The sequence below is a fragment of the Mytilus californianus genome, unplaced genomic scaffold, assembly GCF_021869535.1.
Source record: "Mytilus californianus isolate M0D057914Y unplaced genomic scaffold, xbMytCali1.0.p SCAF_7, whole genome shotgun sequence".
NCBI classification, from domain to species: Eukaryota; Metazoa; Mollusca; class Bivalvia; order Mytilida; family Mytilidae; genus Mytilus; species Mytilus californianus.
In genome coordinates this window covers 11,180,701-11,252,789 of record NW_026262723.1, presented here as the reverse complement: position 1 = coordinate 11,252,789, position 72,089 = coordinate 11,180,701, and the positions used below count along the sequence as shown (strand labels likewise).

General features: G+C 33.1%; 2 protein-coding genes, 2 long non-coding RNA genes and 1 pseudogene across 5 annotated transcripts; 2 read left to right on the top strand and 3 right to left on the bottom strand.

The window, feature by feature from the left end:
* The first annotated feature begins 14,062 nt into the window (after positions 1-14,062).
* On the top strand, positions 14,063-23,474 carry LOC127708221 (phospholipase A2-like). Its single transcript, XM_052213065.1, has 6 exons — positions 14,063-14,068; positions 15,162-15,195; positions 17,178-17,225; positions 18,734-18,893; positions 20,075-20,224; positions 23,205-23,474. The coding sequence occupies exons 1-6, from the start codon at positions 14,063-14,065 to the stop codon at positions 23,266-23,268; spliced, it is 462 nt and encodes a 153-aa protein (XP_052069025.1). The 3' UTR covers positions 23,269-23,474.
* A 2,480-nt stretch (positions 23,475-25,954) lies between these two features.
* Positions 25,955-37,680, bottom strand: LOC127708340 (uncharacterized). Of its 2 annotated transcripts, XM_052213195.1 has the most exons (9): positions 37,604-37,680; positions 36,533-36,604; positions 34,845-34,963; positions 34,175-34,331; positions 33,124-33,246; positions 32,408-32,566; positions 31,070-31,351; positions 30,515-30,587; positions 25,955-28,748 (listed from the first exon to the last, which is right to left on the bottom strand). In XM_052213195.1, exons 1-9 carry the CDS (start codon positions 37,653-37,655, stop codon positions 27,557-27,559), a joined length of 2,229 nt encoding a protein of 742 aa, XP_052069155.1. In that variant the 5' UTR covers positions 37,656-37,680; the 3' UTR covers positions 25,955-27,556. The 2 variants fall into 2 exon arrangements, 1 of the variants encoding a protein (XP_052069155.1); XR_007985243.1 differs by lacking the exons at positions 25,955-28,748; positions 30,515-30,587 and having other exon boundaries at positions 31,333-31,351; positions 32,408-32,504.
* An 8,574-nt stretch (positions 37,681-46,254) lies between these two features.
* Positions 46,255-47,976, top strand: LOC127708355 (uncharacterized). The gene is made up of 3 exons (XR_007985250.1): positions 46,255-46,488; positions 46,879-47,100; positions 47,853-47,976. It is a non-coding gene; the product is annotated as an uncharacterized LOC127708355 (long non-coding RNA).
* Positions 47,819-52,058, bottom strand: LOC127708347 (uncharacterized; annotated as a pseudogene).
* A 2,239-nt stretch (positions 52,059-54,297) lies between these two features.
* Positions 54,298-58,508, bottom strand: LOC127708349 (uncharacterized). Its single transcript, XR_007985245.1, has 4 exons — positions 58,432-58,508; positions 57,613-57,667; positions 56,299-56,482; positions 54,298-54,439 (listed from the first exon to the last, which is right to left on the bottom strand). It is a non-coding gene; the product is annotated as an uncharacterized LOC127708349 (long non-coding RNA).
* Positions 58,509-72,089: the final 13,581 nt, after the last annotated feature.

Genomic DNA, 72,089 nt, shown 5'->3' with positions numbered 1-72,089 from the left:
AAATACTGTTCTGTTTAAGACATTTAACTTAAGGATTATGTACCCTTGTGTTGATTCAATGCTAAACATAAGGAAATTTTATAGAAAATCCACAGCGTTTCCGCTTGTACTCTCATATTTGACAATTAGATGCTTGCTAGATACAGGATTATTGCATGCAGTGCTAGCAATAATTCCTTTAAGGTTCATGTGGACCCTTCGTCTAAAATGGCTGCATTTTCACCTCAAAATTTACTCTGAGTACAGACAAACCTGTGCATCTGGAAAAGTTTTAAGGCATAGCATGCCCTAGATAAATAAAATTCAAATATATTTTATGTTTTAGAAAATTAAAAACTTAACCGGATTTTGCAGTGCACTTTTTTTCATTCCTCCAGAAGGTGCCAAAATAAACTAAGTTGGGAAAGAGGTTTGAGAACTTCCCCACAGGTAATAATTGAAGTGAACTGTTTTGATTGACATGGACAATAGATGGACAATAGATACCTGACAATAATTGGTGATTTAAACTGTGTACCTGAGTGGACCATATCAAGTGAAACTCAACTGTTTGTTAATTTTATCATCTTCTGCAGGGACGAAAAAAAGTGCACTCCTAAATCCAGTTAAGTTTTAAATTTTCTAAAACATAGAAGTTTATTTATCTAGGGCATGCTATGCCTTAAAACTTTTCCAGATGCGCAGGTTTGTCTGTACTCAGAGTAAATTTTGAGGTGAAAATGCAGTCATTTTAGCCAAAGGGTCCACATGAACCTTAAAACAAGTTTATAAATTCAGATATTGGTTAAAACAAATATAAATATGGACCAATTCAAGTACACCTTTTAATGTGCGCTCGACTTTAGTGACCCAGCACGAGGTTTTTGGAATTTAAAGGTTGTTTAGAACTTTTTGTAAACAATAAACGCTAGCTGATCATAGAAAAACAAGTGAGTAATCTATGTTTAAAATTTTATAATAAAAATCTCTGTATTAAAGCCTGTGAATTTTCTACAAAAACCTTGGTTTTTATTTTCACCAAATTCTCTTTTTCTACTAAATGCAATTAAACTATAAATAATAATGCTTTACACGAAGTTTCCCCTTGATACATGTACAAAATGGTCCACCTCGTTTATTCATTATCTTTGCTGTTTTGATACTATTGCAGTTTGAAAATTTCGTAATTGACAGGCCACAGAAGGGGTCCTAAACATATGGAAGTTTTCATACATTACAATTGTATCAGGACTATATGGTTTGAAATTTGTTTTTGACGGTCTAAGATTGTATGTAGTCTTGTGGTTTACTGCGCCGATTGAACAATTAATTTCATAATTTTGTAACTCATGTATGAAGCTTGTTCCCATGCCATTCTTTTGTTAAAAAAATACGGATGAGCAAAATGGCTTTTATCTGTTGTATGACCAAATTAATGACAGCCATTGAACTTTGACTAGAAAATTTCAGTCATATGATTATTTTTACTAAACATTGTAGAGAGAAAAGAACTCTTTCTTCTGGATCACCACGTGGACCTGGTTTTATTAAACTTTTAAGATGGGGTTTCATTGAAATCTCTGTTGTTGTTCTACCTAATATTAATACTAGTATGTTGTCCATGATAATTTCTTTTTCTAAAGGATTCAAGTTTCTATCAACTTGAACATTGTCTTCTTACTTGCACATAAGCTCAAGAATAGTAATATTAGACGGAGCTGACCCAAGTATATATTGTACGACTTTGCCCCCAGCAGAGCTATAGAAAAACAGTACATTAACGGGTGTTACACGGATACTTTTTAGTTTTTACACGGACACTTTTATGAATACAAAATTTTAATGTAGAATCACTCGTGCATGATCAATGAGTTCATGGGCACTTTAAATTTCAATTAGATTTGAACTTTTTGTTTTACCGACATATTTCCTGTCTTTCTTATTAAAATATTTGCATTAGCATCAATAACTATATATTTTTTTTCAAACCATTCCAGTAAATTACTATTCATATCAGTACGCTAAGGGATTGACCATTTAACTTCAAAAGGGAGGTTATGGTTTTTTCCTAAAAAAATATTTTGATCTCCAATTTTATGAGAAAAGATATATTACGGTCAAGCATATGACAAAATAATGTTCTGATTCCTGATTTTCCGAATACCGTATATACATGTAATAGTGCTAATTTCGAAAAAAAAAATATTTGAGTGATAGCGTTGAAAAACTAAATAATTTTCTTACTCAGAAAAGAACTTGCCACCTTTTGAAGGTAACTGGTCGGTCTGTAACTGTATTTTTTTTTTCAATATATGGACATGAATAGTATTCTGGACAATGCTGAAAGTAAAGAAATGCTGGTACCGACGTTTATATTTCAATAAAAAAGATAGGAAATATATATTATATAAAAAAAAACCTAATCAAAAGATAAAATCCCTATCAACTCACCATTACACGATTGATCCTATAGATAAAAAGTGTCCGTGTAATACATGTTCAAATAGGCAGCAAATCTTGAAGAAAATCATTCAACCTATGTCATCAATTTTGGACGGTGAGCTGCGATTGGATCAAATAGTGCCACGTGTTTAATCCTGATCAACACTATCAGAGACATATAAAAATCTATTAGCATGAAATGTTTTCTAAACCCAAAATATATGCCTATATATATCTAATAGCAAGACAAAATCCATTTTGTCATAATATTTCATTCATGTTTTTGAAGTCATATATTTGGCAGCAAACGTACGATTTTTTTTTTAATTTTTATTAAGTGGGAATGGGGGGTTTGAATGGCACATCCTGCATTTTTCAACAATTCATTTTAACCCCCCCCCCCCCCCCCCCCCCCCTTCACTTTTCCGTTTTTCTTCAATAAAATCAAATGTTAGCTTGCTTACCTCTGAAATCTTTTTCGTAAATTACTTACTTGCGAAGTTGCATTTTAAAAAATCTCAAATGTGTTCAACATTCATCTTTTACATGTACTTGAAATGGTTCTTTTTTTAAAAAATTATTAGATTCTTGAAATTTTGGAAAAAAAAACTCGGCTGAAGGGAAGTGAACAAAAAATTGTGTTTGAACTGTAACTTACATCATAAATATAATAGCCACATTGACTGCATGGTATATGGACATTTAAGTTTCTTATATGTTTAGTTTTGCTACCTCTTCTAAATGCAAAATGTCTTACTTCTTTTTTGAAACGTCGTACAAGTCAGATACAAAACAAAGGTAACAAAAAACAGGCCGGAAACAACCTGCCGTATAGTTTTTCTGGTACCGACGCTATCGCCTCGGACCTTGACCTGACTACTCGTGCAGAAAAACTATCCGGCTACGGTTACCGGCCTGTTTCTTTGTTACCTTTGTATTGTATCGAATACATATACGGATAACTATATTTATACATACGCTATAAAAATGATTGTTATTCAAATGATATTTAGAAATTATTATATCCGGCGATTTGGTCGAGGCAACACAAATAGCTGTGTCTTTTCGGCAAACTTCTCGTACTTTCATCGCTTAACAATTTACTATTGAGAACATGTTAAACAGGTTATCGGATCAACACTAAATAAATTAAAATATATTTTGTTCAGTAAGTCAACATGTCAAATGCTGGTAAAACATACAAATTAAATTGGCTACATTTTGACTAGATTTAAGTTCAGCGATTATTTTAGTCAACAAGTTAAGTCTATACAAGTTGACATTCGTCTGGTAATCATGTTTATCAGTAAGTCGAAAAGTCGTCAGGTCGGTAGGCCATACCATTGTCATGATAAGCGTTGTAAACAGTTCAATATGAAACCAAGACGAAAGCAACTGTCAATACGTTAACTATAGACGACAGCCAGCTAAGCAGTTTAAGTTTATTTTAATTTATTTAGTTTACGTCAAAACGCCCGGGCGTGCACATTAGTTTTGGAGGCAAAAATATTTTGATATAAATACATTAAAGTACTGTTTAAATCACACGAGCAAAATTGAATTGTAATGCCTTCTTCGATGACTCGTGATTGAAGCTATAAGGATATGGCCATTTAACTTCCAGGGAGGAGGGTTATGGTTTTTGTCGAGCCTGAGACATTTGTCGCAGAAAGCTCGACATAGGGATAGTGATCCGGCAGCGACGGCGGCGTTAGCTTACTTCTTTTAAAAAAGCTTTATATTTTAGACGGTGGAAGACATGGATGCTTCATACTTTGTATATAGATGCCTTATGTTACGAAGTTTCCGTCCGTCACATGTCCATTGTCCTTGACCTAATTTTCATGGTTCAGTCACTACTAAAAAAATAATATTTTTATAACGTAATTTCTCTCTTATTATGAGTAATAGGATAACTATATTTAGCATTTTGTACCTCGCAAGGTCCTCATACCCGTCAGACAGTTTTCACTTGACCTCGACCTCATTTCATGTATCAGTGACCCAGTTTATGTTTTGGTGGTCAAGTCCATATCTCAGATACTATAAGCAATAGGTCTAGTATATTTGGTGTATGGAATGATTGTAAGGTGTACATGTCAAACTGGCAGGTGTCATCTAACCATGACCCCATTTTCATGGTTCATTAGTCAAAGGTAAGTTTTTGAGTTTTGGTTCTTTTTTTCTAATACTTAATACAATAGGTCAACTATATTTGGTGTATAGAAATATCTTATGATGTATATGTCAGTCTCACAGGTTTTATTTGACCTTGACCTCATTTTCTCGGTTCATTGCTCAGTGTTAAGTTTTTGTGTATCAGTCTGTTTTTCTTAAACTTTAAGCAATAGGTGTTGTATGGAAGGATTGTAAGCTGTACATGTCTGCCTGGTATGGTTCAACTGACCTTGACCTCATTTTCATGGTTCATTGGTCAATGTTTAGTTTTTTTAGTTAAATCTTTCTTAAGAAATATAAATAATAGGTCAACTATATTTAGTGTATTAAATGATTGTAAGGTAACAAGACTAGGCAATATGAACCCCATCTAAAAACCGGGGCAAACTCCGGTGCCCCAGAATAATAAGCATTTCCTATTCCACATGTGGCATCCGTCGTGTTGCACGTGTATGAGTAAAAAGATGGTAATAAGTCTAATTCGGTAGATCAAATTCGAGGAAAAGAGGACGCAATTGTGGTTACAACAATGGAACATGTCTGTCGTCATCTGTGAAACAGTCAACCAACTCGTGATGACGATCTGAAATTTTCGAAGGGATGATTTCAATTTCACCACTTGGAACTCTTGGTTTAATAGCTTCCTTGCAAGTAGCAACATCATTCAAGGAAATCATGATGGGAAAAGTTCTGTAATATCGTATCAACTGGGAGATATATACTCATGCAGGTTTTACTGGAATGTTGCTACATACATGTAGAAATGGGAAGTTCACAACTGGGAAGCTGAAATCATCGCGTGAGCTTTCGGGGATTTCGCCCTTACCTAGAGGTCCTCTGCCCTGGGGCGGCTGGGGTTGGGGGCCTTCAGACCCCTCGCCGAAGTTGGGGCGTACACTTGAAAATGGCCTTGCTACGCCACTACCTTGCCGTAAACTAAATCCGTATCCTAACCTTATCCCTAACCTTATCCTATGGCAAGCCGTTCTCGTCAAAACTATGTCTAAACTATTTTATCGAAAAATTTACACATTGAGATTTAAATAACTAAAAACATACACTGAGAGTTAAAAATTGCACACACTCTGAGATTTCATAAAGACACTCTGAGATAAAAAAAAGATTACACACTGAGAATTGAAAATTACACACTGAGAACTGAAAATTACACACTGAAATTTCAAAAAGACACACCTAGATGAAATAACTGAAAAATTCGCACTGAAATTACACACTGAGATTTGTGTGCACTTTTTATGCGCACATATCGAATTAGCATACTTAATCTGAATCTGTTACCTCGGGGACAGAACTCGTTAGTCCTTCAATGTGGCGTTAAATGTTTAATAAAAAAAAATATAATATATTCAACGTATAGAAAAACCTGCGTTAGTAAAGACTAAAAGAACAAGAAAAATACCCTTTTATTCTCACAAATTATAACCAAATAGTGAAAATCTTTATTAAAATTATAAGAAAACATTTGAACAATCTGCAAAAAGAAAAACAATGCAGTGAAATTTAATGCCTATTATCTCTACTACTAAAGGAAGAGACGGATTTCATTGAGCTGCAAAAATCCTCTGCATGCGGAAACCCAGTTGAAATTAAACAAAAGAAATGAAAAAAAAAAATAGAACGTCTAAAAGAAAGTGTACATTTTATCGTCATGCAACAAAAATTACCATTAACGTTATTTGGCAAGAATTTTTATCATTATTCGTCATGAAGGTACCCCCATTACGACCCTCAGATATACATGTAGCAGCACGTGATTATTTGTTTTCAAACACACCTTCTCTGTTTTGAAACTTATAAATGTATGGATCTCGGCCTATCTGTTTGGTTGAATATAAATGTGAATTCATAGTGTTTCAAAATCAACAGTTAGCCTTATTTGTGTGTGTGTGTGTAAATAATCTAATCTTTAGATAGATGCTAAGATTAAAATCATTTTTCTTAATAAGAAGAAAAAAGTGCAACTAAAGCACGCCTGAATGTAAATAGGTGTACCCGACTTATTATTTCACGATAAGAATTTACCGATTTCGGTATTTTAACAAAACTGTTTACGAGGGCAAATAAATAAAAGAACGCTATCAAATCAAAATTTAAATTTTCGTGGATTTTTCCAAAAGAATTCATGAGTATGCATCATCAGGAATTAAAAAATATTTCAACCTGTCCTTATTAGTGTTATTTGATTATATTTCTTTAACTTACAAGTCAATTTGAAAGATGCTAGATTTTGTGTTTTGTATTAATAAGTATATAGCATTAAAATTACAACCAAAACAAAACTTCATACAAGGTCATCTTTATTCTCAAGTAGAAAGTTTATATAAATAGTTTATGCCGTAGCCATAGTAAGATTTGTATCCCTTGTATCGGATTCTTCTTTCATTCTTCCCCCCAAGGGTGACTGGGGAATAGAAATATGGTTACCATTGGTCTTCCTCCGACCGGCGGTAAAACCCTCGCTAAAGTGGGGCGTCCGTTTGGCTGTGCGGGATGTACAAATTCGCAGCCACGTCCGGTCAGATTGGGGACGTTAAATCCGATGCCTCGTGTGAAAAGAGTGCCACGCTCTTTGCACGTTAAGAACCCTTGCAACAACTCTTTGAGGGGTCCGTAGGTGACCTATTGCAAGGCTAAATTTCTGTCCCTATCCAATATATCCTCATTTCCTGTGGCAGTCTAAATTTCTCCGACCTTAATCCCGGAAGCCCCTATTACAGAACCTACCTATTGTATTTATTGTTAATTTGTTCTCGTCCTGAATATGCATGAAATATTTGCCACTGGACGTTAAGCAACCAACAATCAATCAATCAATCAATCTTTCATTCTTTCCAAAAATGATTAATTTAAGGTTAATATTTTTAAAAAAATCAACCAGTGTTAGCCGCCGAGCTTGTTCATTTCTAGAACATTAATGTTCTTTATTCTAATATATTGGCTGTATCTGCCTTTTACAAATAAGACAATAACATAAATTGAATAAGGAGATGTGGCATGATTTTCAATGAGAGGACTATCCAACAAAGTCCAAATGAAATGGATTTTACCAACTATTGGTCATTATACACTTCACAATGAACAAAACCCATATACCTTATCAAAATTGCCTGATTTATGATAAAATCATGAACTAATGTCAGACAGCAACCTACGACAGCCGCTATATTACATGTTCCTGACCAGTGACAGACACATATAACGTCAGGGGCATAAAAACAGGTCAGTGAAACAGTGACACGCCTTTCCGAAAGTTGAAACATTTGCCAGCTTTTGTATATGCCGTATTCATATTGTATTTATCGGGTATGTAAAAGATGTAATAGGACTGTGTTCAAGCCTTATATTGTGTATACATCTTAAATGCTGTCAAGCGAATTGTATTTTTATCAAATGCATAATTAGATAATTGAACTTAATACTTTATTTTCTTTAAAAGAACGGCAAATAAATATTTTAAAATTAGCAAGTTGCCATACAGTTGAAAACAAGTTGCCATACAGTAAATTTGTCAATACGAGCAAGTTGCCGTACCCTAGACTTCATTTTTTATGGTCTATATTCTTTAAAAAACATCTTTTTGACAACAAATTTCAGTAAATATGATGCCACACTATAAAAATCTAAAAGTGTGTCTGGAAAAATAATAAAAAAAGGTTGAATATCTTGCCAATGGGGCGACAAAGGACGATCGACCTCGAAATGTTCGGGTACTAAGTGGCAAGTTTTGGAGTATAACACAAAATCTTGTCTTAATTTTGTACTTATCGGCCTAATAATTTAAAGAATAATATATCAGAAAATCATTTCTTAAGCGGTACCGTCGTCAAATCAGTAGAAATGCTTTAAATTGAATGAATTCTTACCTTGTTTACTTTTTTGTCCATTTCTCTCCGCTTCGTTAGTACCCAATTTCCGGTGGCGATGATACACAGTGGTAATAGGAGCGGTAAGTATTAGATATAATACAAAGGTAACAAAGAAACAGGCCGGTAACAACCGTTGCCGAATAGTTTTTCTGCACGAGTAGTCAGGTCAAGGTCCGAGGCGATAGCAGAGGACCTTCAGTTGCCTTGACTACAAGTGCAGAAAAACTATACGGCAGGTTGTTTCCGGCCTGTTTTTTGATACCTTTGTTTTGTATCTGACTTGTACGACGTTTCAAGAAAGAAGTAGTACATTTTGCATTTAGAAGAGGTAGCAAAACTAAACATACTAGAAACTCAAATGGCCATATACCATGCACTTAATGTGGCTATTATATCTATGATGTAAGTTACAGTTCAAACACAATTTTTTTTTTCACTTCCCTTCAGCCGAGAGTTTTTTTCTCAAAAAATTCAAGAATCTAATAATTTTATAAAAAATAACCATTTCAAGTAAAAGATGAATGTTGTACACATTTGAGACTTTTTAAAATGTAACTTCGCAAGTAAGTAATTTACGAAAAAGATTTCAGAGGTAAGCAAACTAGCATTTGATTTTATTGGAGATAAACGGAAAAGGGAAGGGGGTGTAAAATGAATTGTTGATAAATGCAGGATGTGCCATTCCATCCCCCATTCCCCCTTAATAAAAATCAAAAAAAATCGTACGTTTGCTGCCAAATATATGACTTCAAAAACATTAGTGAATGAAATATTATGAAAAAATGGATTTTGTCTTGCTATTAGATATATATAGGCATATATTTTGGGTTTAGAAAACATTCCATGCTTAAAGGTTTTTAGATGTCTCTGATAGTGTTGATCAGGATTAAACACGTGTCACTATTTGATCCAAATGCAGCTCACCGTCCAAAATTGATGACATAGGTTGAATGATTTTCTTCAAGATTTGCTGCCTATTTGAACATGTATTACACGGACACTTTTTATTTATAGGATCAATCGTGCAATGGTACGGAAGCCGATAAGGGCCATTAAAAAAAAAACAATTATGTCGTAATTACGACATAGCAAGTCGTAATTTCGACATAACATGTCGTTATAACGACATCGCTATATCGTAATTTCGACATAACATGTCGTTATAACGACATCGCTATGTCGTAATTTCGACATAACATGTCGTTATTACGACATCACTATGTCGTAATAACGACATCGCTATATATATATAAGAATATGTATTATGATTGCCAAGAGACTTAATGACACAGAAATTAACAACTATAGGTCATCATAATGCCCTCAATAATGAGAAAAGCCCCGCATAGTCAGCTATAAAAGAGGGACGAAAGATACCAGAGGGAGAGTCCCCGACATGACAGCTGTTTAATATTTTAATTCAAACGAGTGAAAATAACGGTTTTAATAATGTACAAACAAAGACCGAAAAACGAATATGTAACACAGCAACAAATGACAACCACTGAATTACAGACTCCTGACCGCTATGTGATAATAACGGCAACCTTATAGTTTAACTTTTCACTTTTTGATGCGATAGGCATTTCAAAATGGTTGTCAGTAAAGGCAAAGTTTGTAGCGGAAACAAATTCTTCTTTTTTTTTTAGAATAATGAACACTATATGCAATCAAGTTAATTAAAGTTATTCACTAGCACCTCAGACTTGCACATACTAGAACTTTATTTATAATCAAGTCAAATGAGACTCAGTTGAATAGGGGAGCAATTCAAGCTCCTTGGAGCATCTAATTATGTTTGGCATGTACAGATTTGTGTAAATTATGAAGTCCTGCATTTCCATTGCAGGTTCTGAATAAGATGAATTTTAAGCTTTTCCCAATAAAGACTATGTTAAACTTTGGACTCATAGTGCTCAGACCCACGGATCTCTGTACCTTCACTTGTACACACTTGAATCTTAATGTACAGTAACTACTGAGGCTTGATGCAAATTATTACTGCATTGCTATTGTTGGTTCTTAATGAGATTCTTCAAGCGTCCTCCCCATTGAAGCCCTATTAAAACTTTGTACCCCAAGTTCTTTTAACCACTGTTCCCCAGGGCAACTATTCCTACAAACTTAAGGGGAGGGTTAGGATCCCGCTAACATGTTTAACCCCGCCACATTCTTTATGTATGTGTATGTCCCAAGTCTTTAATCTACATATTTGTTTTTCGTTTATTTTTGTACATAAAATAGGCCGCTAGTTTTTCTCATTTGAATTGTATTACATTTGTCATTTCGGTGCCTTTTATAGCTGTCTATGCGGTATGGGCTGTGATCATTGTTGAAGGCCGTACGGCGACTTTAATTGTAAATTTCTGTGTCATTTGGTTTCTTGTTGAGAGTTGCGTTTTTGAACAAACCAGCGTATCCCAAGGCCTTGATAACCTCTGTAGGCCCCAAATAAGACGAAAAAAACATCAAAATTGGAGAGAAAACTGAAAAAAATGGTTTCTAACCTCAGGGATATGAATTCAAACGAGAAAAACTAGCGGCCTATTTTATGTACAAAAATAAACGAAAAACAAATATGTAAATTAAAGACTTGGGACAGACACATACATTAAGAATGTGGCGGGGTTAAACATGTTAGCGGGATCCCAACCCTCCCTCTAAGTTTGTAGGAATAGTTGTCCTGGGGAACAGTGGTTAAAAGAACTTGGGGTACAAAGTTTTAATAGGGCTTCAATGGGGAGGACGCTTGAAGAATCTCATTAAGAACCAACAATAGCAATGCAGTTATAATTTGCATCAAGCCTCAGTAGTACATTAAGATTCAAGTGTGTACAAATGAAGGTACAGAGATCGGTGGGTCTGAGCACTATGAGTCCAAAGTTTAACATAGTCTTTATTGGGAAAAGCTTAAAATTCATCTTATTCAGAACCTGCAATGCCAAACATAATTAGAGGATGCAGGGAGCTTGAATTGCTCCCCTATTCAACTGGGTCTCATTTGACTTGATTATAAATAAAGTTCTAGTATGTTCAAGTCTGAGGTGCTAGTGAATAACTTTAATTAAGCTTGATTGCATATAGTGTTCATTATTCTAAAAAAAAAAAAGATGAATTTGTTTACGATACAAACTTTGCCTTTACTGGCGACCATTTTGAAATTCCTATCGCTTCAAAAAGTGAAAAGTTAAACTATAAGGTTGACGTTATTATCAGATAGCGGTCAGGAGTCTGTAATTCAGTGGTTGTCATTTGTTGCTGTGTTACATATTCGTGTTTCGGTCTTTGTTTGTACATTATAAAAACCGTTATTTTCACTCGTTTGAATTAAATTGTTAAACAGCTGTCATTTCGGGGACTCTCCCTCTGGTATCTTTCGTCCCTCTTTTATAGCTGACTATGCGGGGGCTTTTCTCATTATTGAGGGCATTATGATGACCTATAGTTGCTTATTTCTGTGTCATTTAGTCTCTTGGCAATCATAATACATATTCTTTTATATATATAGCGATGTCGTTATTACGACATAGCTATGTCGTAATTACGACATAGCTATAGTGATGTCGTAATTACGACTTGTTATGTCGAAATTACGACATAGCGATGTCGTTATAACGACATGTTATGTCGAAATTACGACATAGCGATGTCGTTATAACGACATGTTATGTCGAAATTACGACATAGCGATGTCGTTTTAACGACATGTTATGTCGAAATTACGACATAGTGATGTCGTTATTACGTAATTACGACTTAAAATTTATTTTTTGAATGGCCCTTATCGGCTTCCGTACAATGGTGAGTTGATAGGGATTTGTTTTTTTTTTTATATAATATATATTTCCTATCTTTTTTATTGAAATATAAACTTCGGTACCAGCATTTCTTTACTTTCAGCATTTCAGCAATAGAATACTATTCATGTCCATATATTGAAAAAAAATACAGTTACGGACCGATCATTTACCTTCAAAAGGTGGCAAATTCTTTTCTGAGTAAGAAAATTATTTAGTTTTTCAACGCTATCACTCAAATATTTTTTTTCGAAATTAGCACTATTACATGTATATACGGTATTCGGAAAATCAGGAATCAGAACATTATTTTGTCATATGCTTGACCACAATATATCTTTTCTCATAAAATTGGGGATCAAAATATTTTTTTAGGAAAAAACCATAACCTCCCTTTTGAAGTTAAATGGTCAATCCCTTAGTGTACTGATATGAATAGTAATTTACTGGAATGGTTTGAAAAAAAAATATATAGTTATTGATGCTAACGTAAATATTTTAATAAAAAAGACAGGAAATATGTCGGTGAAACAAAAAGTTCAAATCTAATTGAAATTTAAAGTGCCCATGCATGAACTCACTGATCATGCACGAGTGATTCTATTCATAAAAGTGTCCGTGTAACAACTAAAAAGTATCCGTGTAACACCCGTTAATGTACTTTTTTTCTATAGCTCTGCTGGGGGGCAAAGTCGTACAATTGTATGTTTACAAACGTACTTAAAACTTTAAAGATGTTATCATGTTTAACGTGTGTTTGGATCCAATCACGTTAATAGATAGAAACGCATAAAATATACCGATTTTAAAAACGTTTTCATAATAAAAATGAAAGACGTTAAAAATTTTATGAAAGTGTCACATATATTACGATACAATGTGGTTGTTTGTTATTGTTGAAAGCATGATGAAATGTACATCACACATAGGATTATTCGAGTGCACCGACGACTTTTGCGATGCTCAAACAAATATGAATGCAGAACATTGATGATTTGAAATGATTTATAAAATTATTGTTGTCGGATCGTATATTTGCTCTGTGTTTTAATTGGGTTTTCAAGTTTCAGACAAACAAATCTATCAGTTTACTATAAAAAAAAAAAGAAAACCTATAGTTTTATGGTACCAATTAAAAAATCATTTCTGTTGCGAAATTTTTTTAATCATACCTGTCAACCTCTAACGATGGCAAAACTATTTTAGTATAAAAAAAAAAAACTGGTCATAAGTGTAATGGAGTGTACTAGACAAAAGGCTTACGTGGTCCAGTAATAACCCATACGAAGACATTAAGATAACTTTAAAGCCTTACAACTACATTTGTATTTAGAAAAAAGAAAAAAAATGTCAAAATGACCACAGGCGCTTGTGGGGTAGTCCACCCTTTTTTTTTTTTTTTTTTTTTTTTTTTTTTTTTTTTTTGTTCAATTATTACTTATTATTATTTATTAAAATAATGAATTTTCTATTTTTATATCACTAAGTCTTATCTATCACTACTGCGTATGTCTCACCTAGTTTCGAGTGGATTTGCCAGCTCTGTTACAACCCCTTATTTAATATCCATACTTAAAACACCATTTTAGTATGGATATCAAACCATGTCAGAGAATGTAATGATTAAGTGCATACAGAATAGAATTAAAATTTATAAAGTCCAAAGACCCGTTATTTTGGGGAAAATTTATGAATCGCAAGATACTTTGTCTGACACGCATGCAATTGCGTAAATTGTTGAAGTACGTTTCACCGATGATTGATAAGAATATTATTTAGATGATGGTACGTCAACCTTTGTTTATTTCGAATACTGGTGCATTGTTTTAATTGAATAATGAAAGAAAATGACCAGTCCCCAATAACATATCTTAGATTATTTTTTACTTTTGAAATGTGCAAACGATAGCGTTTAGTTATATACGTATTGATTATCAATCATATCAATATAGTTAACTTCAATATCTATGCTTTCACACTTTTCTTACCCTTAAAACTCATTTAAATCCCTTTTGGAACCTTTGTTTTCAAAGCAAAGTCTTGGATATCGACTGCACCATATGTGAGTAGTTATATACAGATACAGGTAATATATTCTTTAAACTACATGCAGACGATGCGAATTACTATACCTCAACCAGCGTTTTTACGTTTACAATTACTATGTATAAAACAGCAGCTCCCGTTTCGTACGATTCGTCAAGTTACGCTTTCGTAAGTTCGTTCGTCAATATCCTGGTCACCTCTACTACACTGTAATTGGACACGTTAATGTACGTATGTGTTTCTTTTGTCTAAAATTTGAATTTCATTTTGGTGAATTTCTACTCTAAGGGCCATTAGAATATCGGACCTGTCATTACCACGGTTGTGACACGAGATAATGCGTAGAGACTCTGATCAATATAACCACTAGCTTGACAACTTTAATATATAAGATAATAGTACATTTGTAGCTAGCATTAGATATTACATATAGTTGGTACTTGCATGCATTTGCCTAACGTCCAGTCGCAAATATTTCATACAGCCTGTATATATACTTTTCTAAAACCTAAATATGTATATATACTAATTTTTCGCCTATAAATTACTATAATGAGAAAAAAAAAAAAGAAAAACAGTCCTGAATTATTTCGTATTCTCGATCTTGTCTCGTTTCGTTTCTTAAAAGTGTTTTACTATAATTATAAATGTTAAACATACTTTATCTTTTAATCAATTTCAGTAATAAATACATTATCACGTTTTAGTTAAATCATGCATATCTTGAATTCATGACAGAAGGTTTAAGAAAGTATTTTTATACGAATCACGGACCAATAGTTTATTATATATTATTATATGTAACTAAGATACTTGAACATACAAGTAGTAGATTTCAATATACCTGCAGGAGATTGGTTTAACAGGTAGGTTTTTTATTTTGTTTTCTTTCAGACGCCATACCCGAGTTCTTTAAACCTATTACAAAACAATCCATTTCAAAGTCTATCAAAATTACTTGCGCAAAGAATTCCTCTCAAGCCGTTGCTAGGGGCCGTCTTAAACTAAGTCTTGCAGTGAGTTGAGGGTTTTTTTTTCTGCGTTGAAGGCCTCATTGTGACTTTGAGATGAAGAACAGCAATACAAGCGCTGCCCCTTTGCTTTTTGTGTGTTTTTTGCTGTGTATGCAATCAATTTGTGTCAATATTCAAAATCATCAGTCAAAAAAAAAAAAAAAAAGACTGACAATGCCATGGCAAAATAAAAACGTAAAGGACCAAAAGACGAACAACAGTTTACAAAACACAACGTAGAAAACTAAAGACTTAGAAATACGAACCCCGCCAAAAACTGGGGTTGATCTCCTGTGCTGCAGAAGAGTAAGCATATTCTGTTCCTCAAGTGGCAACTGTCGTGTTCATGTGATTACAAACCCGGTGATATGTCTAATTAGGTAGGTCAAATTCGATGAAAAGAAGACGGGATTGTTGTTACGACAATTGAAACATATCCGTCGTCATGTGTAAAACTATTATTATCGTGTTATGTTTGTACTGATGATGATAATAGTCAGACGACGATGATGATAGTATTGACGATGATGGTGATCAATTCACATACACACAAGAATTCAGACAATTTGCACCCATGAATATTTTGAAAATATGCATAATCTTCTTATATCTATATATCTCACCATTTTCTACACAAGGGAATGACTGTACCAAGTCGGGAACATAACAGATGTTTTTAATTCGTATGATGTATTTGAGCTTTTGATTTTGCCATTTGTTAAAGGACTTTCCATTTTGAATTTTATTTGGAGTTCGATATATTTGTTATTTTACTTTTTTAACAATTTCTGTAGATAAGAAAATTTTGTAAACAAATATGAACTAGAGAGATCATAACTCAAGCATATTGAATTATAGTTTTTGTATTTGCTATACGAAAGGATTGGAACTATTTGGATAACTCAGTGTCTTGCTCATGCGCAGTCTTAGAAACAAATAATCATGCGTAATATAATTTTGTGTTAAGGTGTCTAGAGAGACTGACCATATACCATAATATAAAGGTCACATACATGTATTTCATGGCCAGGCCGGTGCATAGGTAAAAGATAATCAAATTCCCTAAAGCTTTACTTTAGAGGTTAGATCGCAGATAATAAGTAGTTTAAATTTATAAAGCTTGATGAGATGATTTTTAAGATGGAACATCAATGTGTTTATTTATGGTAGAATCAGATTGGCCTACATTTTACTTTTCATTTACATGTTAAGTGACGTTACATACACAAATTAAGATATATAATAACAACTGAATTACAGGTTCCTGACTGTTTATAAAGTAAGAGATTAATAAGTTTAAACTAAAGTATATATGAAATATAATTATGGCATATCAATTAAAACATATAAATTTCTGAACTACGAATGAAAAGTGGCCTGCTGGGCTATTAAATTGATCTACTGCGCAAAACGTATTAAGATATTGATTTGATATCAAGCAGCAATCTATCTTTTAACAAAAATATCTTTTAACAAAAAAAGATTAATACATAGAAGTTGTATCTGTAGCATAATTCTGTTATTCTTTTTAATAATAAAAACTTGAACATCTATGCAAAGGGAGTTAACTGTTCTTGTTATTAACTGACTATCATGTATTTCTTTTGTGTAAGCTCATTCAATCATCTCCATAAAAAGCTTGATTTATGAGTTGCAGCACATATTTAAAACCGCATTCTAATATATTTTTCCTACTCTTAATGTCCCGCCTGAGCAATGGAAAATCGACGTAATAGTAACAATTCTAAAATTGTGATTGCCTGAATCAAACTCGGTCGTCAGCGAAAGTGTTATAGTACAAACGTAGGAATACATTTTTGTATTTTTTCCCACAGATATACAGAGCAAATTTACATTTGGTAAAAGAATTTTGACAGAAAATGGTAAACGTTTTTCCAACTCTTCTAATAGTGTGCCTCTTCACTGGTACCAAGGCATCATGGGACGTAATTTATCCAAGTATGTTATAAATGGAAATGTTCTGAAACAACGATCAGTGTTACATGTATAATAATGTATAACAAAAACAAAATATTGTTAATGACGTAAAGTACAGATACATCCGTGTCATATTTTAAAGATACAAGCATATAAAAAATAAACTGTGTGATGAAAAATAAATGATAACTGTATAAAACATCTATAAAAAAAACCCTCACAATACTTCACCAGACATTTTTTTAGATGCAAGTCGTTTAAACTAACTGACAATGTAATAGCATAATAACGAAAAACTGTCAAAAGACAAATAACAGTTTACAATACAAATGACTGGGCACACAAACCCCAATAAAACCGTGGTGATCTTTGGTGATCCTGATGGATGAGAATATCCTGCTCCACATGTTGCACCCGTCGTTTTAATCATGTAAGTACACAACTGGGTATAGCATACTTGATGGTATGGGTTTTGCTCATTGTTGAAGGTCGTAATGCGTCTTATAATTTATATCCATGTCATTTGGTCTCTGTTGGAAGGTTGTCTCATACCACATCTCCTTATTTTCATAACGTCCAAAAACAAAAGCCAAGAGGCACAAAGATGAACGGACAAACTAAGAAGGCAAAAAAGACTGACACGCCTAAAAGTTGTAATACCACCATTGATTTTCCCCTATTTGTCTTTGTTAAATTTGCACTTTTCAAAAAATTGTGCAGAATTTATCTTGGTTCCAAATAAAGAAATTCTTGGCATGAGTAAAGTTTTATCCTGTCCAGTACTATCAATAGACAAAATTTCACATAACATTTCATTGCATATAAGAAAATAACCATCACTGGAAGTTAAGCAATCAAATTTGCACACCTTTTTTTCCTGTGTACAAGCTTTAGTAACCATGTAACCTCAAGTTCCCAAAATATTCTACAGAAACACCAATTAAAAAAATAATGGTGCTTTGAAACACCCAATATATATGTTTATGACTCAGAAATATTTTACTGCAATGAAGTGTAGGATTAGTTTCCTACAACTGTCAAATTCAAGGGAATATTTTTTTTCGCCCCTTTTTCGTATGCAACATGCAACCGGATGTGACGTACTATGATTTGGTAGTATTACACCTAAAAGATAGTTGTTAATAATTTTGGAGGAAATTACAAACATTTATCAAATCGAAGAAGGGAAAATTAAGGCATGAGAGTTTATTTTCATCTACAATTTTTAAAATACTTATTTCAGGATTTTTTATATACGACAAAACCAATTAACATTTAATTCTTCCTAAAGGCTATTCTTTTAAATTTCAATTTAAATTTAGAAATACAAATACAATTAAATGTTTCCGTTTCAACGCTTAAGTCTCGAGAGTTATGTCGCGTTATATTTTTTTTTAGTTGCTGTGTTTATGTACTGCATGTATTTAAAAAAATACAATTGATGTTGTTTCAGACACTAAATGGTGTGGCAAAGGAGACAGGGCCAATAACTATGATGATCTTGGAAAGTTGGACCAGTTAGACAGCTGCTGCAGAACTCATGACTATTGTCCTATATCTATTAAATCGTTTGACACGAAATATGGAATATTGAATATAGGAATTTCTACAGTGTGAGTGTAAAATCAAGTATTAACTTGTATAAGAATCAACCGATTAATTTCACGACCGATTAATTTTAGCAACTTTTTGCGAGTACAAAAATAACGTGGGAAATATAAACTATCGTGAAAATGTTAAACTTTGATATTCTCTGCTTACCTTAATTTTTTTTAGCAAAACCTAATGGACATTGTGGGTCCTTTTATGTTATTTTATTCGAGGCGTCATTGGTGTGTTTGTAGAACACGAAATGCGCGTTAGGCGTAAACAATTATAGGCCTGATATCTTTGAAGAGTTTTTGTATTCTAAATATAAATACACAGTGACAACTTCCGAAATTAGCGAAAATAAAAATTGTATTCACAGTTTTGATTACCACCTTTGCAATAGAAAACAAGAACAGATTTTAAGGCATTTGTCAAAATGTCAGATGCAAAATTTTGAAGTTATTGAAAATAACACTTTTCAAAGTTGGTGCGTCCGAGCGCTTACCGTGTTAACCTTCATCAGGTATACTTAAAGTTATAACCCCTCCAAAAAACATTTACAGCTAAGGATGTATAAATACATCTATTCCCGAATACTTTTGGAGCTATATGGCCGATAGGTATTAACCAAACCAGAGTCCAACCACAGTCAAATTTAGTTTGATATGCGAAACCTAAAAAAAAAAAAATATTTGCGAACATTGGCGCAATCATAATAAGTCATTTTTCTCTAGGTTACATTTAAACTGTGAGTTGGTAGACATTTTTCGTTAAAATATGTTGAAAATACTAGTCCGCTATTTATATGGCAAATCCTTTCATAACCTTGGGTCCTCAATGCTTTTCAACTTCGTACTTTATTTGGCATTTTTAACTTTTTTGATTTGAGCCTCACCGATGACTGTTTTGTAGACGAAGCGGGCATCTGGCGTACAAAGTTTTAATCCTGTTATCTATGATGAGTTTAATCATTTATTAAGAAAAAGACGTCTTGCGAAAAACTACAGCAACAACTACAGAAAACTAAGCACATCTTTAAAACATTTAAACAGATGCAACTGAAGCAAAATTAAACACAACCAGAAACAATCGAAACAGCAACAACTACAAAATATTAAACACATCTTAAAGACAATAAACAGCAACAAGTACACATTCATTGATATTCACAAATGTAAGCTTTTAAATCATTTAATTTCCACAGGAGCTCTTGTGATTGTGACGATGTCTTTTTTAAATGTCTTAAATCAGTAGATGGAAGTCAAAAGAATGATGCAATCGCCGTGGGCATTTCGTACTTCAATGTGCTGCACCCAAAATGCATAAAAAAGGAAACGAAATGTGTACTTAAAATGTAAGTAACAATGTGACATCATTACTTCTTATGTTATAATTAATTTAAGAATTTTAGTGATTTTGGAATGTTAATGCATGTATAAATAAGGAGATGTAGTGATTCCTGACAATTTCCTTTTTTAATGGAGGGTCGAAAGGCTGGTTCGTCATATTCAAAACCGGTTACCGAGCTGAAATAACATGGTTTATTGTTCCATTATTGGTAATTTAAATCTCCTTCGAATTTTAAAAATGTAGGAAAGTAATTATTATATATGACACAATTTAGAAGTTCACGTCATGAAGATTATGACAATACATGCGTCGTGAGCAATGTAATTGTTATTATATGTTTAAAGATAATATACACACATTTTAATGGAAAGCACACCACCATTTTCGTGTCGCTTTTGTAGTAAGAAATGAGGAATTTATTATAAAGGGTTCGAATGAAGTCTATTCTCGTTTTGTATATCTCAAGTGCACAAATTTACGTCAGCCGTTCAAAAGTTTTATACATGCACCACCCACAATGTTCCTCACAATTTCATTATCATTTTTAATACCTTATTTTCTATCAACCTATATTCTTTACCCGTTTAAATTAACGCTCGCTCTGTCTAGAAAGCGGTGTAATATATATATAGTTTTTATGGTAAACTAACTGTTTAGTCAATTTTAGGTATTATTCTTTTGGCGTGGCTCGGTACTTAAACATCCCGCCATTGTGTCATTGTGCTATGGTCATTTTTTGTTATTTTGTCTTTCATTTTTGTTTATGTGCTTTGTCTATGTGCCATTTTGTTTTTCTTTGTTTGCTTATATAGTGATTAAGATAACAACACAATGTTGACTGCTGTACCCCTATTTTTGGACATTTTTACCTATTATGTCTGTTTGATTTGTTCACACATTGTTGTCAATATAATGGAATTTTATGCGAATGTCATTCAAGTGAGAGAGGTTTAGCTAGTATATAAACCAGGTTTAATCCAACATTTTCTACATGTATAAGGAAATGCCTGTACCAAGTCAGGAATATGACAGTTGTTTTCCATTAGTTTGATGATTTTGAGCTTTTAATTTTGCCATTTGATAAGGGACTTTCCGTTTTAAATTTTCCTTGTAGTTCGGTATTTTTGTTATTTTTCTTTTTAATAATATATCTAACAAGAGATGGCGGTTGCAAGAATCTTTGCACAACAATGTTGTTATAATTTGATTGCAACATTCACGTATATGTTAAATAATGATGAAGTTGCTGTCACGGTGTTTTTTGAAATGATGGTCTACAAAATGTGTTTGTACGCATTGAACTCAAAGACATTGAAAAAAGATTCCGTATTATTTTCAGTCCTGACAATCTATTTAAGCCAGCCAAATTTGGAATGTTGGTATAAAAAAGCGTTTGAAGTTCAATAACTTTTTTGTCGCTCTGAATACATTAGGAATTAAAATCTACGATAATTTTAGATTTTTAAAAGCCAAACGGTTGACGAAAACAGTTGCATGTTTTTAACGAAAGACGTTTCATATTAAAATAAGGAGATGAGGAAGATTGCCAATGAGACAACTATCCACCAAAGTTCAATAAAGTGGATGTAAGCAATTATAGGCAACCGTACGACCTTCAACAATGAGAAAAATCTATACCATATAGTCAGCTATAAAGGGCCCCTACATGAAAAATATGAAAGAATTCAATTGAGAAAACTAACGGCATAATTTATAACAAAACAATTAACGAAAAACAAATATGACAGACATGAACCAACGACAACCAATTAACTACAGTTTCCTGACTTGGGACAGGCACATAAAGAAAGTAGCGGGGTTAAACATGTTTGTGAGCGCTCAACCCTCCCCTAACCTCGGACAGTGGTGTAACATTACAACATAAGAACAAACTATAATCAAAGTACTGAAGTACTGAACATCGGATGACCACAAGTTCTTTAGGATGGTCAAAAGCACTTGTCTCAGAAAAAAAACAACATATCTCTTTACCTGAAACTGAGGTTAATGTACAGAGATATATTTTTTTTTTCTAGACAAGTTCGTGCGAGGATGATGAATAAATGACAGGAAATTCAACTTCACCGTAATAACTATTATATTGTAGTGATACAAATCAGTATACACTGATTTGTTGTTATATATTATATTAAAATAACAGTTACATATATATATGATTTGCATCCGTTTGTATATCATTCTATTCTACTATTCTAACAATAGTGCAATGCAAGTGCATGGTGGACACTTTTCTGTAAAAATTCGATTTTTCTAAGATTGGATACGAGTAGGCATTCATATTTTCCCGCAAAAACAATTACAGAGCTACCGGTCCTGTCGCAAAACGTTCTTTGAGATATTCTTCCGCATGCTTTAACACAATTTTTCGGTACGTGTGCATTGATATTATCAATGATTTTTTACTTATATATATATATCTAACTACAAAACATTTTCACATTATTATTTTATGTTGTAAACAAAAATATTTTTATCAGTATTCATTGAAGAGATGTATTGATATCATTTGACAAGGAATGTTATTTTGCACTCGTTTATGTGCGCATATTTATCATGTTTATAGATCGGTTACAAACCCAAAACTAATTTACATAATGGAAATCTAGGCGATAGCAATACATCGGAATGACCTCAAGGTCATCGCGATGTAAAAATCAGTTGAAAATGGCATAACTCATCAGATCGATACAAAGCACTGAGAGTATCGCAGTTACTGACAGCTAGTTCAAAGCCAATGAAAAACTATATATATAGATGCATATATATATACATTTGGAACAGACTTTTCACTTTGCAATTCAAATTCAGTGAATTCATGCGGAAAACGTATCCTTCGGAAGTCTAATTAAGTCGTAACAAGTGATAACTGTTACAGTATTTTAAAACTAAGTGTTGTATTAACAATTGCTTTTGTTGAAAATGGGGACTTTAAATTCATGATACATGTATCTCTTTTGTTTTAGATGGGGCCGCTGTGTTCATAAGTCGTCAGGCTATAACCTTTTCTCTGGAAGATGGTGGACATAGTTTGGACGATTACATCGACAATAGATATTTTTCCCTCTGTAAATGAATCATGAACTGAGCTTCATTGAAAGACTATAATTTATTCTAAATTGATAAAAAAAAATCATTTTTTTAAATATCACAATCTTTATTGAATTCTTCTTTTTAAGATCTTTAAATTTTTACTATTAAATGTCTCTTTTTTCAATAAAAGCCTTCTTTTGAAATGTACTGTTCAATTAAAATCAAAATAAAACAAGAATTTCCTATAAATGTCAAATGAAAATAAACCTTCACTTCCAGTTTATCACTTCTTACTTTGAAGAAAGGAATATGTGGGATAGATACGTCAATAAGACAGCTACCCAACGTTACAAATACAAATGACATTTTCAACGATAAACAGAGGTTCTGCGCATTATGTCAAGCTCTACTATGAATCACCTCAAGTTAAAAGGTTGGTAATAAATTTGAAAAAGCGCATGTACTATGCTGTATTAAATGATACAAAACTCCGCCTACATGATAAAAGGAAATGACATTTACTGATCATTTGTGTTTACTAAACATTCAGACTTTATGTCAGGATTTCTTGTTTTGTCCTTAACTATGGTTTCAAGAGTTTCAAAAAAGTTAATGAAAGAAACAAAGGTATTGATAAGTGGACACAGCGAATAAAAGAAAAAAAAATACCACAAAAAAAGGTAAATTAACTCGGTTGCTCCGGAAGGGTAAACATTTAATTTTCTACTAGTGGCATACGTTGTGTTGTAAAACACAGGCACTTGTCTCAGCATCCCCCACCTATATACCTTATAATATAACACACTTATGTTATATTAAGGTATAAAGGAATTTTTTTTCTGAGACAAGTGCCTGTGTTGTAAAACCCGAGAATAAGTCCCACCAGGTGTGTAACAATAGAAGAAAAAGAGGACATGACGTTTGTGTAGATCTAAACTAAAAAAATGAATTTAGCCCTTGTCCTTAAACTGCTAGCAACACCACCCTAAATCAGAGTAATGACGTGCACAATTGTTGCTTCAAAGAAATGTATACTTCACAATAGACCACTTTCGAGTTATGTCCTTCACTGGGAAAAATCGTCAGTTATGTTCGCCTTTGTGACGTCATTTACCAGATAGAAGGGATCGCCTGTATCCCTGCACTATTAAAGTTCATCAAGCGTCTTTGTGATCGTCATTATGCAGGATAAACTAAAAAATAATGTTTGTTCCGTAGGTACTTAATCACAATTCCCTAATGACAGCAGTGCTGATTATCAATTATGAGAATTTAATTTGCCGAATAATTCGTACAATAAAGCATCATATTTTTTCAACCGCTCAATCAACTTGGGAAAAAAGTGACGATGCCCCTAAACGCACGAATGATTTTCACTAAAACCAAAGTTTTTGACGGAAAAGCAGCGAACTTGAAAGTGGTCTAATAGGTTGAAATCTGAAGTATATTACATGCTAATATAGGTCTTTTTATATCACAATAAATTGCCAATTATATCCCTTAGAGCGAACAAAATATTATGTCGTAGATATTTTGATAGTCATTCATTAAAACAATGCGACTTGTACCAATTGGGGTGAACAATTTATAGTTATAAACGAGACTAAGCTGTTTCTATATATTATATACACATTTTTTACAATGCAGTTCTGTAAGTTCTAGTTATAATGGTGCCGTCAATCCATTTTTTTCTTTGAAGTGGCTGAATAAAATCATCTATGAATACCAGCCACCGAATTGAGTACAAAAAGAGTGATTTCATTTAGCAGGTTAAGTACTATGAAACTGCCACCATTCTTTGATACGGTGTTTTATTGTTGACAATTATTGTCCAACTCCAACACATTTGTGACTGAAATTAACAGAAATTATCAAAGATCAGCAATAAACACAAAATTCTTGCAATAACCAAAATAAAACAAACAACAATAAAAAAAATTGTCGTATAGAAATATATAAAATAAGGAGATTTGGTATGATTGCCAAACGACAAATATCCAACAGAGAGAAAAAAAAAACTTTGTAAACAAATAAAGATCACAGTATGGCGTTCAACAATGACACCCATACCGTTATATAGTAATCTATGAAAGACATTGGCTTGACGAAATATGAAACAAATCAAATGAGAAAATTAATGGCCTGATTTATATTAAAAAAAAAAACAACACACAAATGGTAGTCACCTTCGAATTACAGGTTCTTGACTTTGGTAAGGGACATAACAAACTGTGCGGGGTTAAAATGTTTGTGATCGCTCAACCTCCTTCTGACCAGGCACCATGGCGTTACAGAACAACATAACAACGCACTAACAATCCTTTGTGAAGGGATTGACTCATCAAATCGGCACAAAAATCAGGCCGTTAGTTTTCTCGTTTGAATAGTTTTACATTTGTCATTTCGGGGCATTTTATAGCTAACTATGCGTAATGGGCTTTGCTCATTGTTGAAGGCCGTACTGTGACCTATAGTTGTTAATCTCTGTGTCATTTGGTCTCTTGTGGAGAGTTGTCTCATTGGCAATCATACCACATCTTTCTAATTTTTTTATTATAAAAAGCACACAAAATTCACAAAAGTAGTAAAAACACAAAGTACCGATCAAAGAGTTCTCGTATTTTAACCCCACCACCACCACAAAAAAAAAAAAATAAAAAAAAAAATAAAATACAATAAAACATTTCGTACAGTATATTATAATCACTAAAATATGACAGCAGATATATACAGCGTAGTTGTCTTAAGATCTTAAATACACTCAGTCTAAGAGAATTTATCAAACTTCCAAGACTTTATTGATAAGATTATGTAAATTCATTAAAATTATATACTGAATGTAAACTCAACAGTGCTCCGGTCCTTGCAATAGTTCAATCTATTTTGCAAGTTGCTGCATTTGAAATTTGCAATGGAAACCAAAGGACCATATGTTCATTCTTGACGCTTCCAGCATTCCCACACGCCATGGTTTAACAATCATTCGATGTACTGTACTGATCAGATTAATTGTGGGTGGCCTTGGTTCATCTTCTGTTTTCATTAATTTGTAGTTTACATTTGCTTTGAAATTCAATTTAACTGTATTGTGAATCTTTATTATAATTTACACTGCACACGACACGCAAGTAGAAAAACAATATTTTTAGCAGAAATTTGAAATAACTATATTATAATTAAAGAAACGAAATCTATCGACAAAAGTTTACACACCACTCTTAGACAGATATTCTGTCAGGAAACTGTCAAATAGTTTGCAGAAATAATTAAATGTTTCCAATGCTCATAAAAAAACATGCGAGGATAACAAAATAGTCAAAACAAGAATGGGTCCATAGTACACGGATGCCCCACTCGCACTATCATTTTCTGTGTTCAGTGGACCGTGAAATTGAGGTCAAAACTCTAATTTAGCATTACGATTAGAAAGATCATATATCATAGGAAACATGTGTACTAAGTTTCAAGTTGATTGGACTTCAACTTCATCAAAAACTACCTTGACCAAAAACTTTAACCCGAAGCGGGACAGACGGACGAACGGACTGACGGACGGACAGACGGACAAACGAACGGACGCACAGACCGAAAAACATAATGCCCCTCTACTATCGTAGGTGGGGCATAAAAATATAACTGAATAGAAAAATTAATGAAAAAAAAATCCTGTACACATTATATATAAATATGTGACCTACAACTGGTCAACACAAATTCTTTGATAGTATTAAAAATTAAATTGTATTTCAATTCGTCTTGATAAAAATGCATATCCTCATTAAGTACTGTCATGCATTGCACACAATTTATTTAACACATAAATGAGGGTCTGGATGGGGTACTTTATTTCTTTATTCTTTAATCTTTTAATCAATTTTTTTCTATTCTTTATGTATTTTGCCTATTATTCTCTATTCGGTATATTTTATCACACTATTATTCTCTATTCTTTTTTTTGGGTCTATGTTTTGTCTATTTTCTAATTTTTAGCCCTTTATTCTGTTCTTTTTGTCCAGTATTCTCTATTCTTTAAACCCCATCCGGATCCTTGTGAATAGGAGCAACTTGGCATATTTCGTTTACTCGTCGACGTAAAAATTAAAATTATTGAAAATCTCCAGTTTTCTTTTTTTTTTTATATTCTGTATTTGCGACAGTAAAATCAACGATTAAAATTTGTACCTTATGATATATAAAAATAAAATAAAGTCATACTTCAACTGTAGGACGAGTTGTTTTTAGATGTGCATAAAAAAAAAGCAGCCAAATTTAACAATTGCATTTATCAGGCTACAGGTTCAAAGTAGACGATTTCCTTTTCTTCTGGAGGTTCTCTTGGATTCGGCAATGGTTTGGCTAATTGGTATGGAGATATTAGTGACGATTTTGTATTCGATCTGTATGTTTTCTTAAGTCCTTTGCTTTCTATGAAATGTTCAGATGCCAAGTTGCTGCACCTGTTTGTATTAACAAGAGGAGATGCAAACTCATAATGAACTGGAAGACCATGACGCTCATTGGATTCAATAAGTAATGACTGAGTATTAGCTGCTGGCCTTCCGACAGGATTTGGTACGTCATATTCGTCTTCAGTGGTAGCTACTGTCTGTCGTCGAATCTTTTTGATAGATTTTGGAATTTTTAGTAATTTTGACTTAATACCCTTTCTTGTAATTTTTCTTAGGAAATGACTTCCTCTTCTTTTTGCCTTTTCATTTTCTGACATTGGTAGTTGAGGTGTAGCATAAATATTGTTGTCCGTATCTTCGCCTGTAACACTGTTGTGCAGAATAATGTCGGGAGGATTTTCAGTCTTCCGTAAAGATGTTTCTATCTCACGTGAACGGATTGTATCTGCAATACTCAACCCCCTGCCGCCTGTCATTATAAACCCCCCTATTCCAACTGGCAAACTTGGACGATATTTATAGTTAACCCATGGTTCAGTTTTTCGTTGTTCTTTCTCTTGTGTTGGTTGATCATATACATACTGTTTATGATTGATCATAGTCTCTTCGTATGCCTCGGTTTGTGATTTTTCTTTACGACGGAAAATTGACGAACGAAATCCTAATGAAAACCTCTTCTTCGGACTGGGTTTCAGTTTAGAGTTTTCTTTTCTGTTATCAGACGATTTACCCCAAGGGTCTTCATATTTTACAGTTTTGTCGTCGTCGCTTTCTTGCACGTTCTGTTCCTTTGTTTTGTCAATACAAAAGTTCAGTTCTTGATAACCTGACACACAAGCTTGCCTAGCTGTAGGAAGGTTAGTCTTTGAATATATTCCTGCTTCATCATAAATGTGTTGATTTATATGTAACGTCGACAGATTTTGTTTGTGGAATACGGCTTTTTGATTTGATGGATCTAGATATACAGGTCGATTTTCTTTGAACGCATCTGTATCATCGCTTGAGTGTTCTGCCTTTACATTTTGTCTATTTGATAACTGTTCATTCCTGTTTAGAGAACCATTCCTATTAAACATAGAATATAAAACATAAGAAGATATGGTATGATTGCCAATGAGACAACTCTCCACCAGAGACCAAATGACGTATAATTAAGCAACTTTAGGTCAACGTTCGATCTTCAACTATGAGCAAAAACCCATACGACACAGCAAGCTATAAACGGCCTATTTTAACTTATTTAATATGAAATCGAAGAACATTTAGAAGTAAGGTTTGATAGAAGGGGCCAAGTTTGTGATCAAAAGTAAGCCCAGAAGAGCATAGTATCCATGTATGTTACTCGGTGATACATGTAAATTTGTACAGAAGATAGAAAAGGGAATACTTTTGTGTTTTAACCTCCTTGATTTCATGGCAAATTTGTGTTTAAGTAGTTTACATGGACTGTTTTAGTTTCAATTCAACACTGTGTCTTGCATTTTCGTGAATATGATTTCTAACAATTTATGCAAATGTATATGTTTTACGTGTCAAATGGCATGTTATTCTTATTATGAGCTCCACTGATACATGTGTACATGTAGTGATGTAAGTTGCCTTAAGAATGTGTCAATCGTTTTATTTTGTGTCCTCTGACTCCAAGAAAGAACTTTTAATGACTCTACCATATACAAAATCTTTTCGGATGCAAATACTACAGACATGAAAGTAATTTTATCTAATTTTGCAATTGCTTGATATGATGTTCACTATTGGTCCGGGGACACAGTTATCGTCCGTTGATTTTTGTTAACTAGAGTCCCTAGTGTGGACAGTGTCTAACTTGCATTTTTTTTTTTTCATACACCTTCCAAATTTATTTATTCATATTATTGTATAAACTAGCAAGTAGAGGGATAAATTACATGTAAAAAAAAATGGGCATGATTTTTTTTAGATACAGTGGTGATTTGGTAAAGTTTGAAAAGGTCAAACATTAGAAGGTCTGAAGCTGTCAAACTGAATTATAGACCCCAGTAACATAAAATTTACCCTATTTTGAGTTAAGGCGATTAACTTTTTTATTGTTTTGGTAGAATTTGTTCCAAAAGTAGTACAATACACTGTAAAAATCTGTTTTAGATAGAGCAGGTACGATTTTTTTTCAATTTACGTTTCGTTGTCTAAAAGAAATGCACTTCGAAAAAACTTTGTTCTTTGGCCTATTAATGTAAATCTTTGCAAACGTGGAATAAACCTTTTTTTTATTGACATGTAAACAGTAATGGTTTTTTTGCGACATAAATCCATTTAACAATAAATTGGTAATCAGTTTTAAATTGTATAAGAAAAAATGGGATATCAGTTTCACGTACAAAAATGATAATCTTATGCTAACACCAAGAACAATCGGATTTTAGATTGCAATTAAATTTTTTCTTAAACTTATGACGTGTTCATAAAAAAATATATATTCATATATAGATATAATAAGATGTGGTATGAGTGCCAATGAGACAACTCTCCATCCAAGTCACAATGTGTAAAAGTAAACCATTATAGGTCAATGTACGGCCTTCAACACGGAGCCTTGGCTCACACCGAACAGCAAGCTATAACGGGCTCCAAAAATGACTAGTGTAAAACAATTCAAACAGGAAAACCAACGGTCTAATCTATATAAAAAAACGAGAAACGAGAAACACTTATGAACCACATCAACAAACGACAACCACTGAACATTTATAAGCAAAATGAAAAAGACCGGAGGTTGTGTTTGAAAGAAAATGGTTTGGAAAATATAACTAAACTGAACAGGATACTAATCAGTTAAAAAAATGATTACTTGCCATTTTTCTCTGATCTTGAACAAACACACCAATAATACCAAAATGGAAACGCAGGAAGAAAAAATACCTAGTACTGTAAAAAAATAATAAACAATGCTGTTTAGGTATATTTTTAAATGTTAAAGCCATTTGTGAAACAGTATCTTCTTACCCGTCCGAATAACCCAAGAAAAACCCCGGTTTTTGGTTGGGTCTTTAGTTTTCTATGTAATGGTTTGTGGACATGCCTTTTCGTCATTTGTTGCGTTTTCTTTCCGATGTCAGTTTCTCTTCGACTTAAGAGTTTTAAATTTCCCCATCTGCGGCCTTTTTATTTTTTATCATCCCCAAGATTATCGCGGTATTTTTATATATTTTTTTGTTTTATTAATGTATGGGTTTTTTGTTGATGTCCTTTTTTTGCAATTGTTAGACTTTTCAGTCCTTTTGTTGTTTTTTTTAATTCATTCGTTTCGTCTTGTTTTTTTTTCCATAGATACTTTTGAAGAATACATGTCTATTTGTTTGTTTAGTTATTTTATTTGTTGTGTGTTTATGTTAAAAAAATATACTGACCCACACAAAATATACCACATTTTATGTCATCAGGGTGATCTTCACTTTTCATTGATTTCGATATAGTACCAGATTGTGTGACTCCTTCTTCCTTTGCAAAGAACGTTGATATTTTTGTGGGAAGATTTGCAGATGTTCCTACAGATGTAGTTCTCTCTGTTGTCATAGTGTCCTGTTCAAAAGTTCTTGCAGGTGTGATTGTAGTCTCTTGTTTGGAAATATCTTGTGTTGATTTAACCGGATATGATCTTGTAGCAGTCGACGTGTAAATAATCGTCTCCTCTAAAAAAATGTGCACAATATAAAATCATATTAATATTATTCATTACTAATATTTACAACTATTATAACATCTTACAATATCCATCTATGTTTGGAATAGTTATCAAAGGTACCAGGATTATAATTTAATACGCCAGACGCGCGTTTCGTCTACATAAGACTCATCAGTGACGCTCAGATCAAAATAGTTATAAAGCCAAACAAGTACAAAGTTGAAGATCATAGAGGACCCAAAAAGTTGTGTCAAATACGGCTAAGGTAATCTATTCCTGGGATAAAAAAATCCTTAGTTTTCAAAAAATTAAAAGTTTTGTAACAGGAAATTCATAAAAATGACCATATAATTGATATTCATGTCAACACCGAAGTGCTGACTACTGGGCTGGTGATACCCTCGGGGACGAAACGTCCACCAGCAGTGTCATCGACCCAGTGGTGTAAATAGTTATCAAAGGTACCAGGATTATAATCTAATACGCCAGACGCGCGTTTCGTCTACATAAGACATGGAACCTTCTTCCACAAATTCGTTTAAGGTAAGTTGTAGTTTTCCTAGTCTAGATCAGTTTACGCACAATCCTAGTGGTATTAAACAAAAGATATTTGAGATCATATTTGAGTTATTTGATATGTATATGTTCTTACGATGACTTTTCGTTTTATTAAATTTGTTTCATATGGTAACTCTGTAAATTTGGGAAGACCAGACGACCTTGGTGTAAATGGTCTAGGCGCACGCCCGATATTTCACAAGAGCAACACTGAAATGTCATCCCGAATAATTACTTTTGTAATACTACAATTTACTTTTTGAATGATACGAATAAAAGAAATGATGGTCAAACACCAATAACCCTCTTCATACAATTCTACCAATCTCTGAAATAAACAGTCTTTATTAAATGTCAAACATTTAAAGGACTGAAACATATTTTTTTGTTTTATCAAATTATCCTATCAACTATAACAGAGAATGGCAAACAACAACAACAACAACAACAATGGTTTCTGGTGTCATTTTTAAAAGATAAAAAGATGGTAAATAGATGTACCTACCATGACGGTCAATAAGTTGCCTAAATGTTCCAACCCAATAATATATGTTGTCTTCTGTCTTCTGAGGTAGATTTTCGCTAAAGTTCATCATTTTTTTCTGTAAGTTTTCACAATAGAGTTTTGCTTGTTTGAATGTCAATTTCTGTTCAACAGGTTTATCTTAAATAACATACAGTATAATATGTTATTTTGATGACTATAGTATGTTTTGGATGTTTTTTTTAAATCATTTTCAAACAAAGAGAGGACTTTTTTGACTTTGCGGAATACATTTCCAGTGTAAAGAGATTGATCGCCTCGATATAGCTTTTCTGTGCTAAGGTGGTGGTAAGCAAACAACAATAAATCAATCAACGACAAAATTTGATTGACTGATACTTAAATAATGAGCGATTTGATTAAAACGATATGGAAGGAAATTGTAAAAATTGTGATCTTTAGAAGCAAACTATTATAATTTTGAATGTTGATTGATATGATGTTCACAGTATACTCATGTAAATTAAGGCTATGATATTTGGTTTTTTCTTGTAAATGGAACTTATTCCAAATGTTCAATTATAATAATTTTCACTATTGCAAAAAAAAATATTTTTAAAGGCGATTTTTGCAACAGTACATGTTTTCAATAAAAAAATTAAAAAAAAATAAAAGATGAAACCACAATTGCAAATTATTACATCCATGCATTGGGAATTCTATCAATTAATACTAACGATGTCCACTGCATATAAACGGAACAGCCTGGTCACATGACATTTGTTTTATTTCCTTATGCGTTTTGTTTTTACTGACAGTTAGACAGTCGAAGTCCTTATCGATGACATCGAGAGGTAAATCTGCAAAATACAATATCATGATCATATAATAATTTCCTGTAGTACATACATTGCACGTTTTATATATAATATATCATTTATTTACAGTACTTAAGAACATCAGACAGACTGGGACAGCGGGATTATTCTTATATAATATTTATATTTTATGAAGCACCTTTTATTGACACAGATCGTTCCGGAATAAAAGTATGGTAAAATCATTAAAAATGTGAGAGGTGACAGAAATGTAGAAAAAGTATTCGACTGAATCCTCATATTCTTTATATAACTCAATTGTACAGTCATGCAAAACTGTTTTGAGATGTTTCTGTGACTGAAACATATACACATGAACCGGAGAATACAATTGTTATTCAAGCTAAGTAAAATTAAACTTTGCTGTGTTTAACCTTGTTTTTAACGTTTTATAAACAGACATGTATGATTTAATAATTAGTGTATATTACTTCCGGACAAATAGCAATTAATTTCGGTTTGTGGGAGATGACCGCCATAAACTTAAAAAAAAACATATACAACACAGTTGATTTCCTAGTGCAAATTATCTATTTCAAAAGGACCTTTTCGCCAAAAGCTTGGAAAGCCGAAATAAGCAAGAAGGATCTATGTGGAAAAAGCATAAACGTTAAAATGGACTTTATCTGAGGAATTTCAACCTTATTTTAAGACCAATTGTTTTTTTTCAAAAGCCAATACATAAGAACTTAAAATTTTAAAGTAGTTTTCAATAAAACTCAAGACCATGAGTATAGTAAAGTTTCACGATCATGGTTTTTTTTTCCAAATGATAAAAAAGTTTGCTATTACTGCCATCTATAATGTTCACCGTGCAATATGATTGACGCCATATTTGATGTAGCAATATCAGAAGAAAATAAGGACGTATAAATATGTACTTGAGGCATGATAATTCTTCTTTATTTACCTTCATCATGCCTATATAGATTGGCATACTTCATATCTATGGAACCACAGTACATTTTGTCTGAATAGTTGGGACACTTTCTGTAACATCTGTTCGACACACCACCTTTCGTGAATTTCTTAAATGTTGCTTCTTTGAAACAGAAACAATTGAAATCCTAAAAACGGATAGACACTGTATATTATTATCATGTAAAATAGTGAAGTTTGGTTTTCAATCTAAAGGAGGGAAGAGTGTACCTATATATGTTTTTGAAATGCCTTATGTACAATGCATTTATACAAAGGATGACGTTGTTATCGTAAGAGCAAATATCAACAGTTTTATAGTTCGCAAAAAACACAATTTGTCTCGATGGCAATCGTATCACATATTTCTACTATTTTCATATTTATTATGATATAATGATTTGTACACCATAATTGATACAATTAATAAGCACGCTTTTGTAGACGAAACGCGCGTCTGGCGCAAATATATAAAATTTCAATTCTGGTATCTATGATGAGTTTATTTGCAAACCTTAAACTTTGTAAAAGCTAGTCTAGAGCTCTTCTTTACAGAAAGTGAATATTGAGTATACAATCCATATAACTAAAAACTTGAAAATCAATGTTCCAGCAATTTTGTTTGATGATAATCAGAACAAAATTAAAAATGGAATACTTGCAAGTAGAGCGAAGAAATTCCAGTTTTCACACTGTCTAGAACATGTTTTAGGTTGGTTGTTGGTTATGTTTGTCAATTTGACACTTGTCGAATCTCCCAATCCAGTAACACTGAAACAACCTAAGATGATAATTTGAAAATAAAAGTATGTATTAGATGTAAGCTTCTCGTATCTGAGGGCATTAGAAAAATCTGAAACGTATCGCCCAAACAACAGATGAAGAAATTGAAGATAAACGATTGACAATAAATGCAAAAAACCACATTAAAGGCTAAAATTAATTTTAATGTTGGTACTTCCTTTTGTACAGACCAATGATAATAGGTTTTTAATATTGAAGACTTGATTGCTTTAATAGGCCACTAGTCTAATATCAACATGTTAAGATATAGTCTGTAAAATAAATTCGTTACAGAGTGTGCTAGTGACCCAATACGATATATACGGGGTCAGTAAATTTCATACGGAGTGTTCGCTCTCACCCCATATGAAATTTACTGACACTGTATCTATACTACTAAAATAACGAGGTCCAATCTGTATGCCGACGTAAAAACGACGAATCAAAGAATTCATTATATGGGACAATGGTGTTGATTAAAAATTACACAATTCCAGACCCTTTTGTTTTCCACATAATTAATAATACTGGTCTAATCCGACACCGATACCAAAAGTATATGTCACATGTAGTTTCCGGTTGTAGTAAGAAAACCAGGACGGGTTCAAACAGAAAGATTTTGAAAGCAGAGAAAACTGTGCACCTGATAAACAGTATGACTGTATCAGATAACAATACGAATACTAAAAATCCAGGCTTAAAATAAGGCGTAGATACTTTCCAATTTGTTAGCCAGCATGACGAAAACCCGTCGAATCAAAGAATTCCACTTGATATATAACTAATATAGGACAATGGTGTTGATTAAAAATTATACCATTCCAGGTCCTTTTGTTTTACACATAATTGATATTGCCAATGATTTACAAGTTCCGAGTCGAATCTGATACCGATACCAATAGTATATGTCACATGTAGGTTCCGGTTGTAGTGAGAACACCAGGACGGGTTCAAACAAAAAGATTTTAAAAACAGAGAAAACTGTGCACCTTATAATCAGCATGGCTTTATCCGATGACAATACGAATACTAAAATTCCAGGCTAAAAATAAAGCGTAGGTATTTTAATTCAGTCACAGACCCGCGATGTCGCGGGTGTGTTCTAGTATATCGTATTAGGGCATTAGTGCACTGTGTAACTAATAATTTGTCAGGTTATTTGATACTAATGAAATCATAGTTCTCTTCTACGTGGATCTGTATCATTTGGTGCATTTTGTGCGTTATTATATGATAAAACTTTTTCTTTTGAGGGAGTTGTTGGGTATCTGTCAACATTTATCAGTCAGAAAATCCCAACGACAATATTTTCAAAATACATAAATATGGGACTAAACCACTCAGCAGTTAGCCGACGTTCGAAACTCGTTAGTCCCTTTGGAATATATTTACCTATCACTGAACAAAATAATATAGTGAATGTATTAAATAATAAGGAATTAAAAATAAGATATTCACGTTAAACTATCATGTGTAAAGAAATATAAAAGATATAAATAACTATATTGTATACATGTACATTTTATTTCTCTGGTCTGGTGACAGGAAATATTTTTATCATAATTACCTAAATGAGTCATCCATTTTGTTTTCAAATGTTGCAAATCCTGTGAATTTATTTGTTGAAGTTTTGCTAAAGCTGGAACAAAAAAGAAACATATGAACTCCGTAATCTGAGAGTAATACATTTAAGAAGACTATTGGTGTCAGGACCATGATCGGCTACATTTTTGAAAGTTTGTCAAAAAACTTATTGTTTACGTTCGAAGCACACTGCATGCTAGAATTCACTTTTGAGGAATGCTCTAAACCAAAATATGAGAAGGTACAATGACAATCAATAGATAATAAAATACAAACTCAATAAACAATCATAAACTTCAAATACAAATAAACACCAAATAGATTGTTAAATATTGTATTTAATATAATCTCGAACATCGCTTGTGATGACAAATAACGAACCAGAAAAGATAAAGAAAATATGCGCAAAAGACATTACATCACGAACATACAATTGTTTAAGGTCGTAGCTTAAATTGTGTTGCTAAATTCAAGATGCATTGCATGTTCTTCTAATAGCTTTTATTAATTAGGAACTGCATATATTTGTAAACCCAGCCTACGATAATAGAGGGACTCGATTTCTTCTGATCTGTGTGTCTGTCCCGCCGTCCCGTATCACGTTATAGATTTTAGTCCGGGTTGTTTTTAATGAAGTGTTATGATTACGCTCAGAAGGCACCAAAGAAAAAGCAGGCAATTAACCCTTGTATTGTAATATTTGACCATGAAAACATTGCTTGTTTAAGGCATCATATGTCGGTTATTACTAGCATCGAATAGATGGAAAGAAAGAATATACACCAATAAATAATAACTGTTTTGAATTCGAAAGTATAATAGCTCATCCGCTGCTCGCTGCTCTCGACAGTAATTTGATAAAACAAACTGTAAAATGAAATTGGTACGTGCTTTTCTCTAAAATAACAATTATTATATCAAATGATAATTTATCATTTTCAATCTATCTATTGTTTTTCGCTAGGCTTCAAGTTATTCACACAGCACATTACTTACGAGTAAAAATGAACCTTTGCTTTTGAAAGTGAAATCATTTAAACAATATAATGCTTACCAAACGTGATGTAGAAAATGAACATACATGTTAAAGTTGCTGTTTTAGCCATTGTTTATAAACTAGTACTTAAACGACTTTCCTATCATAATATGTTGAACTTTACAAGGAAATAATTCATTCTCTCATAGACATCAAAAACTTGTATCATACATTTATATCAGTATCACATTATTTCCGTTAATGTTTTCCGAAAATCAACAATATCAAGGAGAAAAATATTATTTTAAAATACTCTCACAAAAGTATTATTTGGCGAACAAATAATTTAATGGAGAAACTATACGTTCAAAATATCGTTGACTGCTATTTGCCATAATCATTTTTGTTATTGTTGTAAGCACAAATCTATTGTTTTTTTTCTTTAAATTGTGTCACTTTTTGTTAAATCGGGGCCTTTGAAGCTTACTTTACGGTATGGAATTTGCTCATTAATGAAGTACTGTGATTAAGACCTAGTAGTCCTTTGTTAATTTATGTATCATTGTCATTTTGCTTAGTTTCTTTTATTACCTATTCTGACATCGGACTCGCGCATCTTTTAAACTGAGTTTTACTGTGCGTATTGCTATGTGTTTTTTTATCATACATTGGCTAGAGGTATAGGGGGAGGGTTGAGATCTCACAAAACATGTTTAACCCCGCCGCATTTTTGCGCCTGTCCCAAGTCAGGAGCCTCTGGCCTTTGTTAGTCTAGTATGTTTTTTAATTTTAGTTCATTATATGTTTTGGAGTTAAGTGTGACGTCCATTTACACTGAACTAGCACTCACTTTTATTTAGGGGTCAGCTGAGGACCACCTCCGGTTGCGGGATTTTCTCGCTGCATTGAAGATCCATTGGTGGCCTTCGGTTGATTTCTGCTCTTTGGTCTAGTTGTTGTCTCTTTGACATATTCCCCATTTCCATTCTCAATTTTATCTGTATTTGTTTACATCTCTTGTAGATATTTGTCTCTTTATCTTATGTTCATATGTACCTATACAGAACCAAAGGAAAAAGAAGAGATATAATAAACTTCTGCCATGAATTCTTGACATTTACAATTAAATCAAATGAGAACAGTATCTTTTCGATAAACATGTAATATGTTTACACAATAAGATCCATATAAATTGTGTGTAATTTTCAATTTTATCTTAAACATGACGTACTTGTATGTACAAAGCTATGGACGTTTGCATTAAGAACCTACTTGATTAATTTGAGTTTTTTTATGGTTTTTATATCATACTTGACACTTTTTTACTTACATTGTAATGACAACTCATAATAAGTTTTCCTCCTATATACCTTAATATAAAATTTTCAGAGACAAGTACCTGTGTAAATTATCTATCATGTATTGCTTTATATAAAATTTCGAAAATTGTAGGAAATGGGAATTTTAAAATGTCCCCAGATGAAGGTTAACTAGGAAAAGTGCTCTTAGTGTATCAATGCACTGAATCTAAAACTTGTTATCTCTTTTATAGTCGAGATTATTATCTGAGGTAGAAACGTATTTAACAAATGGGAATTTTACCGGACTGTCAAAATACCTCGACTAATCAAAGTTTTCGACACAACTGAGTTCGAGGCAACGATATTCGAATGTACTAGCACCGAGTCGATACAATTACTGGTAAGATGTTACATGTCTTCTCCGAGGTTATTATTAGCCACGGCTTTCACATGATTACAAAAGATCGTAAATAAATAAATATTCCGTTGATAAGTTACGAAATTTTTAAAATAGAACTAAGCTTTCAACTCTTCAGGCGCAGATGACCTCAGATGATTTTGGATATTTTTGTATGTCCTTTTTTGTAAATACAGTATTAATATATCCATTACCTTCAAATTTTCGGGTTTGAATGGTCCATATTTAAAACCCGAAGCTTGTAGTTACTGTACATTAGAAGTTCTATATCGATAATGTGCAATAGGAATTTTAGCGGGTTACTGGAAGCAAGACTTTTACTGCATAACATTCAAACTTTTATTATTGTTGTGAAAAAATCAACAGCAGTCACTCATAATAACAAAAACCGAACAGCAAGCTATAAAGGGCCCCTAAATGACTAGTGTAAAACAATTCAAACAGGAAAACCAACGGACTCATCTTATAAAAAAACGAGAAACGAGAAACACTTATGAACCACATCAATAAACGACAACTACTGTTCAACAGGCTCCTGACTTAGGACTGGTGCATAAAAATGCAGCGGGTTTATGACAGAATTTAGTAAAGATTTTTAGTAATCCTGGAAACGAACTCTTTGACTTAATAATTTAACAGTTGAACATAGAGAACGTGTATTGATAGGCATTGATAGCTTAATGCAAACAACGGGAAATATTTAAATTTGAAGTTTCCTATTCTCATTAGTGTGATACTATGTATCAATATAAATAACACTTTATATAGAAATTATATGTTATATGACAAGTTTGATGTAAAATCAAGGGAAAATGTAATTGTTTCATCAATTCGTGTGAAATAATGAAAAGGAAGGCATTACAATTATTTTGTATAGTTACCACAGGCATATGTAAACAAAACTTGTTTTAGTATAAATTAGGCTTCTGGGTTTCATTTTGAAATGTCTCGCAATTTGTTCCCCGGGACCTTCGTAATACAATACGATATGAGTTTTATTAATTTGTTCAATTCAGTTTGTTCAAAATGTCATCCTTGCCCGTTGGTCGTTTGTGGGTAGTTGTCTTATTGACCAAAAATCACTCGGATTCAAACAAAAAAATTTCTGAAACAGACATTATCAAGATACTTAATTTCATAATTGACAACATGTTTGTCACGTTTGGAGGACGTGTTTTTCAACAAACAATCGGCATTCCCATAGGAACCACATGTGCCCTTTTTGCCGACTTGTTCCTTTATTCAAATTAGGCTGACTTCATACAGGAACTTCTTAAGAAGAAAGAAAAGAAGTTAGCAGTATCCTTAAACTTTACTGTCCGCTATATAGATGATGTTCTCTCACTAACATAAATTTGGTGACTATGTTGAACGCATCTATCCCATCGAACTTGAGATTAAGAATACAACATATACAGTTGAGTCTGCCTCATATCTTGGCTTACATCTAGAAATTGACAGTGATCAGGGTCGGTTGAAAACAAAACATTACGACAAAAGAGATGATTTCAGCTTCCTAATAGTGAACTTTCCATTTCAATGTAGCAACATTCCAGCAGCGCCTACATACGGAGTATATATCTCCCAGTTGATACGATATCCAAGGGCTTGTATTTCCTATCATGATTTCCTTGATAGAGGGTTGCTGCTCACAAGAAAGCTATTAAACGAAGAGTTCCAAGTGGTGAAGTTGAAATCATCCCTTCGTAAATTTTACGGACGCCATCATGAGTTGGTTGACCGTTTGGAATTTTCGTTTCACAGCTGATAGAGGATATGTTCCAAATGTCATAACTACTATCCCGTCCCCTTTCCCCCGAATTTGACTTACCGAATAAGACTTATTACCGGGTTTGTACTAACATGAGCATCACAACGGATGGCATATGTGGAGCAGGATCTCTTTACCCTTCCAGAGCACCTGAGATCACTCCAGTTTTTGGTGGGGTTCGTGTTGCTCAGTCTTTAGTTTTTCTTGTTGTGTTTTGTGTACTGTTGTTTGTCTGTTGGTCCATTTCTTTTTTATCCATGGCGTTGTCAGTTTATTTTAAAAATATGAGTTTGAATGTCCCTTTGGTATCTTTCGCCTCTCTTTTTCATATTTTTATAAAACACAACATCATCTTGTTTTATTCCAATAGTAATGACGTAAGTAATGTATGTATTCCATGTATACTTAACCAATGCCTAATTCGTCCTGTCAAGAAAGATGTATAGGGAATAGATAAAGACATCGGAACTATGTGAGAGTCCGGATTAGGTCAACAGTATGCAAAGAGCAAAAAATAAAGTACTGAGAAAAGAAGGGGGAAATAAAGACATGAGAAAAAAAGCCAAACAAATATAGAATAGAGAAAAAAAAAAGCAAAACAGATAGAGAATAAAGAATAATGTGGTTCTCAAAATAATAAATTGATAAAATTGGGTATTAATTAAAAAGATAAAGACTAGAGAATAATGGGCAAAAAAAATGACGGATAGAAAAACGTTGCATAACAAGACAGTTAAAAAGTACAGAAATGAAGACACCATCGTTATCAGCATATAAGTCTACCTCTAAGTTTCATTTATTTATCTATTTCAAAACCCAACAATTAATTTCATCGACCATAATATAAACAAAAGACCATTAACTTCAAATTAAAATTGTTAAGTCGAGATCATGACAAATTCATATATATTTTAAAAGAATATCGCATTCAACCCAATAAGATTGGGTGACGAATAGCAATCTTTTAATAAATAATATGAAAATAAAGAGTTGTGGTATGATTGCAAATGATACAACTATCCACAAGAAACTGAAGAGGAGGAAATAAACAGTTGTAAGTATTATAGGTGATTGTACGGCCTTCTACAATGAGCAACATTCGAACCGTATTGTAAACTAGAAAAGGCTCCAGCATGACAAATTTGTGAAGCAAATCAAGAGAAAACAAAGGGCCTGATTTATGATTTTATTTTAAACAAATTGTATGACTCATCAAATTAATGCTATATAATATAAGTAAGCATATGCAGTATTACGGTTTAAGGACAAATTGAAGAGGAGAAACATGCAGCGGGTTGTATTTGATTCTGGTTTGTTGAGCAACATATTATAAAAAATATAACATATACTAGTATACGAAATATGAATAAAAGTAGATGGAAAGTTAATGTCAATGAGACAACAACCCAACAATACAAAACACCCCAAACTTCTACATGTAGATATTAACATAGGTCTTCAGCAATAATAAGTTGTACGTACCATTATCGAAGCACTAAATTACCATTTGTGTATACATGTACATGTCTTTTAGAGATTATAACTCTTACCAAATGGATAAAAGTAAAGGAAAAAGTACCAACCTTTCCCAGACATCGACAACCTCTTTAATGGACTGTGTTATGCAAAACTCTGAAGGAAAACAAAGCGAGAAGGGCTTTATAGTCTCTCTAACAATTAAGAGAATTGAAGACCCTGTGATCCATATCAGCATCTAAGTCTACCTCTATGTGTTTCATTGATTTATACATTTTAAATCCTAGTAATTCATTTCATCGACCATAATATAAACAAAAGACTATTAATTGTTACATTGGTAAGTCCAAGTCGGGAATATAGCAGATTTTTTCTCACTTGTTCCGTTGATTGGAAGAGTTTGATATTGTCAGTTTTTATGAACTTCCACTTGAATTGCCTAGGAGTTCGGATTGCAAATGAGACAACTATCAACTAGAGACTAAAGGGGTGGATGTAAACAACTATAGATTTCCTTACGGCCTCCAACAGCGAGCAAAACACCTACCCTGTAGTAAGCTATAAATGTCCCCAATATGACAAATTGTGAAACAAATCAAAAGAGAAAACCAACGGCCTGATTAATGATGTAAAAGATTTTAAACAGATGGTATGCCTGATTTATGCTTATAACAATAATAAAAAAAAAAAAAAAAAAATGACAGACACCAACCAACGACAACCCTGTGATTACCAAATTATAATGCAATATTATGAAAGAATGCATATACATACGGCTTAAGGACAGAAATGAACTGGAGAAAATTGCTACTGCATGTATTTTAATCAAGTTTCTTGAGTAACCTGTAATACAAAATGTATCAAATAAGAGAGAGAGAGAGAGAGAGAGAGAGAGAGAGAGAGAGAGAGAGAGAGAGAGAGAGAGGAGGAAGATTGCAAAAGGATATTCAATCCCATAAATCAAAAGCGGACTGACAGCACCATGTCAAAAAATGAAAAACTGCATAAGACAAACAACAGTCCACAAAACAAAAACGTAGAAAACTAAATACTGAACAAAAATCAAAACTAATCCCACCAAAAACAGTAAATGAACTCAAATGCTCCGGAGCGGTAAGCAGTTCATGCTCAACATGTGGCACCCGTTATGTTTCTCATGCAAGTACATACTTGGTTATCGCTTTCAAGGAAAAGAGGACGGAGTTCAGATCATGACAATTGGTACATAGCCGTCGTCATATAGGTGTTCGATAAAATATCAAATCTAGACCAAAATAATTCTTTAAATAAACAGACGAATCAAGTTGCTACCTGAAATTTACATTTCGTTTTATGTAATGACTTTTTATGTGTCCTTTTTGAATGAGTTTAAAAGAGAGGCGACAGATACCAAACGAATATTCAAACTAATATATCAAAAACAAACTGACAATGCATGGCAAAAAAACAAACAACGATCAAAAGACAAATAACAGTATACACAATTCAACAAAAAAACATAAAGTCTGATCAAAACAAACCCCACCAAAAAGCAGGAGGGATCTCCAGTGCTCCGGAAGGGCAAACAGATTATGTTCAACATGTGTCACCCGTCGTGTTGCCCCTGTTGAGTACAAACTCGGTGATAAGCCTAATTCGATAGGTCATATTCGAGGAGAAGGTACGGGTGTGTGGTTACGACAAGCGGAACATGTTCGTCGTCATATATGCGTTTATAATAGATTATGAAATATGAATAAAAGCATATGCTGAGTTAATATCATTGCGACAGCAACTCAACAAACCAAAACAGATCCAAAACTTCTACATTAAGATATTAACATAGGTCTTCAGCAGAAAATTGTCAGTACTAATAACCAAGCATTAATCAATACATTCCAATAGACGAAGAGTGCCTTGAAAAGCTTTAAAACACACACACAACCCTCAAAATAGGGTAAAAACACAAAGTTCACTATCTACAACATGACCTTGACATTGATTTATGACCATTGTCAAGGCCATTGGTTTTCGATGTCATTGCAAAGACCACAAGGGTCTAGGACCTTTGGTTTCATAGTTATAGCTAATAATGTCTTTTCGCACACCATGAAAGGGAGTTATGCCGCTAAAGGAAAGCTAAGGTCTCTTCGGTCAAACATAATACAGGTGTCCTATCTATGAGTTTTACTGTCCATATCCAACTATCGCGGTCATCACGTGACTTTTACAATTCAGTTGTATATCATTAATGGCCGATTGATTATCAATGAAAATGAACGGGCTACATAGATTAAACGATCATAACTTTTTTGTTACATTGTGTATTTTACCTTCCAACCCCGCGTTTTATAGTATTTTCATTTTTACAGTTAAAAATGTTTTAAGTTTCAGTTCAGAAATATGATTTCTTGCTTCAAATTAAGTTTGAAAATGGAGGTGACATAACCACACAGCCTCCGTTGACTTCTTCGTTAAAACTCAATAAAATTGCAATGGGACCTTCTTATATGATCAGTTTTCTCAACTTATTATTTGTTAATAATATCCTTCCAACCTCTAAAAAGATCGACAACACATTCATTTAAATGAAATCGAAACCCAAATCAGTTCAGGTAACAAACTTTTTGCTTCAAAATTTGATTGAAAAGTTTACATTTTGGCATTCGTTAACAATATTTTGAAAATGGCGGCCGATGTCGGTAGTAAACAAAGACACGACATGTATTCATTTAGCAATTAATTAAAACGTAATTTGTGAAATATTTATTAAAGTGTGTCTTATTGTTTTTAGAAATTTCTTATTTCACCTTTAATTTAACATATTTATTAGAAACTGTCTCTCGCACTCAAAACAAAGATTTATATATGCATCAACCATGCATTGTTTACATTGACCATGTTGACAGCGTAGGTCGACTTGTGAAAATATATATTGTAATATTTTACGATGAAAATCAAAAAACTGTTGGATGCATGCGTTTTCAGTTTTTGTCTTACCTTAAAGCAGCATAGAATCAAATATTTTGTCTTTTTGATAAAGTGGATACATGCTTTTTGTTTTGATAAAATTTCGAAGTTACGTAAAAAAATGGCGACCAAACAATTTTCAAACGTAGACGATGTTCGACACTAATTTTGCCCATGTAAATAACACAATTTAATTTCACTGTTTATATTGCAATTAAATATGACACGTTATTGTCACTCTAATAATACCCAAGGACATAGCCTGATTAAGGAGATATTAAGTCATCAACGTGATCAAAGAAAACAAACACGGCACCTAATCACGATGTAAGATCATGTAAGTTTTGACAAGACTTATGTAGATTAGTATGGTCCGATTCTTATAGAAATTATTTTATATTAATAAAAAAAACCTCGAAACCCCGAGGTGAAATATCTATATTTTTCAATTTTCTAAATCATTCATCACACGGGTTACCAGTAAATTTTTCATAATCCTAATTGAACCAGTAACATGCAGAGTTATCGAACGTAATTATGACTGGTATAGTTGCATATGCCTCTGGTATCTTTCGTCCCTCTTTTAATGACACAAGCATTTCCCACTATTTAAAGGAGACCTGACACGATTTTTAAAATAAACAAAAATCAATTAATTTTAACTCAATTATACTATATAAACACATTTCAAACAAAATAATTGTAGAAAAACCCCAAATTAAACTAATTAAATGTTTTGTAATCACCGCGTCCCCTGACCTATAAATTTTAATTAGATAGACGATCACGTGACCCGATGACGTCACAGGCACTTTCTGGGTCAGACAGTGGTCAGCGGTTGAAGAGTTGTAAGACATTAAATGATAGGAAGTATGGACAGCTGTGACAGTGATATTCCCGATGTTTCTAGATTAGTAGATATACGTCCGTACCAATTCGAACCACTAGGCAACGAAATTAATTCCGGAGAAGACAGTATTTCCTCGTCAGAGACCTCGGACATCGCCGACTTGTCTCAGGCCGAAAACCGCCTGATGAACACCGACTGGTTCGTATTTACTTATTATTGTTCCTTTTTATATTATTTTTGTTTCAAACCAAAGTTGAAATTAAGTTATCTCTTTTTGTAAACAATTTGAAAGTGGCCCGAACCCATGTTTTATTGAACCGAAAGTCGTATACTTGTACGTGCGCCTCCCATCCGAAATCGTACATTTTTATGTTTAAAAAATCACACAGATTGCTTTTATTAGGTCAACTATTAATATAATGTAGATTGTAGAAATATACATGTAAAAGGGGAAATTCTAAATGCATCTGGTCATTATCTTTTTAACTTGTCCATTTGTTTCGTATACACGGCATCTAGTATCCTATCAATATTGAAGTAGTTTGGTAATACATGTACAGGCCTATATTTTGTTTTCGGCTGTTATAGGTGTGACTGTGGGAATTGTGAACCCATGACAACATCTGAAGAATGTACATGTTGTTCGAATGTATCAGCTGTAAGTTTCCACATGCAACCAGAAGACCTGCAGTGCATCACAGAACACGATGTGTGTGTTGCCATCTGCCTCAACAGACACGTTTTACAGGTTAGCATGTATGCTTACCTGGAAAATGTAGGACCTTTTGATGACAACGAGCCAATAAATGAGTAAATATTTTTTTCTTTGTTACTACATTTATGTTGAACTTGCATATTCATTTTCAGCCTTTGTGATAACTTGCATATTCAATAAAAACCTTCGTGATAACTTGCATATTGCACGTGTTGGTAGGCTGTTGTCTCATTTTAACTTTTCATTACGAGCTCCCATAACTTAAAATCGAACGATCTGTCATGATGTAGAAAAATGGAACCCCATGCATTGACTGAATCAACTCAAATCTCTTACATTGTTTTGAGATCACTTAGCCTCACGAACAGGACCTGGTAAATGTACTAAAAGTGACCATATGAATCTGATGAATGCCTTATGACATCAAAGTCCTTATGAACTCTGGTAGATGTTTGTCTCATTGGCAGTCATACCACATCTCTTTTTTATTTAGATGTCATTATGCATGAAAATCTGTAAATTATTCATTCACCCGACAGAAGCAAAGAACACAAATTCCATCAGAATATAGAAGTACAACTTTAACAGTCAATTAGAATACAGTATTAGTTTTGACAAATTTATTAACATGCATCATAATAACGGTTATATACAATTGATACAGTAATATTCTTATTTATGCAACAATTTTATATTTACAATGACAATAATATTCTTATTAATGCAACATTCATATATACAAATACAATAATATGTTTATTTATGAACAATTTCATATTTACAATTATCATGCTTGAAATAAAGTATACTACAATCGTAAGTTTTAACATGAAACTTTTATCTACAGGCGGTACTGCTTCATGGCATACAGACGTTTTGTTCAATGGATTTGGCATAGACTAGGACGACACAACAGAAAGATATTACCAGCATGTGTGGTGAAAAAAATAAGAGAAACTTTTTCATCGGAGACATATTGTGGTTTTAAGTATGCAGTTGTATCACAAATTCATTTATTTAACTATTGAAATTTTAAAATTTGAATAAGAATTGTTTTTTTCTTTCTTTTTTGTGGTTGAAAAGAGATGGGTCATTATTTAATGTCTTTGAAATCGTGATTTGTGTCTCTGAATAAGGTCGATCTTCCTGAACGGGGTGAATGTTGATGTCATGCGATCTGGATGGTGATTGTTGTAAACACGCACATCACCAGTAGCAGATGTATAAGATGTGTACTCTTCTCTTCGTCTCCCTACCACAGCCTGTTTGATAAGTGTCACGTAAACTGAAAAAAAATAGATAATGCTATGAATAAACAAATAAAAAAGAAGCCACAACTTATTTTTTTAATTGTCAAAGAAGTATTTATGATATACATGTATATCCAAATGATTGAATTCAATATCAAACTTAGTTACTTCCCTTATCCATTGCTTGGATTCATTGTCCTGGTTTAAATTTACATTTTAAATTTTCACATAGTGTATCACTGAAGATACTTTAAATGTACAAATAGACATCTGGTGCAGTAAAATTACCATTAATGTTATTTAAATACTTACCAAATGTAGTTGCAGTCTTCTTTGGCTTGACCACTGCCTCAGTACCCTTTTTGGCCTTTGGGTAACACATACTGAAACGCTGTTCCCCAGTCTTGGTTTTTGCTTGCTGTCGCCCACTGTTCTCGTTATAATGAAGAGCGGCAATACTCAATCTGTAAATATGAATATATAAATTAGTCAGACAATATTTCTGACATTTGCATAACTAGTGTATTGTTTGTATAATATTTTAATAATGAAATGCAACATTTGTTTAAACAGTTTCTCTTATAAATCACACAGTTGGTTTTATCCAATTCTAGTCCAGTAACGGCTCATTGTATGAAATACAGTATTGCATGCATTGGTAATACAAAATACAAACTTTATAGCTTACTATACAGTGCAGGTTTTGCTAATTGGTGAAGGCTGCACAGTGACCTATATATAGAAATCATAGTTACTAGTACTTCTATGTTATTTGTCTCCAGTGGATAGTTGATTTATTGGCAATCATACCACATCTTCTAATTTTTATAAAATTAACTTTATCAGTTATTACCTTGCAAGCATTGTTGGGTAAAAGAAGTGGGTGCTCTTTGGGCAGAAGTGGTTCACCAAAGAATGGAACACCTCCAAGGAATATGTCTGGTAAACAGGTGATAACTTGGGTACATCTACCAATAGGTACCTGCTTTCCACAATGTCCTTTAGTCTCTTGTATGGAACTGAGCCTGAAACATGAATTACCAATAAACATTACATTTTTTTTTTCTAATCATTTAACTTTATTCATTATTCAATGTTCTTTTTTATCATATTGAAATATGTCATTTCATGTTTTATGTACACCCGCCTTGTTTTAATATATGTGTATCATATTAAATTACTTCGATGAAAAAACAAGGTTAAGATATTTCTATATTGATTTTCTTTCTTCTTGATTTTTTTTTATGAGAATAAAGAGAACAGATTTTACCTTCACTTAACCACTGTCGGTCTACTGTGATAGGCTGGTGCTCACATCTCGGATAAAGTATGGAGTGGTTCTCATGTTTGTTGCTGATGTGGTTTACAATCGATCTCCATTTTGCCAACTTCAGGTCTCCGTTAGTACCACAGGAAGACGATATCCAATAGATGTGGTTGACTATGGACTTGATCCATGGACGAATGTCCTTACTGCCCGACTTCTTTGCAGCAGCTTCCAGCTTCTTATATATTCCTGCAAAATAAAAGAGATAATGTAAAAACAGATTTTGCAAAATTATTGATATGAGTTGTAGCTTAGTACATTGATTGATTGTTGGTTGCTCAACGTCCAGTGGCAAATATTTCATGCATGTTCAGGACGAGGTAGCTTAGTACATGTACTGCACAAATTTTCAAATTTAATAAATAAAATAATATAATAATTTTTCTTGCATTAAAAGTATTTAAATCTTATCATATATGTTGTTGGCTTAAATGACAAATTTAAAGTTACCTTTAGCTACATGCCATACATCAAACAGGTGGTTTGTTGTGTCTTGCTCTGTACGCATGAACTTCTTGATTGAAGAATGCCTGTCAGTGACTAGATCTTTAATTTTGATGTGCATCATGTCCTCTAGATATCTGATGGACCTCTTTAAACCTTCAAACTCCATATGTGCAGAGCCTTTCACTTCGTTACACTGTAAAAAAATAAGGACGTTTTAAAAACATGAACTGCTTTGGTTTAAATATATGTATACAAAAATATATTTATTGGCCACAATGTTAATACAACAACCGTAAACACGATTAAAGAACTTTTTTTTTCAACGTTTTTTTTTTTGTACTGAAAAAAGTTGTAAATTTCTGAGTAACTTCATATAAAAACAAATACAATATTTGTTTGCATGCTCTCTTTAGTTGGTGTTTACCCAGAATATCCTTTTCTCAGATACTTGGAGTTATCGTCTTTTCCAAATTAAAATATTCAGAAAAAGCTTTCTTTTTTATTCGAACTGATGATTTTCATCTTATTTCAACATACCTGTACTAATTGGAAGTCTAAAATCTTGCTGGTCTCCAAATCCATGATGGTGTATGACCCGTACTTTGCCGAATAACCAGGAGAGTCACATCTTGCATCCCCACCAACAATTACTTCTTTGTCATACAGGTCTGTGAGAAGTGCTGTCTGTTCTGCATCCCAGGCCATAGAAGCAGATGGAGAAAAAATACAAAGTCTGCAGTCTGTTGTAAGTTCTTGAAGATATCGTCTGCAGGTTGAGGTGTTGAAACATCTGAAGAACTTTACTTGAGTTGGAACCGCTACACAGGATGGCAGTTGCTGTCATCAGATTACCCCATGGTAAGGTATTGTGGCAAGATACATGCCCATTCAAACAGACTGTGTTGGTGACAACCATGGAACCTCTGGTATTCTTTATAAGGGCAACAGCTTCCCCAGAGCAGTAACGGCAAACAGATAAGAGCTCGGCTAGTGCTGACTCACTCACCATGAACTGTTTTTCTTCAGCTGGGGTAGCCTTGGAGTTGAGTTTGTAGTTCATTTCAGACTCAGTATCTGAATCATCATCAGAACTGGAAAATAAAAAAAAATGTTTCTAAATGACTGTTTAGATCATTGGACTTTTGACAAGGTCAAATATGGACTGACTGGTTCTCAAATTATATTGAGAGAGGATGAAGTCTGAGGACACGTTCGATATGATCTACTTATATGGTTCATATATAACCTTTCGACTGAGTGAATATCTTTAATTGGTATATTATATGTAAATCGTTTATTACGGAAATAGACTTATGACTATGTGGTATGGGTTTTTCTTATTGTTGAAGGCTGGACAGTGACATATTGTCCTTAATTTCTATGTCTTTTAGTCTCTTGTAGAAAGTTGTCTCATTGGCAATCATACATGTCATACTTACTAATTATATGTTTCAAGATTTAAAAAAAAAAATTAAAATCTTGTAACTATTTCATTTTCATATTGAAAATATTCACTGATGAATGTGATGAATATCAATAATATACAAAATCAATCCAACAATATAATACCTACAACATGTACAATACAACTTATTTATATACCTCATTTCATCATCTGTTGGATTGAAGTCTGAGTCATCACTATCTTCAGGTTCTGCACTATCATCATCACTGTCGCTAGGGTTCTCTGCTTCTTTGGGTGATGGTTCATCTGTCTGGGTTGCTATTGTGCTAAAAGTCTTTATCTGGACAGTCAAAACACCTGTTATCTTGCTGTCTGTCTGGTGACCCCTTGTTCTCCGTTGTGGCTGCAATCTTACTTGAAGCTTCTTATTCACCATCCTGATGGATGTAATAGGCTTGGGAGGAGATGTTTCCACTGTCATGTTCGGCTGTGGTATTACTTCAACTGAATCACTTGGAGTACATGTAGTAGGAACGTCTGTGTCATCCAACTGGACAGATGTGGCTGTGTCTTTTTGCTCTGGAGTCTGGGTTCTCACATGACTGTCAAATGCCATTTGTAGAATCTGTAACATACATTTTAAAATTAGTGAAACTCATAGTACATATATGTGAACTTGAAAGCAAGTAAATAAGTATAAATTATATGCTCATCACTTAAATTTCACATTTTAATAACAATTAAAAAAAATAATTTATAGTTAAATAAGTTTGTAAAATTTGCAAAACTGATTTCACAGTTATTGATATAAATATTAATAAATGCACACACCTGTGTCTTACAATACGCGATTCACCTATTTACCTGTATAATTACATTTCACCGTCATCACTGAAGTAGAATTAATTTACTGTAATACACAAACCCCTTTAGAAAGTTGTCACTCTTTCCCACGTGTAATGAAAATCCCCGTATCTGTAAAACATTTATCGAGAAAATTCTGTAATCAGGTATTTAACTAACCGCTTGACCACCTGCTAACAACGAGATCAGCTGATCAATGGCGCGTGTACACACACCTGGGGCGTGCACACCTGAATCGAAATTAGTAGTGAAGCTGTGTGCAATGATTAAATAATTAAACACGATCAATGTTAAATAACATATAAATGATCTGATATATCTATAATAAAAACATGAAACTATAAAATGCCGTAGACAAAAATAAAATTTACCTCTGCCTTTCTGCGTTTCTCAAAAGCACCTCTCCTGGTGGGGATGCTCAGCTTCTCGCCATCTTTGATACCGGTGTCAGGTACAAGTACATCGGGCTTTGCGTCGGGACGTAGAGTTAGCTTGTATGTCATTTTAAGTTGTAACATCAAATCTGGATCTTTTGTAAAACTCTGTTTTGAGAAATGCGCCGAACATAATCTGTGGTTTGGTCTAGGTACAAAGTTCCACCTTCTGCAATAATGTGTCCACGCTTTCCGGAGTTGAACATCAGCTGGGAAACGAAAAAAACTGATCCCAGTGCCTTTCTTCGCTTCGTTGTTGCACCCATAAGCTGCACAATACACCATGGCTGGTTTGCATTGATGTCAGTGTTGCACGAAAACGTATTTTGATTATTTTTGCTAATGATAAGATAAGTGATTGATGCTGGCAGTCAGAATGGTCGTAAAGTGCCTGTGACGTCACAGGCTCGAGAGCCTCGTTTTCGCAATGAATTTTTGCATATTTTACAGGTCAACGAGATGTCAATCAAATTGACCTATATATACGAAACTGGATACAGGTAGTTGAAAAAACCTTTACACAAACATCTTTCAAGCCAAATTATAGAAAATAAAGCAAAAACCCGATTTCATGTCAGGTCTCCTTTAAGTCTTTGTAAGTTTAATGGTTTCAGAAATTATCCCCTAACAAAGTATAAGTTCAACGGTCAAGGCCAACTTTAGAGAATTTGACCTTGAGGCATTTTCAAGGTCACATAATTGATTATCATTGGTGAAGATCATAGGTGTCTACATCTGTCCAAATGTAACGAAGTATCAGGGTGAGTTCCTGAACAAATTCCAGCTTTCGGTTTTTCTGTCTAACCATTACGGTGTTCATTTCACTAACAAAGTTTTTGGAAGATAACTCCGGACCGACAAAAATTTCCGGATAGGTATTCGTGACACCAATACAAAGTGCGACCCAGAAACCGACATGTCTTACGGTTACGGAGGTAAATTTTTATCAAAGTTTCTCTGAAGGATAATAAAATCAGAAGAAAACAGTAAGGTCTTTCTATTTTGTTCGTCTGGTTGGTTCTGACAAATCACTAAACCATAAATTAACTCGGTGAATTGATAAAAGCATGCCTTCTATCAACATATTAATATGAGAAAATAGCGTTTGTGATCTCCTGGTCTGTTTATATGTTTGAAAGGCTTATACATTGTTATGATAACAAGCTCTAAAATTGTGAGCCTGTTGCTTTATATTTTTTTTTCTTTGTTTATATTTATCATATATCAGGCCGTGTGTATTCTCACTTGAATTGTTTCGCAACCAAAACTTTTGAAAGCCAATAAAATAAAACGTTTGAAAAATTATAAAAACAGGACCAACAGAAATATAGCAAAAACCTTCTCAACTCAGTTTAGCTTAGGGTTAAGTATTTGCAACTTTAAGTAATTCCTTTTCTAAAAAATAGCCACTGTCACTTTTTTATGTATAATTTTAGATAATATGTGTAAAAAAAAAGCTGTAACTTTATATATCATTGTATCATGAAATCATCTACCCTTCCATTACATCGAGCAAAAGTAAATATAGAGAAAATATATTTAGTTTAAATCTATTTTATTTGCCCAAATGAATAAAGAAAATAAACCACATATTTTACTAACTTAAAGTATTTCCTTTTCATATATGTAACAATTGAAATTCTGTTAAAAATATGCCATTTATCGTCCAAGCAGACTTTTTTGAATAACTTGTGTTGTCTCTTTTATCTACAAAAAAATATCCATCATCAACAAATTTCCATATTGTCCCATAAAGGCATATGATTAAAATATTAAAACATTCCGTCCATTGAAAGTTATGGTCAAGGTCAGAAACCTCGATAGTTGTCTTTATTTATCATTAAAAATGTTGTTGTTATCTAGAGAATATAATGTTAATGGCAGATTGTTAACTTTATTCTTTCTGTTAAATTTATTCACAACTTCTTGGATTTGTGACGAATTAAAGACGAACATATTGTATAGACAGCTGAATTTGTTGCCTTTTATATGTCTTTTGCTTATTTGTGTTGGGTCGATGTCTGAGTGACGTATATTTCATTTTAAATTGTATTTATATCAAATGCAGACCTGTTTCTGTATTGTTACGAATCACAATTTATGACTAAAATCAGCAAAAACCGATCGAAACAACATCTGATACAAAAATTTAATAACGCTTTTAGATATTTGGATATGTTAGCTCTCAATAATGACGACTTCAGTATGTACACTAAAGAGATTTATCCTTTTTAACTGACTTTAAATAAAGATAATACTAACAATGTACACTGCCCTTTTCTGGATCTTGATATCTTTATTTCTTACGGGAAGCCTAATACTAATATGTACGATTTTTCATTTCCTATTGTTAATTATTCATATTAAGATAATGGCGTTCCTTTGGCACCATCTTATGGTGTTTATATATCCCAACTTGCTCGATTCGTTCATAAATGTAAGAACGTGTTTGACTTTAACGAAACAAATCTCTTTATTACTGAAAAATTATTACTCCAGGGTTTTAAAACTTGTCAAAACTTCTACTAAATTTTATCATTGGTACAAGGAAATCTTTCGTAAATATAAATCAACGTGCAGACATCTTATACATTCAGGTATTTCACACCCCCATTTTTTATGGTAATATTCTATACAAAGCACAAAAAATGTCGTCATTGAACTCAAAAGCCAACCAAACCTTTTAAAAACAGTAAAATTGAGAAAGGAAATGGAGAATGTGTCAACGAGACAACAACCCGACCAAAGAGCAGAAAACAGCCCAAGGCCACCAATGGGTCTTCAACACAGCGAGAAAATCCCGCACCCTGAGGCGGGCATCAGTTAGACTTATTCAGATATAGTTACAATACTGTTGTCAAGTCATTAAAGATAGCTTTTTCAGGAATTAATATTGATTCACTCATATGTTCTTTGCATTGGATTTTTTTTTATTCTAAAAACAGTTGTTGACATGATTCAGGTTCGTATAATTTATGATGGTATGATACTTAACCTTTAACGGAAGGGATTGTGCTTGATTTTCAAATGATGAATACATAATCTTTCGATCAGTTTAATTGAGGTCTGGAGCTGGCATGTCAGTAACTGCTGGTAGTCCTTTGTTAATTTATGTTGATCATTGCCATTTAGCTTAGTTTCATCTGTTACCTTTTCTTACATCGGACTCGAACTTCTTTTAAATTGAGTTTTACTGTGCGTATTGATGTGTGTTTGTTTATTCCAAATTGGTTAGAGGTTTATGAGAGGGTTGAGATCTCACAAAACATGTTTAACCCCGCCCTGTTGATGCGCTTGTCCCAAGTCAGGAATCTCAAGCCTATGCTTTAATTTTGGTTCATTTAATAGTATATGTTTCGAAGTTAAGTATGGCGTCCATACACTGAACTAGTATATATTATTGTTAAGGGGCCAGCTAAATCCCGCCTCCGGTAACTGGATTTTATCGCGGCGTTGAAGACCCATTGATGGCCTTGGACAGTTTTCGGTTGTCGGGTTGTTGTGTCTTTGACACATTCTCTGTTTCTATTCTCAATTCTGTATTTTTTTTAACAGTTTTTACATACCCATATTAACAATTGCATCTACATTTCAGTTTAACCGGATGCCATTTCTTTCTTTTAACACACTTTCCACTTTTACATCCCTTTTTAAGGCGGTCACAACAGAAGTTACAAGCTTTCTTTGACGGACATCCTCCCCATTGACATGTTATCTTTATTCCTCCTTCTGCTTGATTTATCGTCATGCCTAAAAGAATAAAATGAGAACTTGAGGATTTTATTGGGAACAAAACAGAAAGATTTCTAAACTATAGAATCACTGTCAAGAATATACTAGGAGTACATTATAAAATAGCTGATCTCTGTTTAATGTAATAGTGAATAACAAAAGAGAGCGTACGACTATCGATATAGCATTAACTTATTCTCTGTTTTTATGTAGTTAATTCGTTGAACATGCTATCCTTTATTCAGTCGACGTTGTAGTCGTGGCGTCGGCGTCGTCATAATGGATGGAACGATTAGAAACCTAAAGCAATCAAGGCAAACAAATGTACCTCTTCTTTAACGCTGATATACATATAATGTAATGTAATTAGTTTGTGATTCGTCTAGTCTATTTTTCTGTAGGGACAAGCACATCAATCATATAAATTATGAGGAACCGTGAATGAAACATTACAACCAGACAACTAGATGGCGTTCTCTAAGATGATCAATTGTCAAGTTGTTTTGCTAGCATAACATTGTCCCAAGCCTAGACAAATTAGAGGCAGTAGTAGTTTGCCGATAAATGTTCAAATCACATAAAGCCATTAAGAACATGTAGATACACATCAAGGTGAAAAATTAACTTGAGGGAATAGCATCTAAATAGGATCGATATCGGGTGCGTCGATATGACAAGCGTGTCCTGCATGGGGTTTGGGCGTTACTGATGATTGTAAATCGAGAAAAGCGCGTCCGACACAGTTTATAAGTTGTTATTTTCAGTTATCATAAAACTTGGTCAATACCACTGCTGGGGGACTGCTAGACCCGATCGTATCATCAGATCTGTAGCAAGTATTTCAGTACCGACATGCTCTTTAACATACAAAAAAAGTTGAAATTGCTAAGAAATTAGGGTTCCCACTCCTACAGGCAAAGTTGATCTAAACAGAATTTGGCCATTCTTTGTATGTCCCTGTATAAAGCTCCTGACGTCTCTACGTATTTATACATTTCTTGCTTTAAAGTATTTAGGTTTGAGCGTTCCTAGTGGAGTTTAATCCAGAAATGCATGTATCACAAGTCCCAAGTAAATTTTAAAGAAACTTCCAGGTGACATTTACATCGAATTCATAGTAAATAAACACGAGACATATGAAATCTTACCAGAAAGGCAAACGAGTAAAATGATAACAGCAACACGTATTTTCATGGTGTAATTCTGAAATCAAAATTTACTTTACATTAACAATGTTAACCAAGAACAAAAATCAAAAATTACACAAAAAGCATATAGTTACATCTAGGTGATATAAATTTAGCTACTATTGGTTTATATAACATGAATATTCTACAAAACAAAATGCAGGATTTAATTGTGTAAAAAAGTGAAAATAAATGTTCGCAAATAAAAATTAGCATGTGTAGCTACAGATAAGAATAATGAATATTCGAACCATACATCATTCCCAGAAAAATATCCAATGGCTATCCCATAACTGAAGATTGACTGTTATATTCCTGTTTGCGCATGACAGCGAAAATCTATATTATAATAAAGTGCACAAATGATCAAGCGTCTCTGTAAAGGCTAAAAAGGCATATATATTATGCCAAATACCATTTAAGAGGGGATAAAAAAGGCATATTATTATCCATTTGCCTCGACGATGTCAAGAAATGAACAATACACATCTTATCAAATAAAATGCACGAAAATACACTAGCTATCAACCAATCCAAGTCAATGATACCTTTATTAAGGTTTATTATGTCTTAAATAGCATTGACAATGCTCGTATCCAAAAATTTGTTATAATATAAAACAAAACTCATGAAATATCAAAATATGTAAGCTGAAAAAGAGATTAAGAGAGAGAAAAAGGTAGAAATATCAAGGAATTTATAGAAATTGGGGAAATGCTATTATCAAAAAGATTTTACTTATCTAAAATAAGCAAATATTAGCAACTAGTATATTCTTACCAAAATTTCTGTATATGTTGATTGAGAGCCAATGGAAAGAAATGCACCACTATGGAGACAGCCAGGCAGTTAAATAGCTAGGCTGTGTAACAGATTGACATAAAGTTTATTACATCATTCTTTTTAATAGTGTATAGAAGTTGATAACTGGTCTAAAATACCGTGTGTTGCAATTTTAAATACTTTCTTTCTTGTTCTAAACAAATGTTAATTTATTCTTATCCGACAAGAATCAAAAATATTTTCACAATAACACGGAAGTCCGATTATTAATTCAAACATGAAATCAATTGTATTTCTTTTAAATGAAAATTAAAGTAAAAACTGCGAATTGTTCGTTATCCTATTAACACTAAGTCACATTGTATGTTTGTATTTATGTTTGTATGTCTTTTATCGCCGAAACGTCTTTTTAGCTAACTTTTCTAAATGCCATGTGAGTTTTTGCCATCGTAATTAATGCGTCCGTTAGCATTTCTAATTCGGTCTTCCACTTAGGAAACACTAAACAGACAGAGTAAAAAAAAAAAAAACAACTGGCAGAGATGTTCTTTACAAAATCCTTTCAAAATTTTATTTTGTGGGTACCAATTTGTTTAAAAACAACTGCGCCATAGTAGTATGAACGTAGATCATTTGGACCAATCTTCCGGTATATATACTTTCCAACTCATGCATTGCCTGTGTCTGAAGTGACGATAAATTTTTCAATGAACGCAATCTGTCTACCACTTGTAAATTATAAAGTCAGTGATTTCTTTACCACAAATAACTTAAATCTCTCCTAAATTCCTTCATAGATACAAAATTTGGTTATGAAATTTGACTGTACATGTAGAAAACTTATTACAAACGGATTATCACGTCCTCATGTTAATGGTGATGTTGTTAAAAGAGAATTAAAAGAAATATGCATGTAAATTTATCAATCTTCTGAATATTTATCAATTTACCACTGCACAAATATTAAAATATTGGGTTTTTTTTCGGTACTAACATTGATTTTGTAATGAATAAATTAAAACATATCTAAATATGTATTCCTAAACAGACATGAACTACGAACGGTCCTACGTCCTGATCCTGGCTTTTTTTTTAATTTTTGCATGACACAATGTCATGTTTTTCATAGTCTGATTATGAAGTTGTTTTCAGTAACTGCAAGTACGCTTAGATTGGTAGAAATGTTCTTTATAGTGAACTTATCAACTGTTGTTACTTCGGCCATGATGAAAAGCCCAATATGTCTTCAAAGGACAATAAATGGGGTCCGATGATCTAAAAAGTAAAATCATAAAAATACTGAACTCCGAGAAAAATTCAAAAAGGAAAGTCCCTAATCAAATGGCAAAATCAAAAGCTCAAACACATCAAACGAATGGATAACAGCTGTCATTTTCCTAATTTGGTACAGGCATTTTCTTATATAGAAAATGGTTTTTCAAGAACCAATAAACCAATTGAAACGAAACATGACAGTGATGTACCTGTGACAGTCTATAATAAGTTTTATTAATTTCATATTCGGACAAGGCGCAAGCAGAGGTCAAAGTTCACCTGAAACAAAACATGGACAAATGAAATACTTTACCATAGGTACCACGAACTGTAATTCAATAAATTTCAGGGTATTAAAAATTCTTATTTGACCTTGTTTGATAGAAAACTAAATATAAGGGATGTCAACGAGTACTCGGCAGTACCGAGTATTGAATACCAAAATGATACTCGATTAATCGGTTCCTTGTGAGTACAATGTCTCATTCTGTCAATAAATATTTTTCTGGAAAGCGCCCATCCGATGAATCTATAAAATAAATAAATCATAGTTTATGCGAAATTGTCATTTAAAATACTTCCGAAATCTTCCGTTTTGCAAAACTTTACAAAAAACGATTCACCATATTAAGAGAGAAACATCGTTTCGAAAAACAAACATAGTAACGTTAAAACGGACAGTAAGGCATCACATCGGTTACTTCTTATAATATAGCACCTTTGTAAATTTGTTTTCTTAAAGAGTATAAAATGCAGTTGTTTTTTTTTATCTAGTTAACTTTGTAATCATATATATTCAAAGGGTGCTTATTTAATTATTGACCAGCAAACAGTCAAATGCGTCTTATAATTGTTTTCTCATTTTGTAGATATTTTCCGAGCGATAACTCGAGTATCGCTCGATAAAACCAACGAGTACTTGATAAGTAATTCTTCAACGAGTTGACACCCTTCGTTAATATTCATATCTGCCGTGTTTTATCTTATTTTGGTATATTTCTGTTCAATGTTTGGAAACATTGTTGTTCGAATGTCTGGTTTCGGATTTCGAGCACCAGTTGTGCTAAATAAGGTATTGAAATGCACATACGGTGCATGACATTCTTTGGGTTGTTTTCTAATGTCGTTATTAGCGTCATTAAGTGGATTCAACTGATGGTGATTTGAAGTTCCCCGGATTTAACTTTCGTTGTAACATGTGCTGCTGTCCTGGCATAGTACTACTTTGTTAGTGATGCTAGAGATGTAAAATTACTTTTGGCAGAACTTTGTAGCTGTTTTGACATCCTCTCCCGATTGACAGTAACAAGCTATTTAAACTGAGGACGAATTGCATTTATCAATACAACAGGGTAAAATAAATGTTGCCAACTGCTGTTCGAGCGTTCTTAGGCAGAGAACCCCTTTATATCGGTTTATCTTCTGCTTGTATTTTGCTATTCAGCTTGACAATCATATAAAACAATGTTAAATCGGTCTTATTAACTTTGACCCGGACGTATCATCAACGTCATGATGTTTGAAAACACATTGATAAGTTTGACCCGACGTTAACGTTTGACCCAATCTTGTCCAGTTTTAGCTCTTCCGGTTTGCTGTAAAAGAAAGGAAAATCTGGTTTCTATCATAAAAAACACGCAAATATCATCCGCGAAATCGATTATCAGATTGTCTTTATATTGATATTGCAAAGTATCAGCTGCTTACCACAATATGAAGCCTTTTTGAACTCGTTCACTGCGACAGAAGCTTAATGTTGTGACTGGCAACTGATATTTTACAGAAGCAATATGCAGAAAGCCTGATAATCTGTAAAAATTCCCGATCTGAAACGCCAATTTTTTAAAGTTATTTGTATTGAAAGTTATAAAAAGGCTTCTGAAATCTTTTGAATATATTTAGATTAGAAATTCAAAATGTTCATGGAATTTACTTTTGTAATTTCGCAAGAGTATTGATAAAAAGCAAGATAACAATAATATAAAAATTGATTCCCTTTTAAACCCTTTTTAACCTCTCATCAGAATTAAAACAAGTGAATTTGTTAGTTTTTTGAAGAAAAAAGACGTGTTTCAATCTTAATCGAAAAAGCAAAATTGCAATGGCTCGATTTTTCCATTTAACTTATAAAATTTAAATATGACAAAATGATCAAATGTAGAGTATTTTTCATTTTGACATTTTAATTGAAAAATTGAAAAATGCTCCAATTTGGAACATATTCATTTTGACATTAACGATTGAAAAATGAAAAATTGAAACATGCTCCTATCTGCATCATTTCAAAATTGCTAATATGTGGAACACATTGGCATTTGTTTCAATATTGTTTTGTTTTATTATTTTCAAAATATCGACAATATTTTAAAAATTCTTTATTGATTGCTTTAATTTTATTTTGATTTCTTTAAATACACTACTTTTAAAGGACTTTTTATGAACTAATACGTGTGCATTATGTATGATATCAACTAGAAATATTTTAAACTGCTAGTTAGAAGTAATAAACAATTAAAATAACGTCTTTTAAACATTTTTCAACATCGCTGTCAGAGGTGGCGAATAAATAATTTTCCACAGTTATGCATATTCATTTTATCGTACAATTTCATCAATTTAAAAAATACTCAAAACAAGAGCATTTTCTTATTTGTGAAAATTTATGAAAAATGAAAAATAAACCATGATGTAACATTTTCTATTTTTATCGAGAAATTTACAAATGGAAAAACTGCTGAACATTTGAAAAATAGAATAGCAAAAATACCGAACTCCAGGGAAAATTGAAAACGGAAAGTCCTTTATCAAGAATATTACAGCAGTTAAATGTATTGGCAGTTTTAAAAACTGCGTAATGACGTTCTTGTTCTCAATAAGTTAGAAATGTAACCAATATTCTCCTATTATTATTTTTCCTTTTAATAAAGTAAGTTTTATCTACTTCGTATCCAGAAAAAAAAGTAAAAGAACAAAATACCGACCTCCAAGGAAAATTCAAAACGGAAAGTCCTTTAGGATGCACTTTGTAAATACAGCTGTTTCTCAAACCACGCCTCTTTTGGGGAGATATAGAATATTCTTAGATAATTAATTTTGTTTACATACTGGTTCCCAGTTATGATCTCTATGTTTCATCTCATAGAGACATAACTTGGGAATATTACCAGTAATATGCATATTGTTTATATTGAAATCTGTGGTAATCCTACAGTTAAAGCAGGGGTAGTTAAGAAATTTAGTGTTAGTTTAATCTCTTAGAAGTTCGGGGCATATAAACGTTGCAAATATGCCGCACAGCCCTATATTTTGACCTTTGAAAAAAATAGTAGTGCATATGAACTTTCCATTCTAGGATATGATTTTCAAAACTTCATAGTAAAAGCGGTACAGTTTTAGCCGTAAAAGGAGTTCCTATGGGAAATTGCATTGTCAATATTTACAGAAATGCAACCTTTATCAAATGGCAAAATCAAAAGCCCAAACACATTAAACGGATGGAACACAACTGTCATATTCCTGACTGGGTACAAGCATTTCCTCATGTAGAAAATGTTGGACTAAACCTGGTTTTATAGCTAGCTAGACTTCTGACTTGTAAGACAGTCGCATAGAATTCTATTTTATTGACAACAATGCGTGAGCAAAACATATAGACACAATAGGCAAAACTGTCACAAAACTGGGGTACAGCAGTCACCATTGTGGCATAATCCTAATCGCAATAAAAACAAAAAACTAATCAACAAAGAAAAACAAAATGGCATAAAAAACACTCTATAAACAAAGTACATAAGCAAAAATGAAAAAAAAAAGAATACAAAAAATGACCATAGAACAATAACACAATTGTTGGACGTATAAATACCGAGCCACGTCAAAAGTATATTACCAAAAATGGACTAAACCGTAAAGGTTGAAAATCCTACTGCCCGTCGATACTTTTATTTTGTCATTGCACAAGTCATGTCTTCTTTGACTGTCCATGGCGTTAAAACACTAAATCCCTGGGATGTGTTTTAATTGATTTTAGTCTCTGATGCATGTTTTTTTTATTGTTAATTGTGTTTAGCTTTTAACTAGCCTTCAGTAACTGCGAGTACTCTCAAATCGTACTTTCGCGTTAATTTGACCTGTTGACACAATTTGTAATGCATTTCTGTAATTCAATGTTAACTGATTCTGTGTTATATCTCGTCTCACTATTTGTAATGTGTACTACATTTGATAAGTTTTTAGTATAATGATAAATTTTCATCTCTGTACTGGTACTCTGAACAACAAATTTATTAATTTTGTAAAAAATATTTAACCGTACTCCTAACGACCAAATAATATATTTAAATTTACCTGTGTACGTTTTCTATTTAACGCTATTTTCTTCCTACAACTTTTTTATTATTACCTGAGTGTAACGTCTGTGTTATATAGTCACCTACGTTTTGATATTGCATTTATATTGTGTCATAGATCAAACTTAATCGTTTCAGTGTATGTTTACTTGTTTTTGTTTAAATATCTTTTTGATCGAGTTTTGGCATTTTAATTGATATTTTACAGTGTGTCTTTTTATGTTGTAATGTCTCAGGTTAGGGTGAAGGTTGGCGCCTGTTCAAACGTTTTAACCCGCTTCATTTTTGTGCACCTGTCCTACGTCAGCAGCCTGTTGTTCAGTGGTTGTTGTCTGGTCGTGTGGTTCATAGTTGTTTCTTGTTTCTCGTTTTTTATATAGATTAGGCAGTTGGTTTTCTTGTTTTTCATTTTGGGGCCCTTTACAGCTTGCTGTTCGGTGTAAACCAAAGCTCCGTACTTTGACCTATAATTGTTAACTTTTTATACATTGTGACTTGGATGGAGAGTTGTCTCATTGACACTCATACCACATCTTCATATTTATATAGACAAATAAAAACACTATAACATGTAATTAAGATGATGAACAAAGTCAGTACCTATAATTTAATAACAAAGATCCACAACTCAGGGTTCTTCATATTCATTTTAATCAAGAGGACCATGATTTTTCTTTATATATGAAAGTACGCATTATCGAAAAAAATTATTACAACACCAATAGCCCTATACAAAGTACTCTTCCGAAAAGATAGAGAACATTTCTTGATAAGGGAACTATATGGTTCCAATGATAACACCAAAGGAGTAGGAAATTTGTCCAGTCAATACTTCAGTGATGTAAATGTAATGAGCTTAATATGTAATACAATCTCAAGCACAGTCATGTGCAAAAAACATTACCATCGGCCCAATATAAAGAAAGTCTTTCAAATCTAGACCAGCCTCTGGGAGTTTTGATGACCTTCTTTCACATCTTCATCATCCGCTAGGGTTATTTACATTAGAACTATTATTTTTTTCACTGCCTGTTAAAATTAAAATGTTTGAGAAATTATGCACTTATGCTCTTGACAAGGGATGCATAAATACATTTTATCCAATATACAGACTGGTCAGTATACTTTGTGATGTAGTTCTTTTCCGTCTTTTTAAACTAGTAAGATCGGAACCACTACATGAAGAAAAGAGGAAATTCCTTCCAGTTTAGTTTTCAAATAAAGGAATTGATGCTATCAACATCAGCAACGTTCTTCATCACAAAGATGTAACATCTAAAATTCCACTTTATTTTTTAAATCAGTATGTTCCTATTGTATTCTACAGTTATACCAAAACCATTGCACCTAAAGTATTTTACTATGAGCAAGCATTGCAGGACCTTGATTTAGAAGAGTACATAAAAAAAACCCTCTGACATGTGATTGTTCCCACTCGTAATATATTTACAGCCCCTTTGGCCATGTTATTACAGGGGATCTTAACATAATTCAACATCAACATCTCCGAAAGGTGATATCTCATTGAACTTAGTTCAGAGAACCCCAACACATCAATTGGAACCATAAATTCAAAATAATTATGGATTCCATTGAGGACTACGCCTGAGCATGGGCTAAATGAGAAGAGGTTGAACTTGAAACTTTGTCAAAATGGGTCAAAACAATCAGGCCTCTGATAAAAAGTCTTCAAGATAAATATGTTGTTGTTCCTGCGGACAAAGCTTCAAATAATATTGCTTTTGTATGTAAATCGTACTACTACTAGTGTCTTGTAAAAGAATAAGGAATAAATGAGTACTCAGGAAATTTCACATACAAAAACATAATATTTGACAAGGATGAGATTTTGGTGAATCATAAGTCCTGCATGGCCTCAATGAATATTAAATTGAACAGCAAACCTTAGGACTTACATTGATTGTATTGGATACCTAAGCTTCAAAAAAGTCGTACAAACAACAGTACATTGCCGGCTTATCTGCATGTTCTACAAAGGAATTGTCCATTAGATTGACAAACATTATGTCCACAGTGAAAAAGGGTCTACCGAAATACTGTAAAACGATTTACTCGAGTAGTGGTATTAACCGTATGTTGATTCTAAAAAAAACCCTAAAGAACTTCTGGATAATTTTAAATCTCAATCTTTCTCTAATTCTATCCAAACCTTTTGATTTTTCAACCCTGTATACCACCATTCCCCAAATGAAATTGAAAAATCGTCTAAAAGAACTCATCCACAATGCTTTTCAATATAAAAATTGTCTATTTGCCATTTTGTTTTTCTTTGTTGAAATGGTTATTTGTATTTTATAGTTATTAAGTTTATGACAAAATGTTGACTGCTGTACTCCGATTTTTGACATTTTTACCTTTAATGTCTGTTTGTTTTGCTCACACATTGTTGTCAATATAATGGAATTCTATACGACTGTCATACAAGTGAGAGATTTAGCTAGCTATAAATCCAGGTTTAATCCACCATTTTTTACATAAGAAAATGCCTGTACCAAAAGAGGGGCGAAATAATACCAGAGGGACATTCAAACTCATAAATCGAAAATAAACTGACAACGCCATGGCTAAAAAAGAAAAAGACAAACAAACAATAGTACACAAAACACAACATAGAAAACTAAAGACTAAGCAACACGAACCCCACCAAAAGCTGGGTGCGATCTCAGTTTCTCCGGAGGGGTGAGCAGATCCTGCTCCACATGTGGCACCAGTCGTGTTGCTCATGATAGTAAAAAAAATCGGTAAACAGTCTAATTCGGTAGGTCACATTTGTGTTAAGAATATGACATTTGTTTTCCATTCATTTGATGTGTTTGAGATTTTGTCATTTGACAAAGGACTTTCCGTTTTAAATTTTTCTTTGAGTTCGGTACTTTTGTTTTTTGACTTTTTTCGAATCCCTGCTTTGATTGCTGATAAAATTGATGTTAATAATTTAGAAAGAGGTTTCTTTGATCACTTGGAAGACCTAGAAATATAATGTTGTTTGTAAGGACACTTATGTAATTTAGGTATCTGGTACAGTGAAGGAAGATACAGTTTTTCATCTTTGGTCGAAATTCAAAGGAACATGGAACAGACTTAAAATTATCCAGGATTTCGTCCCTGGTAAGTTTCGTCGGGGATATATGTTGAGTTTACAAGTGATTTATCAATACCTAATTCATTAATCAAGCAGTCTTTGTAATGTGATTTACACTCAAAAACGATGTTGTTTGGCGCCTTATCTGCGGGGACAACAACATAATTGTCATAGATGTAAAACAGGTGCTTTGCAACATTTAGGGCTTTAAAGATTGGTGTAGCATGGGTATTCATAGACCGATTCTTTTTTTTTTAATTCTGATTTTCATCAACGACTTCACAGCCTCGTTTCAATTCGGGGAAAGTATCTATGTCTTCTTTCTCTCGTTTAACCCATTGCCTGGCATAATTGTTGACTGAATTCATTATTATTTTGAGGTTGTCTTTCAAATTGATGGATTTAGGATCACGATATGTCTTGCCTTTAGATAACACATTTTGCAGTGAAGTGTTATTGAGAGGTCACCACTAATAACGAGGCAAATCGGATTACATATGAATGAAGAACTAGCGCAGGTACTGTCAGGAGGTTTAAACTGGAAGTTTTCAATTTTGAAATCCTGCAACATGGGTTTGTAATTTAAAATTTTATTTGCAATTCGTCTGATAAAGGTAAAAGAAATGATTGGTACAGACTAATCTTTTCAGTAGGAAGGTATTTTCGAGTGAACAGATTTATGATAAAGGATGGTGCCCAAGTTGATGGCATCGAGACCTCTGTTGGCAAAGGACAGTTTTAGAAAGGATCGTTTCTCCTTTTCATCTTTTCAAATGCTAACTGGGTTGAAAAGTCTGGTACTGGCAATATCCGAGTTGATAGCAGTAAGTTGGTTTGTAACAGTGATTTCCAAACATTAATTGCACAGAGGATGAAGTTTTGAAAGAGGGAGTGAATAAAGCTTCGTGCGAATATGATGAATACCCAATGACATTTGTATAAATGACAGAAGGTAATTAATAGAAACATCATGGAGAGAAGGTGGTGTGTAATGACGATGACGATGACTGTGACAACGTTGAGGAGTTGAGTTGGCAATGTTCATCACATTCAACGAGCTGAAGGAAGGACTAGATAAAATACCTATACCATTAGTTTGGTCATTGCATCCATATGACGTCTCAAGTCACAATTCCCGAATCCAGAAGTCATCCTTTTGTCTCCGGAGAGGTGTTTCAAGATGACTATTGTTAGTCCTGTGGTATATTTTTTCGATCGATGATAAGAACTTGCATAGAGAGGATTGAATGATCAGGCTGATTAAAATGTTGGTAAACAATTTCGCTTGCATTGTTGTTGATATCTGATCTATGAACGCATATAAGTTTGTTAAGCTTTCCTTTCGTTTCACCGACATATACCAATCCTCAAAGATTACACTCTAATCTGTAGACGAGATTTGTTGCTTTAAAATGTTTTAAAATTAAGATCATCGTAGCTTCTGGTAAAGCAAGATGTTTTAGTTAAATTGATAGTACATTGTTCATCTGTTATAAACATTTTACAGGTTTTGTAGTTTTTGGTTTTACATTCAGAAATGAGAGTGTTGTTCAGGGTCACAAAGGGACAAAATGTCTCTTTACAAATGTTTTAGAAGAAATAAACATGGTCGCGTTCGTAGATTATTTCTATATGATTGTCATTAGTATGATGATCTGAATGTGTCATATTCGAGGTACATTGTATTTGTCATGTCTGGTGATAAAAGGACGTGTTCCAACATATATTATCATAGTGGCATTGCTTATAACAAAGTTTCAACATTGACGTATTTTAGGAGAAACACATATACGTTGACAATGTAACAGCAGTCTTATAGTGTTAAAAAAGTTATAAAAATGATGGCATAATACAATGCATTTCTCAAATGTGGTGGACCCGAGTTCCTAATGTATCATCCATCCAATAGTGGGGAATGTTTTAGCAACCAAGCAGTGACGCACTATCAATCCCTATTGTTTTGTCAACCCAAAAGGCGTAGACTGTCAATTATTTTAGCAACCAAGCAGTGACGCACTATCAATCCCTATTGTATTGTCAACCTAAAAGGCGTAGACTATCAATTATTAGCTTAATGTGACTTCTTAATAAATTTACGAGATTTAATCATTGATAAAGTATTGTTGCTTTAATTTAGCTGTGACTATGTTTTAAATGAAGTAACTTTACGTGTAACTATGAAATCACACCGGCAGATGAAAAATATATTGCATTGCATTATATCAAATAGTTCATCCGGAAATAGGTGAAACCGAGTAAATCACGTTAAGAATAGTAAGCTCTTAGTCAACACAATGAGGACAATAGTATCAAGACTATTTCTAATCTTTCATATTCGGGAAACAAATCTTTTTTTTTAACCTGTTTCTTTAGTAACCTTCACTCTTATGTTCAAATAACCTTGGATAAAAGTTCCGATAATATGTAATATGTTATATTTAGAAAGAAAACACACCAATTAATCTGCTATTGTAAGACGACAATAACTTCTAAACACAGAAAACACAATGTTGGGGTTACATATGTGGAACTAGTGACCCCATCCCCTCCCAGAAAAATTGACTTTACTCCAAGTATTTTGATGGAGTTCGTGTTGTAATTTTTTTAGTTTTTCTTTTTTGACCGATGTTATTTGATTTTTGTCCATGTTTTATGTTGGTGTTGTCTTCCATTTTCTACTATCCAAATGGTACCTTCTTATTTCTATTTTGATACAAATTTTGCTTTTATTTTTACACGAAATAATGCGTAGACTCGATTATAAAATCGTTTGTCGAAATCCACATCTGGTGCAATATAATATGTATCGTTAATGTTCTTATTTATTTCTCATTGTGTTTGTTGAAAAGAAATGTAAAATGCCTATACATATCTTAGCAGTATTAATAGTTAAACTTTGACAAGTAATTTGACAGGAAACTAAAGGAGTTAAAGTACATTATGTGTGTAGATAAGAGTACAAAATGTTTGTAAAACTAGAGGCTCTAAAGAGCCTGTGTCGCTCACCTTGGTCTATATGCATATTAAACAAAGGACACAGATGGATTCATGACAAAATTGTGTTTTGGTGATGGTGATGTGTTTGTAGATCTTACTTTACTGAACATTCTTGCTGCTTACAATTATCTCTATCTGTAATGAACTTGGCCCTGTAGTTACAGTGGAAAATATTTTGTAAAAATTTACAAAAATTTACAAAATTTATGAAAATTGTAAAAAATTGACTATAAAGGGCAATAACTCATTAAGGGGTCAATTGACAATTTTGGTCATGTTGACTTATTTGTAGATCTTACTTTGCTGTACATTATTGCTGTATACAGTTTATCTCTATCTATAATAATATTCAATATAATAACCAAAAGCTGCAAAATTTTCTTAAAATTACCAATTCAGGGGCAGCAATCCAACAACGTGTTGCCTGATTGGTCTGAAAATTTCAGGGCAGATAGATCTTGACATAATGAACAATTTTATCCGGTCAGATTTGCTCTAAATGCTTTGGTTTCAGATATATGAGCCAAAAACTGCATTTTACCCTATGTACTATTTTTTAGCCATGTCGGCCATCTTGGTTCGCGGGCGGGGTCATCGGACACATTTTGTAAACTAGATACCCTAATGATGATTGTGGACAAGTTTGGTTAAATTTGTCTTAGTAGTTTCAGAGGAGAAGATTTTGTAAAAGATTACAAAAATTTACGAAAAATGGTTAAAAATTGACTATAAAGGGCAATAACTCCTTAAGGGGTCAACTGACCATTTTGGTCAAGTTGACTTATTTGTAGATCTTACTTTGCTGAACATTATTGCCGTTTACAGTTTATCTCTATCTATTATCATATTCAAGATAATAGCCAAAAAAGGCAAAATTTCCTTAAAATTAACAATTCAGGGGCAGCAACCCAACAACGGGTTGTCCGATTCATATGAAAATTTCAGGGCGGATAGATCTTGACCTGATAAACAATTTTATCATGTCAGATTTGCTCTAAATGCTTTACTTTTCAAGATATAAGCCAAAATCTACATTTTACCCCTATGTTCTATTTTTAGCCATGGCGGCTATCTTGGTTAGTAAACCGGATCACCGGACACATTTTATAAACTAGATACCCTAATGATGATTGTGGCCAAGTTTGGTTTAATTTGGCCAAGTAGTTTCAGAGGAGAAGATTTTTGTAAAAGTAAACAACGACGACGGACGACGACGGACGACGACGACGGACGCCAAGTGATGAGAAAAGCTCACTTGGCCCTTTGGGCTAGGTGAGCTAAAAAGAGAAGATACCGAAACGAAAGTCAAATACAAAGCTAAAACACCATGACTAAAACAAAAGAGAATAACAGACAAACGACAGTTCGCAAAACTCTTGACAGAAAAAGTGATCGAGCACCTCAAAAACTCGTCAAAAACTGGGGTTGAATTCTTGTTCTTACGACTTGTAATCAGTTTTGCAGTAAGAACTGCTACAACAGAGCTAAAAGTAAAAAAACACTATCACGAATTGGTTGACTGATAATATGTCTCTTTTTATCAGGTAAATAGCGACATGGTTTTGCGTTCGTACCTTTTTAGATACACTGTACCAGATAAACTATATGATCTGTAATTTCCCCGCTTGTGTTTTATTCCAGATTATGAGTATGTATGCGCATGGTGTGTGATGCATTGATATAGCAGGAGACGCTTTTGTCTTCTTTTTTTTTTTTGCCGTGGCGTTGTCAGTTTGTTTTTAATCTATGAGTTTGACTGTCCCTCTGGTATCTTTCGTCCCTCTTTTACACTGTCGACCACCCGATTTTGCTCTTTTTTGAGTACATGCTATTCCCTCGTTCTTTTTTGTTACCGTCAGTTATATCTTACTAATTTTTAATCGATTAATGAGTTTTGAACATTGGTTAACTACGGCTACTTTAATTTTACT

Coding starts and splice junctions, on each gene's coding strand:
- LOC127708221 (XM_052213065.1), top strand. Junction 15,196..17,177: donor GCAGGAGATTGGTTTAACAG/GTAGGTTTTTTA, acceptor TTTTTCCCACAG/ATATACAGAGCAAATTTACA. Junction 18,894..20,074: donor AATATAGGAATTTCTACAGT/GTGAGTGTAAAA, acceptor TAATTTCCACAG/GAGCTCTTGTGATTGTGACG.
- LOC127708340 (XM_052213195.1), bottom strand. CDS start 37,655: ATGGCTAAAACAGCAACTTTAACATGTATGTTCATTTTCTACATCACG. Junction 33,247..34,174: donor TCTATATAGGCATGATGAAG/GTAAATAAAGAA, acceptor TGTATTTTGCAG/ATTTACCTCTCGATGTCATC. Junction 31,352..32,407: donor GCAACTTATTGACCGTCATG/GTAGGTACATCT, acceptor ACATTTTTTTAG/AGGAGACGATTATTTACACG.